The following is a 58,567-nucleotide window of genomic DNA, read 5'->3' as shown; positions in this document are numbered from 1 at the left end:
TCTTCTTTTGCCCCAAAATTGGGGGAGGGGGTGCCTATGGCCCCAAAATTGAGGTTTCAAGAAGTTTGTTGGTTTTATATTGTTTTTAGAGGTCCGAATGCAAAATTTCAGAATTATATCACTTGCATTATCGCTTTTTTTGGTGGTTCCGTGACACAAAAAACGCATTTTTGAGTGTTTTTTGAGTTTTTGAAGATGACCCACCTAAAGAAAAAATTTGAAAAAAATACCAATTTTAGTACTCATGCAGATATATTTTTGAAAGAAAAAAAATTTTGGGCTCCAGAATTAGGTTCGGAGATACGGCGGTTTCAAATTTTCTTTTGTCAATATCTCCCCACCGAAAAATTTTGAAAAAATTCACGTTGATAGACTCATGTTTCCTCCATATATTTTGGGTGAATTCAAAATTTTTCATTCAAAACTCGTTGAAGTACGATTTTTTTTTCGAAAAAAACGTTTTTTGGCCAAAGGGGGCAAGGCGAGTGGGGTCGGGGAATTTTTTTCAGCTCCAACATTTTTTTCACAGACACCCAACAATGTTTCATCAAAATTTCAAAAATCCGAGGACAGGGGCATTTCACCTATCTTACCCGGGAATACCCTTTCTTTTATCAATTTTACTGTTTTTGTCAATTGTTTGCTAAAAGCAAGATTTGTTGACAATTACTGGCAAGAAAATGATACTTTTTTGAAATTTTTGACAAAGAAGGGAGACTTTTGGATAACTTTGAGAAAAACGTGGTACTTTTTAGTAATGTACTTATAAAAATCGAGAGCTTTGTCAATTTTTTGCAAAAAGTAAGACTTTTTTTCTGACAAAACTCAATACCTAATGTTACGTATCAAATTGTAATGTATGAGTTTAATCATACATATCATCTCTTCAAAATTCTTCATTATTAATTTTTCGTTGGTTATTCTTTTGCTATTGTGAAAACGATGCTTCAGATCTTTGATATCAAATTACTAATGAAATAGAACTAATCGTGCTGAACCTACAAAGAACTCATGTCAATTTTTAATAAATCCAGCTTCGAGTGAAGGTTACTTCGAAATGCATGGGGATTTTCAATGGACGATTTTTACTTGAAAATCAATATTTTTCCACCGAAGTAATACATCTACATAAATTTGCATCATAATTCATAAATTATAAGTAGGTACCTACACAAAAATTATATCGATTTTCACTTTCTTAATGACAATTTTATTCGTTCATCACCAAAGAACATATAAAAAATAGATATTAGGTAGGATTATTTTAATCAAATCAAACACAAATATGTACAAGTGTCTACAATTGGAAAAAAAGAACATAACGATAGTAAAAAATGATTGATTTGAAAAATTGAAAAAGAAAAAGAAACAAAACTTCATCCATTTCTATACCTACTACGGATTACGAATTTATCCACTTCAATGCATATTAATTGTTTTTATACACATAATATGATGTTCATCAGACAGACCAATAGACAATCACATCAAAATAAAATATGTAAACTACAAAATAATCATATAGCATGCGAGTCTAGCGAACAGCTTTTTTCTTTGAAGAAAGGTAATCAAAATTTTCTTTAGGAATCTGCCCTTCGCAATACAATTTATAATCTTTGACAGCTCGTTCAACTCTTTCCGACATTTCTTTTATTTTATTGAGAATATATGGCATTTCGCGAGCGTCCTTTTCCTCATATTTTCGATGTCTAAGGAACCTTTGGTACACGTCGTCGACTATAGGACGTAAATTATCGCTCCCCGCAGCTTTCGGGGAATAAACGATGTTCGCTAGAATCTCCTCATAGACTTCATTTTCTAATGAGACGAGAAAATCCAATTTCTTATTCACATAACTCCGTGAACCTAATGATTCGAGTGCAGCTTCAACATCATCAGACGAAACACCCTCGGGTACCGACGAAACCGTTTCTGATGATTTGGTCTGAGCTCCAACAGCACCAGACGAAACACCCTCAGGTACTGACGACTTAAACGGAGCTAAAATTCTTTTCAGCTTGATTTGAGGAGTGCTCGCTTTTTGAGCAATCGTCGCGGACGGCTGTACGGTTTTAATCGGCGAGATAATTTCTTCCAACTTGGCTTGAATTTGACGAACTTTTTGCTCAACTTTTTGCGAAATTTCAACTTGATGGTCGAACGAAGCTTTTTCCACTAAGGTGGCGATTTCACTCTGGTTAGAAATGAATTCTTCGTAAAACTGCTCTAAATGCTTCAACTGTACTTTTGCTTCGTTTGGGTTGAGATCGCCTGACGGTTCCAATGAATCGATCATATTCATGAAAAACTTTTGTTTACAAAGTAGCGAGGATAAATTGTGAGTGGTAGCGAGTTGATCATTTACTTTCACATTGTCGAATTCCTTTGGAGATGACATGTTACTCATTGAGCCTGTAGCTGCTTTCTTTTCGTGTAGTACTCCGACTCCGAGTAAAGAGCAAAACATCACGGACGAGTGAAACGGAATCTTCTTATTTACTGTAGAAGCGTGAGTTCGATAAAAACGCTGGCAAACGGGTGGAATCAGATTTTTCATGGTAACAGTTGAGGCGAGATACGGATTGTTTTTTAAAAGTCGAATAAAAAATTTATAATGCATTCTGATTTTTGGTAGGTAGTTAGAAATAGAAAATAATAACTTGCCAGCTCAAGAAACGCCGTTAAAATATACCGAAGTTGGAACGAATAGGTACAAAATCAAAAAATTACACGTACATACAAAACAACCACGAAAATGAGAATAAAAACGACGGTTTAGATGTTGTACTGAAACTTGATAGGAATAATCAGTATCACCGAACAGAAAATTATAAGCATTCACAAGGTAATCAAACCAAAACACGCAGCCGTGGACCACAGTGAGAACTATACGCGAATATAGAGAAAAATACACAAATAATGCACTCGACTGAAATCACTACAGCAAGAACTAATAGAACGAGCTCAAACGAAGGAGACTTGCTACACTGTGTTTTGTATTTCATAATCCTGTTTCATTAGCATATTTGCAAGGTGGATGTGGAGTGTGATAGAAAAGGTACAAACTACAAAGGTAAACTCTGTATTTCGAAGCTTATACCTTCCCCTCTGCCAGCCGAAGGCTTCGTCAAATGGAACAATAAACAATAAACTCAAACTAATGTGACCTGACTAGTACCTAGGTATTGAGTTCGCATTTCACTATCGTGTTTCAGTGTAGTGATGAAATACGAACAGCCTAGATGATGAAATAGTTGAGAGAAATTGGCATGTACATACGTATAGGTATAATTATACCAAATGTAGAAACAGAATTGAAAATTATATATTTTTTCAGCTGTTTTTTTCAATTTCAGACCATGGCATGTTCATTTCAGTGTGTTACTCATTTTAAATAATCTTGAGATTGTAATATTAAATCAGTCAGGGAAAAAAAATGTTAGGAGTAGGTAGTTTTTCTCGTTTTCGTTTCAAACTTCAACGTTTTCACATTGAAAAATTGACTTCTCATTTGAACCCTTTCATAGAAAACACAGAAAATATAGCTTTTTTACTCCTCGAAATAGGAATTTTCTGAACATTTGCACTTGCTTCTCTCAGGCCTGTTTGCTATTCTATCTCATAATATTGCAATTTTCTAAACAAAAACAAATCAAATTCTAAAATTTTGAAGCTAAAAAAATATAGACCAAACTTCCCACAGTATAAGAAATAGGCCTATCTTTTTTTTTACTTCCCAGAGTACGAATTTTGAAAATCTTCTGTCAAACAAATTGAAATTTTTGAGAAAAAAACATGGGAATTCAAATTCATAAACTTCTGAAGCTAAAAAAATATAGTTTATCTCCTCACATAAAAAGTACAGTTTTTTAACTTTTTGAAATTGGAATTTTCAAGTTTGTGCCCTCGCTTAGCTTGAACCAACTATGTAGTTCATCTTTTCCAAAACTAAAAATATTTTACCTAGCGTATTTAAGCTCATGAATCATAAAAAAAACACCTGTAAAATTTTAAAGCGTGAAGATGGAAATTCTGGTAACAAAGAATAGGTAGGTAATACTTTTAGCTATGTTGCCTTCCCTTCAAATAGGCGCTATCTGACGATATAATATCACTCACTAGACCTCTGCGAGAAAATTTCAATAACTAATTGGGGAAAAAATTGAAAAATTAAACTCCACAGTTCAAACTAAGATCAAAATCTAAATACAAATAACAAATTTCAACAGTAAATTTTCAAAAATGCTCAAAACGCTGAAAAAAAATTTCAATTTTTTTTCCTGCATGGCACATTTTTAAAAAACCCTGAAAATTTTCTCCCAAGTTCAGGTTCAAAATTCTTCAAAAAACCCTCAAAAAAAATGTTGACAGAAATTTCGGCTTTTCTGTCGAAATTTCACACCATTTCGATGAGTAACTACATTCTTCAGAAATCCTAAAAATCATCACATTTATAAGCTCAAAGAACCCACTTCGATAAATCACACGGGTATTTTTATAAATTTCCGAGAATCGTGGCTCAATTTTGGGGCTCCGAATTCTTCAAAAATGCTTCAAAAACATTTTCGCCGAAATATGTAGGTACCTATTTGAATTTCTCGTAAAATTTTAACCCATTTTGACAAGTCGCAAGATCACTTTTGAGCACCAACTTCAATGATGGTTCATTTTAATTCAAAATCGAAGGGAGCACTACTTGAAATTCGACTTCACTTAATTGAACCAGTTGTTTTTTACAAACTTTGATTTATTGGGTGAAGAATCTAAGAACCACGAGGCAAAAACAAGATTTTTGAGCAATTTCAAGACTTAGGTAACAGAATTCTTTGAAATTTTTTATTTAAAAAAAAAGAAAATTTTCAGATCTTTTGCTAAACTAAAAGGAAACTTTTAGGAGAAAGCGGAATTTCTCTGAATAAGCGAAATTTTCAGCAATTTTAAGTACAGTTTCTATAAATTTTTTGCAAAAAGCAAGATGTTTACTCAAGTATTTCAGCAAAAAGCATAATTTTTTGGCATTTAGTGGCAAAAAAATGATACTTTTTTGAAACTTTTGCCAAAACAGCGAGACTTTGACAGAGGGCAGATTGGCCCCACTGCCAAAGGTAGTGCTTATATTATGAACCCCGTATATATTGAAAATATTGGTAATGTCTGAAATACTTTAGAAATAGGCTAAGTACATATTCAGTTGCGATGTACTCGCGCATATAGGGCTGCACACCCTTCTATTAAAGGGTTCGCGGCGCCTTTGACATTTATAGCCCAAGATAGGGATTTTGGGCATAAATAAGGAAAGTCACATAAATTCTACAATTTATGTGTAAGTAAATGTACTTAGCAAGTGCGTGATTGGTCCACCACATTTGGGGGTGGGAGATTGACCATTTTATGCATCGACCTTTTATTCCCTATCTGGACAGCGATTCCAATCGGAATTCAAGCAAATCTCTGATGCAAACCTCCCAAATTGAGTTTGTAAAGAATGCCTCTGCGCATTGCGCGAACTCGTCTCTTACCTTACCCCACTTACCAAGCGTACGATCATAATCGCGTGTGGAAGGTGGTTATCTCCTTCCACACACGATTATGATCGTATGCCGGTACGCGGTGGTACGCTTGGTAAGTGGGGTAAGGTAAAAGACGAGTTCGCGCAATGCGCAGAGGCATTCTTTACAAACTCGATTTGAGAGGTTTGCATCAAAATGAACCCTTGGAATCGCGGTCCAGATTGCTTTTATAATACTGATCTTCGCATCCAAGAATTACTCTTTTTTCGGATATTCGCGATAGTCAGTTCACGAGTCAGTGTTAACAAAATAATACCATGGACGCGATCCCTTATGGGATAAGCCATGGTATGGCTTTTTTACATTTAACGCCATCTCGCGCATGGTTAATACTACTGAATAATTTTAGATTAATCGATCTTCCATCGATTAATAACAAGTGTACCTGTTTGGTGATTGAGGAATGCACCCTGGCATATCCTCATTACGCAAAGTGCTACAAGTGCCTCTTTTAGTTAAGTTCCATCGACGCCCTTAAGTATTAGGTGGGCTTTAGAAGAGATGGAAAACGTGTACAGTTCAAGTAAGTGGTGCTAGCACCTACTTCGTTTATTATTAAGCCTTTTTTCCCATAGAAGTGTAGACCATGGTGTCAAACTCTATGGTGACCAAAATCATGTGCTTTTCGCGTAAACATTTTATTTATGTGATTATTCTCGTGTATATCGTCGTCCTAGTTGTAAAAGCTTGTATCTCCAACTGTGAGATCACACCTTGTGAAAACCGTTCTTTTTGCACTGTAGCGCTCCCTATTGGACTTAAACGCTCAACTAAAAGATGGGTAACAGAGGGGGACCACCCTCTCTTAACTACCTCTTAGTTGAGCGTTCAAGTCCAATAGGGAGCGCTACAGTGCAAGAAGAACGGTTTACACAAGGTGTGATCTCACAGTTGGGAGATACAAGCTTTTACAACTAGGACAACGATATATTACTATGTGTGTATTTTCACCTATCCTATCTGTTGTGTCTCATAGGGTAAAATCTTATTATTAGGATTATCGTCTCATTTATAATGACCCACATCTCGTAAATATGTGAAGGTCATTCTTATGTTTAAATTCATCTGGTTGCTTACTTTATGTCAAAATTATTAATATATGGAGTATTCGATGAATTTATGTACAAAATTGTAAATACATGTCGTAAGTAAATCAGATTCGCATTTATTACATGTGTTTCTTTAAATGATGTATAGGGCAGATTAGACAAACTACCGCCCGTCTGAGCTATCTAGGTATTGGCAAATATTCCCCGCCTAAGGAATATTTCTAAATTTAACCCCCAATGGTATTCATTCCAACTATGTCATTATTAGGTAGTAATGCTTGTCCGCCCCATATCAACTTTTGGATAATTTTGGGGAAAACGTGGTACTTTTTGATATAGAAACAACGAGAGCTTTTATCAATTTTTTGCAAAAAGCAAGGTTTGTTTTCATACTTTACTCAATGTACATGTAGGTAATGTGTACCTGACCTACCTATCTCAACTTGAAATTTTTCATTTTCAATATTTTGTTGGTTATTTTTTTTCCATTGTAGGAACGATGCTTTAGATCTTCGATATGAAATTAAAATTGAACTAGGTAGGTACCTACTACCTAGTCGTGCTGAACCTATCAAGAAATCATTTCAATTTGGAATAAAGCTGGCATCATGTGAAGGTTTTACTTCGAAATGAACGGGAGTTGTCAATGGATGATTTTTACTTGAAAATCGATATTTTTCCAATAAAGCAATGTATCTAAATTGGCGTCATAAATTACCAACACAAAAATTGTATAGATTTTCACTCTCTTATTGACAATTTTATTCATTCATCAAATACACAAAGAATATAAAAAAGATATTACGATTATCTACTGTACTTTACATCTTATTTAATCGAACATAAATTATGTACAAGTGCCTACAATTGTGGAAAAGAGAATACATATAACGATGACAAAAAATGATTGATTTGAAAAATTATTTTAAAAACAAAAAAAATTTCATCCTTCTCTACTCCAAGTACGGATTACAAATCAAAATCAAACGTTTCTTTTTTCTTTGAAGGAATGTAACTCAAATTTTCTTTAGGAATCCGTCCTTCGCAATACAATCTGTAATCTTCGACAGCTCGTTTAACTCTATCTGAAACTTCTTTCACTTTTTTGACACTGAGAAGACATGGAAATTCGCGAACGTACTCTGCCACGTTATACAGAACTGTATTGAACCATTTGTACTCGTCGTCGACCCAAGGACGTAAATGAATGCTTCCCGCAACTTTCGGAGGATACTCGATGTTCTGTAGAATCTGCTCATAGATATTATCTTCAATACGGGAGAGACTTTTCAATTTCCCATTCAAATAACTCCGTTCCCCTAATGATTCGAGTTGAGCTTCAATATCATCAGACAAAACACCCTTATGTACATCTGTAACCGATTCTGATGATTCGGCCTGAGCGTTAACATCACCACACGAAACACACTCCGGTATCGACGAAACCAGTAAAGAGTAAAAGATCACGGTGTAAAACAGAACAGCTTTATTTCCTCCTAAAGTGTGTAATTGAAAAGAACGCTTGCAAGCAGATGGAACAAGATTTCTGATAGTAACAGATGAGGAGAGATTAGCACTGTTTTTCGAAATTCGAGTTGAAAATTTATAATGCATAGTGTTGACTTTTTTCTGATTTTTGTGAGTTAAAAATAGAAAATATGATCTTGTCAGCTCAAGAAACTTCGTTAAAATACACCGAAGTTGGAACGAATAGCTACAAAATCCAAAAATTACACGAAATGCACCATTTAATAGCACAACACTGCACCACTTTGTAGTTTGCTACGTACACAACAACCACGAAAATGAGAATAAAAACGACACGACAGTTACTTCGATTTCGTAGTTGCACAAAAATTTGATAGAAATAAAATCAGTGACACCGAACAGAAATAATACCTAAGCAGTGATAGGAAATCTAACCAAAACACACAGCTGTGAAAGTGTGAACCACAATGCGAATAACGAATAAACTGAGAACTGAGAAAGAAATAAAATCAACTGAAATCACCACGTGATGGGAACTTCAGGAACATGAAATGAATTAATGTTGTTTACTGTTTTTTATTTTTACCACACTTCAGCTCAAAATTTCCCACTTTTTTCATTTCAAAACTGAAAACTCTTTCCCCCTTTTTTCCAAATTCAAAGATGCTTGTGTTTTCAATAAAAACAACTAAATAATTTCAATTGCATACGCTGCACAGATACATATATTACGTAGGTACCTAGTTACCTACCTATTAATTACATATTTTTCAATTTTCAGTATAAAATAAAAGTGAACCAATATTCATTAGCACTAACATCTGATAAAAACATAATTTTGTGAAGAAAATTAAAAAAACTAGAAGGAACAAAAAAAAACATCAACATTTATCACTCACCACTGGTGAAAAAAAAATGAAAAAACAAAAAATAAGAAAGTATCACCAAGAGTTGGTAAAAACTTTGCGAGAAAAAATAAAAAAGTAGGTATCGATAACACCCAAAATATCCCACAGTATCCCCATTTTAAAGGCGATTTCTTTAAAATTCCTACTTTTGCCTTTTTTCCCCACGCACAGAACTTGTTTTGAAAGCTTCCGCAATAGTCTGACTTTTGCTCTTTTCAGAGCATTTGAATTAGTACTCGTACGCGCATCATTATGCCTGTACAATATGTATTGTTACTGCAACTGCAGGTACAAACGTTGACAGAACTATTATCATTCTGCATTCTTCCGTCTGCTTCTGTCTGCCATCCTATTATGAGATTATGACCTGACCGACGCGACTCGTCCCTTGAGTAAATATATAGGTATAGGTACCTACATTTTTTTTTTTAAACATTTCGATAGGTACTTGCAAACAATCCAGTTTCAACTTCTCTTTTCAATGAAGAGACTTTGTTAAAAAAAACAACAACAACAATAACAAAAACAACAGTAGGTAACCTTAGTCTTGCTCTAGAAATCGAATGTAGCTGGCTTTTTTGCTGCCTAAAAATTATGATCGCTTTTTCTGTAGTTTTGGGGCTAAAACGTCAGAGAAGAGGGGTTTTGGTTTTTTTCAGTCGCACCATGGGGTAAGTATAAGTATAAAGCCTAAAAACACCCAAAATGGCTCGGAACTAAAAATTTTTTACAGATTAGTACTGGGCATCAGTAGGCAAATAGGCATTCTCCTTACTCCGAGTAAATGACGTTTAGAAATTCAGCAATAAGTAGGTTATCATTATTTATTTTAATGAAAGATTCCTCGATGATTTTTGAGGTGTGATAAGTGATCATGTACAATTCTAGAATTATTTCGAAGTCAATGGGCTAAACTCCTCACATAAAAATTTTTACTTTTTGAAGTAGAAATTTTCAAGTTTTTGCCCTCCTCTAGCTTGAGTCAATTTGTTTATTTTTTCCAAAGTTAAAAACTAATAAAAACTAAAAATATTTTACCCGATCTTTAAGATAGCTAGCTCATGAAGCAAAAAAAAAACACCTGCAAAATTTTAGCGGGTGAAGTTGGAAATTTTGGAATCAAAAGTTAGCATTTTTAGCTATTTTGCCCCCTCCCATCTGAGAATCAATTTCGGTTCGTCCCTCTCCCTTCCTACATATTATTTAATTAAACATAATATGTGTCAAAGTGCGTACACAATTAGAAAAAAGATAATAATGTGTAAGTTACTTTGCTTTGAGCCCTCCTTCTAAGTGCTATAGAAAAGTTATGTAGACTATAATTCTACGAGTAGCTACCAAAAGCTTGGAAATTTTCAAAGAATAATCTGTTGTAGAAAATCAATGTTTCTTCACAAAAGCATTTGGCGACATATAAAATAGGTGCACATAAATTATTGTGATTTTTACTCCTTTATCGACAATTTTTATTCATTCAGCATACAACACAGAATCACAGATACTTACATGATATCAATATTTTTAATTAATCTAATGATATAAACGCAAATAGGCCTATATACATTTTAAAACAATACAATAAGAATAACAGTAATTGTTAGGGAGGAAAATATGAAAAAAAAAAAACGAAAATTATTCGTCGAAAAAAACAGGTCACAAATTTATCTTATTCGATCTCGAGCTTTACAGATACCTAGACCTACGTATTATGTAACTATACCTACATCAGAGAGAATGATTACCAATACAATCAACTTATACCGAACACGTCTTAAAATACAGTATTAAGTACGAATAATCAAAGAAGAAATGTAATCCAAATTACGTCTAGGAATTTTTCCGTCGCAATACAATCTATAATCTTTAACAGCTCGTTCAACTTTTTCCGAAATTTCTTTTACTTTTCTGAGAAGATATGGAAATTCGCGAAAGTCCTGTTCTTTATACTTCCGGCTTGAAAGGAATCTTTCGTAGTCCTCTTCGACCCAAGGACGTAAATGAATGCTTCCCGCAACATTCGGAGGATGGTCGATGTTTTGTAGAATCTTCTTACAGACCTTATTTCCTATATAAATGAAAGTTCCCAATTGGTCATTTAAATGACTCTGTGGTCCTAATAATTCGCCTTGAGCTTCAACATCATCAGACGATACACCCTCTGGTACTGATGTAGCCGATTTTGATGACTCTTCCTGGGCTTTAACATCACCTGACGAAATATCCTGAGGTATTGACGAAACCGATTCTGATGATTCGGCCTGATCTTCAACGACACAAGATGAAATATCCTCAGGTATCAACGAAACCGATTCCGATGATTTGATCCGAGCTTTGATATCACCAGATAAAACACCCTTCGGTAGCGATGAGGTTAACGGAGCTCCCCACATATCAGCCTTATTGTGGTACGTTGAGGTGGTGGGAGTGCGCGAAGGTGTTTGTACTCCACATATTAAAACTAAATAAAACAATAAAAACATTGCAAAAAAAAAGTTACCGGAGCTAAAAATTCTTTTCAGCTTGGTTTGAAGAGTAATCACTTTTTGAAGAATTCCGCCGGAGATTTGTAATTGTTCATCGAGGGCAGGACCGTTGATATAGGCTTCTATCTTCGATTGATTTTTAACGAACGCATCGTGAAGTTGCGAAAGATGACTATGCAATATTTCAGCTTCAGCTACATCGACATTGTTTCTCGACTCAATAAATTCGATCTGCTTTATCAAAGATTTCTGCTTTTTAAACTGAGAGTCTAGGAATTCTGAGATAACTTGAGGACGTTCGGTTTGATCAAAATGCTCATTTATTACAGAGCTCGCGGATGTCTGTACAGCTTTAATCGCTGAGACGATTTCTTCCAACTTTGTTTGAATTTTACGGACTTTTTGCTCAACTTTTTGCGAAATTTCAACTTGATCGTCGAACAAAGCATCTTCAACTAAGGTGGTGATTTCGCTCTGGTTAGAAATGAATTTTTTGTAAAACTGGTTTAAATGCACTGACTGTACTTTTGCTTCTTTTGGGTTGAGATCGCCTGCCGGTTCCAGTGAATCGATCATATGCATGTAAAACTTTTGTTTCCGAAGGAACGCCGATAAATTACAGGTGGTAGCGAGTTGATCATTTACTTTGACACTGTCGGATTCCGTTGGTGATAATATGTAACTCATTGTGCCTATGATAATTCGAATGCGATCGGAACTTGTCAGCTCAAGAAACTCCGTTAAAATATATCGAAACTAGAAAGAATTGATACAAAATCCAAAATTTACACTAAATGCACCATTTACCACAAAACAGTAGCACTTTGTTACATACAAAAAAACTACGAAAATGAGAATTAAAACGAGAATTCAGTAGTTGTACTAAAACTTGATAGAAATAATCGGTAAAACTATAAACATCAAATCAAAACACACAGCTGCATGGACCACAGCGAGAAACACGCAAATTGTGAATATACACAGAGAGAAATATAAACTCAACTGTATCACCGCAGCAAATACTAAAAGGAGCTCAAACGTAGGAGACCTGACTACACAGCGTTTCCTACTTATTCATAATCCTGTTTCTATAGAAAGGTGGAATGTGAGAAAAGGTACAAAGGTATACTCCGTGTATTTAGAAGCTCACACCGTTCTCCTCTACCATTCGAAGGCTTCATGCTGGGATACGCTACTGCTATTCTGCTATTCTTTTCAACGGAACGTCCCATCTTTCCGACCCACAAGCCTACAAATATAGATCCTCAGTTAACTGAGCACAACCCAGAAGAAAGAACTAAGAAGCGAAAGAACATAATGAAGTAAAAACTAAGGAGTAAGGACGATTGGTAGAATTTTACATACAACAGATAAAACCAATTTTCCAAAGAGTTGGGAGAATCTTGAAATAATTTAGAATTTAATAATAAGATCAATTAATGATGCGTTTAAACTGAGGTACCTATCTAAATTTCAAAATCATGTTTCCCAATTTTATGGTTAATCCATTCGGTAGGGTACTAGCTCTCTTCGACATTCGATGTTTATTTCATTTATAGAGTCTATGATTCAAATGAGTGGAGAAAGTTTTCATTTTCACTGTTAAATAGGTATGTAGGTACTAGTTTTAAATGAATTGAATCGTAAATTAAAAAAATTATTACCTGAACAGGTCTTCGGCATCATATGAGCTACCACGAATGGATCATTAGTAAGATGAAAGTGCAGCTCCAGTCATTGGGAAATTATTGAAATGACTTGAGGTTGGTAACTGCTGATCTGCAACATAAAGTACATTTCAAAAGAATTAGGCGAAAGTGCTTGAATGAAATTAAAGCAGGACACGAAAATTCACTTGAAACATTTGAAAAAATATACTTAAAATTATCTATAAAATATCCCTAAAACAAATTCTTTCAAGAATCATGAATTTGCTGAAAAACAAAAAATTATCTCAATACCAAGTAGTAATATCCATGTGAGATCAGAAACTTGAAAATAGTCAGACTCAAGTGAAGGTTTCAGAGTGTATAAGCATTAGCGCAGACCCTCGTAATTTTTTTTTTTTTTTTTTTTTTTAAATTTGATAAGGCTTAGCAAAAAAGTATGTGGCAAAATTATTTTATCAAGACGTAGGAAAATTTTGCCACTTTGTACTTTTCAAGTCAATACCTTGCCCCCCCCCACCTCCAATACTTCCGCAAAAATCTACGTTTTTGAAACATTTTTGTCAATTTTTGATTTGTTTCGAAAAATTTTTTATTTCAATTTTTTCTTTGGTTCAGGTGATGATCTTTTGATGTTCATTATCACTTAAAGACATCAAAATACCATTTTAAACCAAAAATTTTTCAAAAAATTTGCAATATTTGAAATTCATTAGGTAGAAGTATGTGCGGTCTAAAAAAATACTCGATGAGATGTCCGCCTGGAAATTGGTCCAAATGTGAACAAACCCGTAAAACAGACTAAGAATGAGCCACAAAGTCAATGATAAGATGCCTAAATTAATTTTCAAGTCATTTGGAGAAATTATAAAATCCTGAAGAAATCGTGAATCTCGCTGAAAGCTCCATACAGCATGGCCCAAAACGATGCATTTTCGTTCGAGGAGTTGATATCAGTTTCCGGACTGATTTCATCATTTTCACTGAACTAAATACATTTTTTTTATAAAGTAGCATGAATCGCCAGAAATGATCAATTTTGAATTTTCAAAAATTCACCAGAAACCGAAAAATCATTTGGTGAAATGAAAATTTTGGATATGAGATTTTTAGACCATGCTCTTTCCAAAAATCGCATCTCGTTCCAATCGAAGACGCACGTCTCGATAGATTCCCTTTTAAAGAAAACCAGTCTAGAAAGACTGCAGTTATAGTTGCAAAGTAGGTAGTTAGGTACGCTTTTTCTCAATCATGGGGTGTTCAAAACGCGTTAGTAAGTACCCAATTGAAATTCGATCTAGATGAAAAATTCTCAGAATTACAGTTAGTTGCTCAATCGAGCGCACATTTCGAGATTTCGAGACACTTTTTTGAAAACCTGCGGACTTGAGGGACGCTAACACATTACGTCGTCGAAGAGAGCCGAAAACCTATCAAAGTTGAAGCTTTCGAATGGCACCATACTGTATTCCAAAATAATATTCTACCTACCTATTTGTTTCAAAAATGATATTTTAGCTTGAGCCAATTTGTTTATTTTTTCCAAAATTGAAAACCAAAAATTAAAAATATTTTACCCAGTCTTTAATCTTTATGCTAGCTCATGAAGCAAAAAAACGCCTTCAAAATTTTAGCGGATGAAATTGGAAATTTTGACAACAAGAGTTGACATAGTATAGATGGCCCGCATCGTTATAAGCGGTTCTTCTGTTAAGGACCACTTAAGGGCCGATTCCGCATACACGATTGCATACCCGATCCGCCTGATTTTCGAGTGTTGAGATCTCGAGATCTATCCGACGAAAATCGATGAAATTTGAAATATAGATACTATGAAGCAATTAGAAAAAAATGTCGGATGGGATTTTTAATTACTTGAATAGTTTTGGAATTATCAATGATTGGAAAATGTTCAAATTCCGTTCATTTTCAATTTCAAATTCTGCGAAAAATACTCAATCAAATGAAAATCGCTTCCGACATTTTCTTTTAATTGTTTCAAAGTATATATATTTCAAATTTCATCTAATTCTGTTCAGTAGATCTCCAGATCTGAAGATGCATGCTGATAAGCAAGGTTTACACGCTGCTAGTTTATTCAATTCAAACTACCGCAAGTAACTTGATTTTTAAATTAATTGACAGATTATCCATTCTATTTCACGATGAAAAATAATAAATACTAGTAAATTTATTTGATCAGAGATGATCAAGTACTTAAAAGTGAATGTACTTGAATTAAGTAAACTTGCAACGTGTGAATCTTAGTCAAGGATTCTGCCTGCTGCTTATGCAATAAAGTATGCGGAATCGGCCCTTAAAGGGATGCTTATTTTAGCTACCCCTTATACCGATAGGTAATGGAAACGTGTAGGTACCTTTTAAATATAAAGAAATGTACAAATACATCGAGTATTTGTACATTTGACGTCACTGGCGGCTGAACCCCCTTTATGAAATAGATATTATATTAATTATAAGGTTGACAGCCACAGTGACATTTACACCCCGAGATAGGAAAACAAGGAGATTAATTAGATAAATTTATTAGTAAGAATGCTCGCCTAGTGACAGGTAGCGGCATTTCTTTGATAATTAGCGCCTTAAGCCTTTTACACACCCATTTTTGACCACACTACCTCGGGGGAGGGACCAAAATCACCCTATTTTCTATAAATACTGGAATTTTGACGCAAACGGTCTGATTTGGCTTCGTCGTGAAAATACGTACAGTCGCGATTAATCCTTTTATCATAGAATTTCTTACCTTAAGTGGAGAATTTGCAATCTATGATAATGAGTGCACGGTCTACACCCTTCAATTTACGTTACCTTTGTGTGATTAATGCTAATGTAAATTCAGTGATCATGGATCCAATGATCAATAATTCGTACCTTTTTGGTGGTTCGATATGGTGCCGGTCATATTCGAATCATGCAAAGTGTTAAATGTGCCTAGTTTAGTTAAGTGTCATCATGCCTATAGTATTGGACAGGCCCAGGGAAGCGATGACAAAAGTGTACAGTTTGGTGAGTAAGTTTGAATTAACTTACTGTCAAAACCCCTAATTTCGGACAGGGTACGTAATTTCGGACACTCAGTGTTTTTGCTCTTTTATTGATAAGAACCAAGGGTATAAGTAAAAGTGAACACTTCTTCTATTAGTTTAGATCACGGACAATCTCCTTGATGTAAGAATTTTCATTTTACACTATTTATTTAGCCATTAAAATGGACTTTACAAAGTGCTTCATGTAAAGTGTGGGGAAAAAGTTATTCACAGAGTCTATCCAAATGCTTTCATAACCACGAAAATCGCTCTAAAATATCAAGAAGTCACTGGTAATTAAAAATAAAATTCATTTATCAAATTTCACGTTTTGTTTCTATTATTTAAATCCTAAAAACTGAAAAAGTTGCGAAACGGATCATTATTTCGGACACTTTGGTTAACGCTTTACCGAGTTTGGAAAGGTAACACTGATGCACTTGCAAATGTGTATTTTTCGAGTTCGACGGTATTTTTTCAAGTGTTTTCAGTTTTGATGAAGATATTGTACTATTATTTCACTCATTTTCCTAAAAACCATACTGAAAAGTAAAAGTCGGAGTCGTAAAATCATCAACAAGGAGTTTGATAAGAAATTGTTCAATGTTACCAACTTATTTTTCTAATGAGAAAGTGGATAATGAGAGTGCTGAACATTTCCTTGAAAAATCGTTTTTCTCTACATTTCACATCATGATTCGAGCTGTTTTTGATTGGAGTTGTTTTTCAGAGGTAAATAATTTCTTTTTCAACTAAAATTTTCGAGTTCCCACGTTAAAGAAAAAGTGTCCGAAATTAGGGTACCTTGGACCTAATTTCGGACACTTTTCGGATTCAAATTAAATAAACAAAATCACGTAAAATTTATAAATTGATGCTCAAAAACGATTCACACGATGACATTCTATGAGAATGTGAAGATAAACACCAAGTTGAATCGCTCGTTTTAAAGCCTTTTTCAAAAAACGTGAAAAAGTGTCCGAAATTAGGGGTTTTGACAGTACTTCAGCTAGCTACTTTAACCATACCAACTAGCTAGTGGCGATAGAATAATTTATAATCTTGAGGGATGTGGGTTATTCTAACTATTTATTTAATTACTTGGATTTAATGGAGTTAAACAAAATTACATCTTGTTTCTTTTTATAAACGTAAATATACCATCGTAGCTATATTTTGATATTTGTAGATACGATGTAAACAAGTGCTTTGTTACTGTAAATATGACGTAAAAATGTTTATACTCTGCCTTGAAAGGGCTCTTAGGGAACCATTGATGTTTGTAAAAAGGATCATATGTTTTTCTATGTAAATTACCTTTCAATAAAATGATTATAATTTGTCTTGATGTCTGAATAAGTTCTTTCGTCATTACATAACATTGTATATACTCAAACAGCATAACTTATAAAGCCTCTTCATCTGAGCTATCTTGGCAAAAACTACATTTATTCCTCCCTTAGGGAATAAATGGGAAAAATCTAAATAGGTAGGTAGGGAGTGTTATCTTTATCATCCTATCACAATTATGCTAGTCTGAACTATATCAGAGTTGGCATTTTTGGCTTTTTATTTTGCCTCCCACCCCTCTGAGAAACCACTTCGGTTCATTCAATTGAAAAATGATATAAAATAAAATAAAAACATCTATTTCTATACTACGGATCAAAAATCTTGTAATACATTCATGTTCATCAGACAGGCCAGGAGATAATCGCCACATCAAGCGAAGAACGAAGTAAGGTAGGTAGTAGGTAACTACTAACTAGGTAGGTACCAAACATTCAGTGTCGGTGACTTTAATTTTTAGTACGTACGGCTCGTTTCGAGCGAACGTTATTAACTCCACTTATTACTTTGCTTTGAGTTTTCTTTCTTTACCAAAAGCTTGGAAAATATCAATGGATAGTCTGTAATCGATCGAAAATCAATGTTTCTCCACAAAAGCATAACCTTACTGGTGTCATGCAGAATGTGGGTACAAAAAAATTATTGATTTTTACTCTTTTATCGACAATTTTTATTCATTCAGCAAGCTTATAACACAGGTACCTACATGATGACAATATTTTTAATAAATCCAATAATATAAAGTATAAACACAAATACCTAAATTTGAAAACAATACTTACAATAAAACAGTAACCAATATTCTTAGGCGGAAAAAATTTGAGAAAAAAGAAAGAAAGAAACTTATTCATCGGAAAAAATAGATTACGAATTTGCATTTTTCGATCTCAACCTTTACGGATACACGTACGTATTATGTACCTAGAGGCTAGACCATTGATTTTAGCGTCAATGTCAATGGGCTGGAGGCTGGACCTATCTACATCAGAGACAGACTACCAATACAAGCACCGAACACAGGGAACACTTAAAAAAGGGTTTCAGGCGAGTTAACAATAGAAGAAATGTAATCCAAATTACGTCTAGGAATTTTTCCGTCGCAATACAGTCCATAATCTTCAACAGCTCGTTCAACTCTTTTCGAAAGTTCGGTTACTTTTCTGAGAAAATACGGAAATTCGCAAAAGTCTTCTTCAGCAGCCTTCCGAAGTTTGAGGAACTGCCGGTAGACGTTGTCGACCAAAGGATGTAAACGAATTCTTCCCGCAACATTCGGAGGATGATCGATGTTATGTAAAATCTTCTGATAGATACAAATTTCCCCATAAAAGAGCATGCCAAATTTCCCACTTAAAAACGCGTAACTCGGTACATCATCAGCCAAAACACCCTCAGGTAACAACCAAACCGTTACCGATGATTTGACCTGAGCTTCAACACAGGATACCGGAGCTACAATTTTTTTCTGCTGGATTTGAAGAGCGATCACTTCTCGAAGAATTCCGCCGGAGATTTGTAATTGTTCATCGAGAGCAAGACTGTTGATGTACGCTTTTATATCCGATTGATTTTTAACGAACGCATCGTGCAATTCGAATTTTCTTTCAGCCTCAGCTGCATCGACATCTTTTCTCGATTTTGACTCAATACATTCGATCTGCTCTAACAAAGATTTCCGCGTTTTCAACTGAGAGTCGAGTAATTCCGTGATAACGCGAGGACGTTCGGTTTGATTGAAATGCTCATTTATTACAGAACTCGCTGACGACTGTACGGTTATAATCGGAGAGATGATTTCTTCCAACTTTGTTTGAATTTTACGGACTTTTTGCTCAACTTTTTGCGAAATTTCAACTTGATCGCCGAACGAAGCATCTTCAACTAAGGTGGTGATTTCGCTCTGGTTAGAAATGAATTTTTCGTAAAACTGGTTTAAATGCTCTGACTGTACTTTGGCTTCTTTTGGGTTGAGATCGCTTGCCGGTTCCAGTGAATCGATCATATTCATGTAAAACTTTTGTTTCCGAAGTAACGCCGATAAATTACTGCTGGTGGTAGCGAGTTGATCATTTACTTCGACACTGTCGGATTCCATTGGCGATGATACGTTACTCATTGTGCCAATGATAATTTAATCAGAACTTGTCAGCTCAAGAAACTCGGTTAAAATAGTATACCAAAACTGGAATGAATAAGTAAAAAAAATCCAAAAATTACACACTAAATGCACCATATACCACAACTCCGCAACACTTCACGAAAACCACGAAAACGAGAATAAAAACGAGTTGTACTAAAATAGTAAAACTTGATAGAAATAACCATGTAACATCGAACAGAACTTATAATCATTGATAAGAAATCAAACCAAAACACACAGCTACAGCAACACCGTTGGCTACAGACCACATCGAGAATCACGTGAATCATGAACAGAGAGAAAAAAACTAAACTCTACTGAAATCAGCAAATCACCGCAGAAAGAAATAAAAGAAACCCGAAAGAAAGGAGAAGGAGCTCACTCAAACGAAAGAGCCCTGACTACACAGTACAGTCTGTTTTCTGAGAAATACTAGCAAAAGCAAGTGGAATGTGATACATAGTGTGACCTACACCGTTCCCCTCTCAATCTGAAGGCTCCATGCTGGGATACCTATACTGCTTTCTTTCAACGTTCCATCTTTACATAATATGAAAATGAGGTATTTAAATTTCAAAATTTTGCTTCCCAATTCCACAGACAATTCATTTGGTAAGTACTATAGTTTCCATTCACATTCGATGTTAATTTCACAAAGAGTCTATGACTCAAGACTCAACTGTGAGGGGAAAAATTTCACTTTCACTGCAGAGTAAATGAATTGATTGAATCGTAAATTTAAAAAATATTACCTGAACAGGTCTTCCACCACGTCGGATCAGCAACCACGAATAGATCATTGGAGAGATGAAAGCGTAACTCCAGTACTTGGGAAATTATTGAAATTGCTCGACATTAATACCTGCAACATAATGTTACAAGAAAATTAGGCAAAGATGCTTGAATAAAATAAACAATGAACATTTGAAAAAATACGTCTTAAAATTGTCTATGAAATGTTTTAAAAACAATTCTTTCAATTCAAGATCATGAATTCTCTGAAAAAACAAGAAATCTGGAAGGCTCAAGTGAATAAGGTTACAGAGTACAGAAGATATAGCTCGTGCGTAGGAAAAATTTTCTAGTTTCCAAGTCAATATCTTACCTTGCCCCTCCACCATCCAATACTTCCACAAAAACTTGTTAAAGACTATTTGGCGAAGATTTTTGCAACCCTCCACATTCAATTTCAAACAAAAAATCAAATTGGTAGGTGGTCAATTTCTGTTGATGAAATTAATACTTAAATTCCCTAATTTAATCATTTCATTAGCTTTTATTGCGCAAAAAATCAGTGTAGACCGTTTATAACTAAAACACCATCAAACATGTAAAACGCTGTTCTAAACATTTTTTTTAAATTCAATTTTCGCCACAAATAACGATGAAATTTAGTTTCAAGTGGTTGGTTTTAGACAAGATACCCATCGCCATCTGCAAAATTTTCAAAAATTTCCCTACGAACAGTCGAACACTTTGTTTTTATTTTTTGAATCGTTTCCTTAACTTACTCATATAAAGTTATAATAAGCTATCCAAAAATAATCGATGAGATGCCCACCTGAAACTGAAACTTGGTACAAATGTGAGAAAACTCCTAAAACAGACCGAGAATGAGCCACAAGTCAAGGATGAGGTGCCCAAATGAATTTCCGCAGCATCTGGAGAAATTCTAAAATTCTGAAGAAATCGTGAATCTCGCTGGAAGCTCCATGCAGAATGGCCCAAAACGATGAGATCCAATTCGAGAAGTTGATATCAGTTTCCAGACTGATTTTCATCATTTTCTTCGAATTAAATAACTTTTTTTTTCCAAGAAGCATAAATCACCAAAAATAATGAATTTTAGATTTTCAAAAATTCCCCAGAAACCGCGAAAAACAATTTGGTAAATTGATAATTTTGGATACGAGAGTTTTATTTATACCATGCTTTTTCCCAAAATCGCGTCTCGTTCAAATCGAAGATGCACACCTTGAGATGTTCCCTTGAAAAGAAAACCAGTCTAAAAAGAAAGTTGACGACTGCAAAATACACCTATTTTCAATCACGTGATCTTTAAAATGCATTAGAACATGATTGAAATTCGAAAGGTACCCTAGAGATCAACAAAAATACAGAACATCCGCTGGTACACTAACAAAAACAGAAAACACGCCAGCAGAACTTGAAAAATACGAAAAAATAACATTTTTCATCTCGATCAATCATGTTACCAAATAGGAAATGGTGAGATGGACGCCTAGAAATTCAATCTATTTTGCACCTAAAACCCAATGAGACATCGACGTCAACTTTCACTTTTCATCGTGAAATTCACAATAAAATAGGTACCAAACGCTTGGAAATTTTCAATGGATAGATAGGTAATTTACCTATTTTAAAAATTAATATTTCTTCATCAATAGAAATAGGTAGTTTAACGAAAAATACGGTGATTTTCACTCTATTAACGATAATTTTATTCATTGGCCAATAACATAAAGGAATATTAAACGACATAAATATTACGACAGGTATAAGTATACAAATTCGCACAAATAAAAATAATAGGTACAAAAAGACCGATAATAAAAGGTACATAATATTGATTTTAAAAATTTAGAAGAATAAAAAAAATTCATTCATCTTTATAACCCCGATAAGAAAGTTTTTTTTCCTAATTTCAAGTTTTAATACACGTAAGTATAGGTACATCGAACAGACCACCAAATCAAAATAAAACTAAAAACATACATGATGCGAGTATAATGGTACAGCACTGTAACAGGTTGGCTAATGATTTCTTTGCACGAGTTATAACCTTATAAATCATTACGCAATGAAGAAATGTAATTCATATTTTCTTTAGGAATCCGCCCTTCGCAATACAATTTATAATCTCTAACAACTCGTTCAACTTTTTCATAAGTTTCTTTCACTTTTCTAAGAAGATACGGATATTCGCAAACGGAGTCTTCATAACTCTTTCGATGTTTAAGGAGCCAATCGTGTTGCTCATCGACCCAAGGACGTAAATGAATACTTCCCGCAAGTTCCGGAGGATGGTCTAAATTTTGAAGAATTTTTCGATAGAGAGCATTTTCCATAACGTTGAGACCATCCAATTTCGCATTTAAATAACATTGTGATCCTAATAATTCACACTGAGCTTCCACATCAACAAACGAAACAATGTTAGGTACTGACGTAACCGATTCTGATGGTTTCACTTGAGATTTAACTTCACCAGACGAAACACTTATAGGTACTGTCGTAACCGATTCTACGAATGATAATTTGGGTTGAGCTTCCACATCAAGAGACGAAAGAGCTTCAGGTACTGACGAAACCGATTCCAATGATTTGACTTGAGTATCAACTTCACCAGACGAAACAGCCTGTGATACCGACGACGTAACTGGAACTGAAGTTAAAATTCTTTTCAGCTTGATTTGAAGAGTGATCACTTTTTGAAGAATTCCGCCGGAGATTTGTAATTGTTCATCGAGGGCTGGTCCGCTGATATAAGCTTCTATCCTCGATTGATTTTTTACGAACGCATCGTGAAGTTGCGAAAGATGAATATGCAATATTTCAGCCTCAGCTACATCGACATCGTTTTTCGACTCAATAAATTCGATCTGCTCTATCAAAGATTTCTGCTTTTTCAACTGAGAGTCGAGGAATTCCGAGATAACGCGAGGACGTTCGGTTTGATTGAAATGCTCATTTATTACAGAACTCGCCAACGTCGGTGGTATGGTTTTAATCGGTGAGACAGTTTCCTCCAACTTGGTTTGAATTTGACGGACTTTTCGTTGAACTGTCTGCGAAATTTCAACCTGATCGCCAAATGGAGCGCCTTTGACTAGAGTAGCGATTTCACTCTGGTTGGAAATAAATTTTTCGTAAAACTTATCCAAATGATTTGACTGAACTTTCGCTTCTTGAAGGTTGAGATCGCCTGTCGGTTCCAGTGATTCGATCATTTCAATGAAAAATGTCTGTTTTTGGAGCAACGGTGATAAATCAGCGGTGGTATCAAGTTGATCATTTACCTTTGAATCGGATACTATCGGCGATAATGTGTACACTGGCGAGAAAAACTGAAGTAATTTTTTTTCTAATCGGAATACCTGCTTTATTACGAAATTCGAGTGAATACACCATTTATCGAAATCAAAGCTGCCCCAATTCTTGAGATCAAAACTAACGAAGCCCTTGTAATAGGACATGAGAGTATTGTGAAGTGAGCGAGCCTCCTCTGTACGCATTTCACTTCCATGTTCCAATATCTTTGCTTCCAATTCGGCGAGTTGTATTACCAACGTAATGGCTGGCGATGGGGAATAGTGAAGGGACATCGTATCACATTCAATCACAACTTGTTGAAATAAATCGAAACTCCGAAGTCCAAACACTACGCGAAATGTAGGTATCGATTTTGTTTTCGTCACAAAACAATCGCAAAAAAACGAGAACACGAATTCACAATATTTATGAATAAATTTTACACCGAATTATGAATTTTAAGCAGACTATAAAGAGAAATAAACTCAACTGAAATTACCACGGCAAGATACAAAAGAACAAGCTCAAACAAAGAAGACAAATACACAGAGCTTCGCATTAATTTACAATCGTGTTTCGCTAAAATCACAAGAAATCGTCCTGAAGGCTGTAATGCATAAATACTTTATCTACTCAGCCACTACACTTTTCATGTTTCAACGATCTGCGCTTTCGACAGAACATGAACGCACAAGCCTGAAGAATTCAAAACCACAAAAACGTGAAAAGTTATCCAATCGATGAAACCAATTTTACAAAGAGAGAGAGAGAGAGAATCGTGAAATAATTTGTATAAAATTAGGTACGTATCCAAATTACAGAATCGTGTTTCCCAATTCCATGGTCAATACGGTGTTTTTTTAAATCAGTACCTACTTAGCTTTTTCATTATCTATTCGTATTTACCTATCACCGTTAACATTTGTCAAAGAAACACACTCGATGTTTGTGTCCCCTTGAAAATCGGGTCAATGGGTAAAATCGTAAAATAAGTCAAGAAGCTGGGCAAATAATTTTAATACACATTCAGGAGAAATCGAAAATCACACTGGATGTGTGTTTTTTATGGTGAAATATTTATTTATTTAAAATATTAATATGTACTTAGTTGATTTTTATTAAAATTAAATTTAAAATAATGAAATAAAATTTAAATTAAAAAAATAAAAACAAGTATTTTTATAATTTTTTCAAAATTAAATATAAAAATGATATCTTACTTAGCTTGGGCCAATTTGTTTATTGTTTCCAGAATTGAATACTAAAAATTGAAAATATTTTACTCAGTCTTTAAGCTACATAGCACATGAAGCAAAAAAAAACTGTAAAAATAATTTTAGCAGATGCAGGGAAGTTGGAAATTTTGATAACAATAGTTGTCATTTTTAGAAATTTTTGCACCCCCTCCCCCTCTCTGAGAAACCACTTCGGTTCGTCTATGCCTACATCTTAATATTTTATCAAACATGTGTAAAAGTACCTAAAATTAAAATCAGAAAAAAAAGAAGATAATAACGATATTGATTTAAAAAATCGAAAAATAAAATAAAGTACTTAATCCATTTCTATAGACCAGGAAATACCTAATCACCACATCAAACGAAGAGCTTTTCTTCCATTGTGAGAAGCTTCATCCATAATAAAATTTAATGAAGAGGAACAGTGTTGAAGTTACGATCGACTTTAATTTTTAGTATGGCTCGTTTCAAGTGAACGTTATCAACTTAGTTATCACTTTGCTTTGAGCTCTCCTATTTTATACCAAAAGCTTGGAAATTTTCAATGGATAATCTGTAATCGAAAGTCAATGTTTCTCCAGAAAAGCATACTATACTGGTGTCAGAAAATAGAAACACAAAAATTATTGATTTTTACTATTCTATCGACAATTTTTATTCATTCAGCTGATTCAGCATAATTATAAGCAGAGGTACATGATATCAATATTTTTAATAAATCCAATAATATAAATACAATAACTACCTACCTACGTTTGAAAACAATACAATAAAAACAGTAATATTGTTAAGCGGAAAAAATATGAAAAAAAAGAAAGAAACTTATTCATCGGGAAAAATTATCACAAATTTATATTTTTCGATCTCAAGTTTTACAGGTATACGTATCATGTACCAAGACCTACCTACTTCAAACAGACTACCAATACAAGTACCGAACACTTAAAAAAGGATTTCACGAGTAACCAAAGAAGAAATGTAATCCAAATTATGTCTAGGAATTTTTTCGTCGCAATATAATCCATAGTCTACGAACACTCGTTCAACTCTATCCGAAATTTCTTTTACTTTTCTGAGGAGATATGGAAATTCGCGAACGTCCTTTTCAACATATTTCCGTCTTGTAAGGAACTCTGTGTAGGACTCGTCGACCCAAGGACGTAAATGAATGCTTCCCGCAACTTTCGGAGGATGATCGATGTTTTGTAGAATCTTCTTATAGACATGATTTTCCCTGTAAATGAGTCCCTCCAATTTCTCATTTAAATGACTCTGTGATCCTAATGATTCGCCTTGAGCTTCAACATCATCAGGCCAAACACTTTCAGGTACTGAGACTGACGAAACCGATTTCGATGATTTGGCCTGAGCTTTAACATTGGGTAACGGAGGTAAAATTCTTTTCAGCTTGATTTGAAGGGTGATCACTTTTTGAAGAATTCCGCCGGAGATCTCTAATTGTTCATCGAGGGCAGGAGGGCAGGACCATTGATATAGGCTTCTATCTTCGATTGATTTTTAACAAACGCATCGTGTAGTTGCGAAAGATGGCTATACAATATTTCAGCCTCAGCTACGTCGATATCGGTTTTCGACTCGATAAATTTGATCTGCTCTATCAAAGATTTCTGCTTTTTAAACTGAGAGTCGAGGAATTCCGTGATGACGTGGGGACGTTCGGTTTGATTAAAATGCTCATTTATTATTACAGAACTCGCGGACGTCTGTACGGTTTTAATCGATGAGGTGATTTCTTCCAACTTGGTTAGAATTTGACGTACTTTTTGTTCAACTTTTCGCGAAATTTCTACTTGATCGTCGAACGAAGCATCTTCAACCAAGGTGGTGATTTCGCTCTGGTTGGAAATGAATTTTTCGTAAAACTGGTTCAAATGCTCTGACTGTATTTTTGCTTCTTTTAGGTTAAGATCGCCCGTCGATTCCAGTGAATCGATCATATTCATGTAAAACTTTTGTTTCCGAAGTAACGCCGATAAATTACAGGTGGCGGTGGCGAGTTGAACATCTACTTTGACACTGTCGGATTCCGTTGGCGATGATATGTTACTCATTGTGCCTATGATAATTCGATCAAATCTTATGAGCTCAATAAACTCGGTTAAAATAAAATAGTACAAAATCCAAAAATTACACTAGGTAAATTCACCATTTATCACAACACCGCAGCACTTCGTTACATACAAAAAAAAAAAAAAAAAAAACAACGAAAACTAGAATAAAACCGACAGTTATTTCCTAGTTGTACTAAAACTTGATATGGTAGGACGTGAATCGCGAATATAGAGAGAAATAAATCTCGACTAAACTCACCACGAATACGAAAAGAAAATAATAATACTCTTAGATGAAGGATCTCAAAGGAAACGAAGGAGCCAGCTGACTAGTGACTACGCACACATATAAACAATGTTTCGTATTCCATAATCCTGTTTTCATTGAAACAAGCAAGGTGGAATGTGATAGAAATGGTACATATAGGTAAACTCCTCACTTCGAAGCTTACACCGTTCCCCTCTACAGCAGAAGGCTTCAAGCTGTGATACTTAGACCTACTGCTTTATCCATCTGTTGTACAGCTTCCCAATCCCACGGACAATTCATTCGGTACCTATGTACTATACCATCCCTTCACATTATTTAATGTTTATCATCACTTAAAGACGTCAAAAGACCACTTTAAACCAAAAATGTTTCAAAAAATTTGCAATACGTATTTGAAATTTTTCTGACTAAAAATTGATTTAAACTTTGAGCTTTGACTGAGTGCGAGTTTTCGTTAAGAAAGTCCAAACTGACGTGGAAACTTGACATTTTCCCAGTTTCCCTACATTTTGTTCATGCTATTTGGCCATGATTTTCTGTAACCCTCCATATCAACTTTCAAAAAAAAAATCAAATTGTTCGTTAATTTCTGTTAATAAAATTGATACTTGAATCCCTTAATTTGATTAACTTATTCGGAAAAAATCAGCTACAAACGTTTAAAACACCACCATAGACAATATGAAAAATAATGTTTAAACGTCGAGAATAAAAAACAGACGCTCGCTGTTTGAAATGAAAATATTTAGGTATAAAACGTTCTTTGTTTTTTTGTTTCCAAATTCAAACGTGTTTTTTTCACCTTCGATTTTCCCAAAAAAAAAGACTTTATTTCAACAGCCTTTTTTTGAAGAAGAAAAAAAAATGAATCAAAATTCATTTCTTCTTGGATAAATTAAACATATGTAGTTTAGGTACCGACAAAAAAATGTAATGAAACTTATATTCAAATTTTTGATTAAAATCTTTAGAGCTTCTAAATCAAAATTTCAAATTTTTAAAATCTTCCTATTTCATTTTTAATGTTTAAAACGATTTTCAGTGAGTGAACAAACCGTTTTTAATGAGTTTAAAATTCGTTAACGCTTGGAATTTTCAATCGATACCTACCTACCAACCTAGATATAATTTCACTTGAAAATCATATTTCTCAGCAAATAGAAATACGTCGATTTTCACTCTATTAACGACTATTTTATTCATTTGCCAACAACATAAAATATTACAATTATCTACCGACAAGACAGCTTTTAATCTAATGTCATAAATAAGAGTACACAAATGCGCACTAATAAAAATAATAGGTAAGTACAAAAAAAACCGATAGTAAAAAGTACATAATTGATTTTAAAAATTTTAAAGAATAAAAAAACTCATTCATCTGTATAAACCCGGATCAGAAATTTTTTTCCCAATTTCATGTTTCAATACACGCGTACTTACTGACATTAAACTGACACCGAAATCAAAATGAACTAAATCATACAGGATTCGAGCATAATGAATCGTTATCGTAATAATCATTTCTTTGCACAAGCTTCAATCATTGAAGATATGTAAATCAAATTTTCTTTAGGAATTCGTCCTTCGCAATACAATCCATAATCTTCAATAGCTCGTTCAACTCTTTCCGAACTTTTTCTCACTTTTTTGAGAAGATATGGAAATTCGCGAAAGTCCCGTTCTTTATACTTTCGGCATGAAAGGAAACGTTGATAGGAGTCGTCGACCCAAGGCCGCAAATGAATGCTTCCCGCGACTTCCGGAGGATAATCGATGTTTTGTAAAATCTTCTTATAGACATGATTTTCATTGCAAATGAGAGTATCCAATTTATCATTTAAATAACTCAGTAATCCTAATAATTCGCCTTGAGCTTCAACATCAGACGAAATATCCTTAGGTACTGATGTAACCGACTTTGATGATTCAGTCTGAGCTTCATCATCGCTAAATGAAAAACTTTTAGGCACTGTCGTAACCGATCCTACGAGTGATAATTTGGCTTGAGCTTCCTCATCAACAGACGAAAGAGCTTCAGGTACCGATGAAACCGATTCCAATGATTTGACTTGAGTATCAAGTTCACCAGACGAAACAGCCGCTGGTAGTATGGATGTAACTGCAACTTGAACCGGAGCGAAAATTCTTTTGAGCTTGATTTGAACGGCGATCACTTTTTGAAGAATATCGTCTGCGATCTGTAATTGTTCATCGAGGGCAAGACCACTGATATACGGTTCTATCTTCGATTGATTTTTAACGAACCTATCATGAAGTTGCGAAAGATGACTATGTAATGTTTCAGCTTCGACCGCAATGAGATCGTTTTTCGATTCAATTAATTCGATCTGCTTGATCAAAGATTTCTGCTTTTTTATTTGAGAGTCGAGAAAATCGACGATAACGTGAGGACGTTCGATTTGATCGAAATGCTCATTTATTACAGACCTCGTCAACGTCTGTGGTATGGTTTTAATTGGTGAGATAATTTCCTCCAACTTGGTTTGAATTTGGAGTACTTTTTGTTGGACCGTCTGCGAAATTTCAACTTGATCGCCGAATGGAGCTTCTTTAACTAGGGTAGCGATTTCACTCTGGTTGGAAATGAATTTTTCGTATAACTTATCCAAATACTTTGACTGAACTTTCGCTTCTTGAAGGTTGAGATCGCCTGTCGGTTCCAGCGATTCGATCATTTCAATGAAAAATAGCTGTTTTTGGAGCAACGGTGATAAATCAGCGGTGGTATCGAGTTGATCATTCACCTTCGAATCGGATACTATCGGCGATAATGTGTACACTGGCGAGAAAAACTGAAGTAATTTTTTTTCCAATCGGAATACCTGCTTTATCACGAAATTCGAGTGAATACACCATTTGTCGAAATCAAAACAGCCCCAATTCTTGAGATCGAAATTAACGAAGTCCTCGTAATAGGAAACGAGGGTATTGTGAAGTGAGCGAGCATCCTCTGTACGCATATCATTTCCATGTTCCAATATCTTTGCTTCCAATTCGGTGAGTTCTATTGCTAACGTAATGGCTGGCGATGGGGAACAGTGAAGTGACATCGTATCACATCAAAATTAAATCACAACTGGTTTTAGCTTAGGGATTCACTGTCGAAAATTAGCTGAATTAGGTAAATCGAAACTCCGAAGTCCAAACACAAATGTAGGTATCGATTTCGTATTCGTCACGAAACAATCGCGAAAAAACAAGGACACGAATTCACAATATAGGTATACGAGTAAATTTTAAACCGAAATATGAATTATAAGCAGACGATAAAGAGAAATAAACTCAACTGAAATTACCACAGCAATATACAAAAGAACAAGCTCAAACAAAGAGGACAAACTACACAGAGCTTCGCATTAATTTACAATCGTGTTTCGCTAAAATCACAAGAAATCGTCCTGAAGACTGTAATACATAAATACTTTATCTACTCAGCCACTACACTTTTCAAGTTTCAACAATCTGCATTTTCGACAGAACATGAACGCACAAAGCGTGAAGAATTCAAAACCAACAAAAACGTAAAAATTATCCAACCGACGAAACAAATTTTTCAAAGAGGAGAGAGAATCGTGAAATAATTTGTTTAAAATCAGATAGGTAGGTATCCAATTTTCAGAACCGTGTATCTCAATTCCATGGTCAATACATTCGGTACTAGCTCCCCTCAACATTTGATGTTGATTTTACAACGAGTGTATGATTCAAATGACTAGTTTTAAATGAACTGAATCGTAAATTTAAAAAATTAGTACCTGAACAGGTCTTCAGCGTCGGATCAGCTACGACGAATGGATCATTGGAAAGATGAAAGCGCAACTCCAGTACTTGGGAAATTATTGAAATGACTTGAGGTTGATACAATCTGTAACATTACGTTCCAAAAAAATTAGGTAGGCAAAGATGCTTGAATGAAATTAAAGCAGCACAAAAATTCACTTGGAATATTGAAAAAATACTTAAAATTGTCTATAAAATATTCCTAAAACAATTCTTTCAAGATCATGAATTTGCTCAAAATGCAAAATCACCTCAATGCCAAGAACTCAAGAAGCAATATCCATGCGATATCAGAAACTTGAAAATACTCGCAGGCTCTAGTGTAGGTTACAGTAGAAAAGCATTAGCAAAGGTAGGTAATTTTCAATTTTTTTTTTTTTTTGGAATTTGATAAAGTTAAGCGAAAGAATATGGCCGAATGATTTCATCAAGGTGTAAAATTTTTTTTCCAATTTTCAAGTCACTTATCTCTTCTCCTTACTTCCGCAAAAACTTATTGTTTGAAACATTTGTCAATTTTCTATTTGTTTCGATAACTTTTTTCTTTCAATTTTTTTTTTGGTTGATGTTCATTATTACTTAATGACATCAGAAGACCATTTTAAACCACAAACGTGTTGAAAATTTGAAATCTTTTGACTAAATAATTTGAACTTTGACAGAGCTTTTGTTTAGAAAGTCCAGACTGACTTGGAAACTTGGCATTCCCCTGAATTCTGTTGCGGCTATTTGGCCAAGATTTTCTGCAACCTTCATTCATACCAAGTTTTTAAAAAAAATCAAATTGTTAGTCAATTTCTGTTGATAAAAATCGGTGTTGACCATTCAAAACTTCACCCAACATGTAAAACACCATTTTAAACGTCAAGAAAAAAAGAGACGCTTCCCTGTTTGAAATAAAAATATGTAGGAATGAAACGTTTTTAAAAACTTCACATATTTCAAAAAGACCTTCAACTGAATAATCGCACATATGCCTAAAGGGACATCAAAGTCAACTTTCACTCAGCATCGTAAAATTCACAAAATAGTAACCTAACACTTGGAAATTTCCAATAGACAGATAATTTTACTTGAAAATCAATGTTTTTCAACAAAATAGAAATACACTAAAAATAGTCGATTTTTACATTTTACTCCATTAATGACAATTTTATTCATTCACCAAACAACATAAAAGGATATTACGATTATCTACCGTTATACAATTCAAATAGGTATATACATATAAATATGCACCTACAAACGCGCAAAAATGAGAATAATAGGTACGAAAAGATCGAGATTATGAAAGGTAGGTACATTATTGATTTAATAAAAAAAACTCATCCATCTGTACAAGTATAACCCGAATCCGAAATCACTTCTTCCTAATTCTAAGTTTTAATACACGTATCAAAGACAGACCACAAAATCAAAATTAACTAAAACATACAGAATGCGAGTATTAGGCGTAAATTAATGAATCGTCATCGTAATAATCATTTTTTTTTTGCATGAGCTTTAATCATTGTAATACATATGAAGAAATGTACTTCAAATTTTCTTTAGGAATCTGTCCTTCGCAATACAATATATAATCTTGGACAGCTCGTTTAACTCTTTCCGAAATTTCTTCTACTTTTCTGACAAGGTATGGAAATTTGCGAAGGTCGTATTCGAAATATTGCAGGTTTGAAACGAACCATTTGTAGGAGTCGGCGACCCAAAGACGTAAATGAATGCTCCTGGCAACTTCCGGAGGTTGATCGATGTTTTGTAGAATCTTCTTATAGATCTCATTTCCCAAAAAACTGTGTGCTTCCACCATGTTATTAAGATAACTCTGTGATCCTAATGATTTGCCTTGAGCTTCAACTTCAAAAGACGAAACATTGAGAGCTGACGTAACCGATTCTAATGATTCGATTTGAGCACTAATTTCACTATACGGACGACCATTAGGTACTCCAAAAAACTTTCCTACTTTTAATAATTTGACTTGAGCTTCCACATCAACAGACGAAACACTATTAGGTAATTCTGATGGTTTGACCTGAGCTTCAACATCAGCAGACAAATCAGCTTTAGGTACCGACGAAACCGATTCTAATGATTTGACGTGAGCATTAACTTCAGCAGACGAAACAGCCTGTGATACCGACGACGTAACTACAACCGGAGCTAAAATTCCTTTCAGCTTGATCTGAACAGCGATCACTTTTTGGAGAATTCCTTCAGTGATTTGTAACTGCTCATCGAGGGCTGGACCGTTGATATAGGCTTCTATCTTCGATTGATTTTTAACGAACGCATCGTGAAGTTGCGAAAGATGACCAAGTAATATTTCCGCTTCAACAGCACTGAGATCGTTTTTCGAATCAATTAATTCGATCTGCTTGATCACAGATTTCTGCTTTTTTATTTGAGAGTCGAGAAAGTCAACGATAACGCGAGGACGTTCAGTTTGATCGAAATGCTCATTTATTACAGACCTCGTCAACGTCTGCGGTATGGTTTTAATCGATGAGATAATTTCTTCCAATTTTGTCTGAATTTGGCGGACTGTTTGTTGAACTTTTTGCGAAATTTCAACTTGGTCGGCGAACGAAGCATCTTCAACTAAGGCGGTGATTTCGCTCTGGTTAGAAATGAATTTTTCGTAAAACTGGTTCAAATGCTCTAACTGCTGTTTCGCATCCACTGAATTAAGACCGTTGGTCGATGCTAGCGAATCGATCATATTCGTGTAAAACTGCTGTTTCCGAAGTAACGCCGATAAATTAGAGGTGGTGGTAGCGAGTTGATCATTTACTTTGAAATTATTGTCGGATCCGGTTAGAGATGATACGCCTATCTCCAACTTCGTTTGAATTTGACGGACTTTATGCTGAACTGTCTGCGAAATTTCAAGCTGATCGCTAAACGAAGCGTCTTTAACTAGGGTAGCGATTTCACTCTGGTTGGAAATGAATTTCTCGTAAAACTTATCCAAATGCTTTGATTGAACTTTCACTTCTTGTAGGTTAAGATCGCCTGTCGGTTCCAATGAATCGATCATTCCGATGAAAAATTTCTGTTTTTGGAGTAACGGCGATAAAATATCAGCGGTGGTATCGAGTTGATCATTTACCTTCGAATCGGATACCATCGGCGATAATGTGTACACTGGCGAGAAAAACTGAAGTAATTTTTTTTCCAATCGGAATAACTGCTTTATTACGAAATCCGAGTGAATACACCATTTGTCGAAATCAAAGCCGCCCCAATTCCTGAGATCAAAATTAACGAAGCCCTTGTAGTAGGAAATGAGAGTATTGTGAAGTGAGCGAGCATCCTCTGTACGCATTTCATTTCCATATTCCAATATCTTTGCCTCCAATTCGGCGAGTTCTATTACTAACGTAAAGGCAGGCGTTGGGGAATAGTGCCATGACATCGTATCACATTAAAATTAAATCACAACTGGTTTTAGCTTACGAAAATCGAAACACCCAAAATCCAAGCACTACGCGAAATGAACGAATAGTTTCGTTTTCGTCACAACAATCGCGAAAAAACGAGAACTCAAATTATTCACAATACACGATTTATAAACTTAATTACTTAGTTACACCGAAACACGAATTAGGATAAACAGACAAGCAGAGCAGACGGTAAGAAATAAACTCGACTAAACTGAACTAGATAACTACCACAACAAGAAACCATGAATCAAAAGAACAATCCACAATCGTGTTTCGATGTAATCGTACTTCTAAGAAACTTATCTCTAGTATCTATGTACATCTGTACGGTGTACTCACTACTCAGCACTTACAACAATTATTTGCGTTTACGACAGAACGTGAACGCGCAAGCCTGAAGAATTTATTAAAAGCCAAGAAACACACGTGAAAAATAAAAGACATCAAAAGATCACTTGAATCAAAAAAATATTAGCTGGTGTCTAAAATGACTAATGAGGAAAAAAATTGATCATCGTAAATGTCTCCTATGTTTGTTGCGTCATTTTTACATTGAAAAAATTTCGATACTCTTTTCAAAAGTTGCGATCTTGTTCCGTTCCGATCCTCCAATAGAAGACGATAAACGAAAAAAGACAAAAAAAAAAAAAAACAATGAATACAATGAACAAATGCCAAATGCATTCCACACACACACGAGTGAAAAAAAGGATCATCTTCAGAAAAACAGAAATTTTTTTCTTCAAAACGAATCTGATTATGAAATTTTTCGTTGTTAACCATTCGGCTGGGCCTTTATAAAACCAGAGTGTGAAAAATATTTTAAAACGACACTTTTCATCTCATAAATCACCAAATAAGCGATGAGAGGGACCTAAAACAGCCACCAATCATATTTTTATATTAAAGTTTACGAAAAGCATAAGAATAGTCACATATCGGAGAAAATTAGAAGGGTACATCTAAGTATTACAATTTCAACCAGAAGCAAATTATTTCATCCGCCGAAAATATTTCAAAAATTTAACCCAATCAGTAAATCTTCGCCAGAAGTTAAGTAATAGACTAATGGAGATCTACGAATATACATAGGTAATAAACGAAGAGCGATGTCACCAAACCATCATAAGTATACTTGTACTGGTGGTAAAGTACTCGTACTTTACTATCTTACTTAATTTTAATAAGAACAATACTTCATTTTCGAAAATTTTTCGCTTTCAATAAGTAGGTATTCCGTTGAATGGCGATAATTGTTCATTCACTGTCAAAACGCTGCTTCAGAAATTCGACGTAAAATTAAAATAGGAATTACGAGTATGTTCTTGAACTTTGTAAATAGATTATTTTCATTTTCAGTATGGCTCTTTTCATGTAAACCAACGTTTCCAACAATGGGTTGGATATGGGCTAAAGCGAAAAAAAACATGATTTTTTTGAAGTTTCATATCACATCTTCCTTCCAAATGTTCTGGGTGACTATCAACTCAAAATTTAGGTCTCCACTGAATTCGGTAAACATTTTTCGAACTTTTTCCCGTAACTACAAAAGAAATAAAAAATACTGAAATACCCACTAGTAAAAGAAAACGCTTGCTAAATAATATTTCGCAAGTAAAACTTGACAACTGAATATCTACCAACACCCGAGAGTTTTAAAATCTCGACTTTACGAGTATTTTCAATTTTTATGCACCATTCGAAAAAAAAAAAACCATAAAACCTCAGCATAACACTAACGAAAAAAGCTTTCTTAAAAACAAATCTATTTTACAAACTGTCCGTTGTTAACCATACTGATCTTTGGACTCCGATAAGACCAGAGGGTAAAAAATTTATGTAAAACTAAAATAGGAGTAAGGGTATTGAACCTACCAACAAATTATTTCAAGTTTTACTATGGCTTGTTTCATGTTAACCTTACATTAGTTTGAGCTTTTCTTCTTTGTGCTAAAGATCAGATACGTAAATAGTACCTCGTCTGCCTACCCACCAAACCAAAAAAAAATAAATTGAAGTCAACTTTCACTCCTGAAGTTTATGAAATAGCTACCAAAAGCTGGAAAACTTTCAATGGATAATCTTCACTTGAAAATCAATACTTATTCCTCCACAAAAACAAGTTCTACCGAAAGTTGTTTCGATTTTCACTGTTTCACGACAACTTTAGTAAGGTATATAATCTATATTCACTATACAACGCAAGTGCATGATATCAACACATCTTTACTCCAATAAATACAAGTACACTCATATCAAAAAGAAATAATAAGATCAATAACTGGGAATTAATAAAAAATTTTTTTAAAAAAATCGTCTCATTTGAAAAAGAAACAATAAAACCAATAACTGGAAATTGATAAAAATAAATTTAAAAAAAAATCATCTCATTTGAAACAGAAACAATAAAACTAATAACTGGAAATTGATAAAAATAAATTTAAAAAAATCATCTCATTTGAAAAAGAAACAATAAAACCAATAACTGGAAATTGATAAAAATAAATTTAAAAAAAAATCATCTCATTTGAAACAGAAACAATAAAACTAATAACTGGGAATTGATAAAAATAAATTTAAAAAAAATCGTCTATCTGTAACACACGGATTAAAAACTTATCGTTTCTACTTTCAAGTTACTAAATCAAAATGAACTGGAACACACACGATGCGAATTTAATCAGTAATATCAATCGTCACCGTAGCCTTCCAGCTTGTTTTGAACGGCAATGGATCTTTCCTGAAAGCTGTCAAGCATTCGCGACTGCTCGTCGGCGGCTAAACCACTCACATACCTTGATATCATGCCATCATTTCTTAAGAACTGATCGTAAAGATCCGAAAAACGATGGCGCAATATTTCAGCTTCAGCCTCACTGGGATTCTTTTCCGATTCAATTGATTCGAGCTCTTTGATCATAAATTTCTGCTTTTTAATTAGAGTGTCGAGATCGTCCTTAGGATTGAAATGCCAATTTACTACAGAACCAGCCGATGTCGATGGCATGGTTTCGTTCGATGATATAATTTCTTTAAACTTGGTTTCAATTTGACGAACGTTCTTCTCAACTTTCCGTGACATTTCAACCAGAGCGTCTTTCGAAGCGTCTCCAATTAAGACGGCGATGTTACGCTGGATACGAATAAATTCATCGTAAAACTTCTCCAAATGCTTCAACTGAACTTTCGCTTCATCTGCGTTAAGATTATCCGTGAGTTCCAGCGAATCGATCATTCGAATAAAATTTTTTTGTTTGCGTAATAAGACGGGTAAATATTTTGAGGCTTCTTCTTGACTCGGTTTTCGGGACGGTGTAGGAGGTTGTTGTGGTTTTGGTTTCTGGAATACTTTGGTCATCTCTTGTTCGAACTTATCCTTCTCGGATTTAATTTGATTCGCGGTAATGTGTAGACATTGATGGCGTGAAGCGACGTTCAATACGTTACATAAATATTCGACCCATCGCAAAGCTGAATTTGTCGACTCATGAATCCTTCGGACATCGTTTTTATCCAGATGAGAATAGGTCTCTACGCCAGCGTTATATTGATCGACTGCTCTTTGTGCCAATTGTAAAGTTGAGCTAAATTCTTTCAGCAACTGTGGTTGTTCTTCGAATTCGAATTTACGTTTCTTAATCGGTTCGCCGTAATCTTGTAAACTTTTAAGCTTATCGGAATACACCTGACGGTTGCAATCGTCGCCTCCTTCGTAGATCCACTTCTCAATCTCATCGAACAGTTGGCATAGTTTCTTGCGTTCTTCGTCCGGTACAAACGTAGCGAGCTCGTCGGGTGATGATAATTTACCTCGGAGTTCGTAAACGTATTCTTCGAGAGCGTTACGGGCGTCGATTCTGTCTCGCTCTTGACGATCCGTAGATACCATTTTACATTCTTGTTTTGTCAGGGCATTCAATTCGTTCGAAGAGTAAGCTCCAACTAATTTGATTTTGACCGGCAAATCGGCGGTTTTTACAGCTCGTTTTATACGATGATCCTTCTCGACTGATTTGGAACTCGAATGCGGTTGACTTATTTCCATCGGTTCGCCGTGATCGTCAATTTCTTGCTTTTCAGCCAAAATCGCTTTGGATACGGTGAATATACCATTAATAGTGATACAAACTCTCACTTCAACCGTCTGGTATTGACCTTTAGCGTCGGGCTTGACGTCGTTAACGATGAATTTACCGATCAACTTGTTATTGTGAGCGTAAACCGCTTGCAATTCAAAAGGTTCGCGAGTATCGAAAGTCAACATCTTAGATAACGGTATCGGGTGATTTTTACGGTATACCTTCCAAGCTTTATTAGATGGTGAATCGTAGTACAAGTACACATTAATCGGGTAATTTTGAATATCGGTGATACTAAAATCTCGAACAAAGATAGCCGGGCAAAGCATCGCGCACTGAAGAGCGCAACCACGAGCTACAGCTTCATCTTGATTCAGTGTTGTACTAGGTACTTTACCGAATACCTTCTCGATGAGCGATTTAATCGCTGGCACGCGACTCGAACCGCCTACGATCTCGATGGAATGTATTTCTTCTTTCTTCAACTTGGATTCTCGTAAACACTTCAGCATGGTCCGTTCAACACGTTCGAATAATTCGGCGCAAAGCTCCTCCATATCGGTACGTTTCAGATCACCATGTACGTCTATATCGTTGATGAAACATTCGATATTCAAAGGTATTTTCGTAGAATTAGCGGACATTTGTTTTTTTAGTTTTTCTACTTCGCCGAGTAAACGTAACATGGCTCGATGATTTTTCGTCGGCTCGATATTATACTTGGATTTGAACTGTTCGCTGAAATACTCGGCGAGAATGATATCAATATCGCGTCCTCCTAGTTGAGGATCTGCTGCCGAAGATAACATCTTCAATTCACCCAGATTGAAAGCGCAAGCGGATACTTGTAACGATGAGTGTCCACAATCGACGAATATGACATTACGAGGCGGCTCTTCAGGAGTTGGAAGGTCTTGTTTATAGATACCGTAAGATAACGCTGTAGCCGCAGTCTCGTTGAATATACGTAGTACATTTAAACCAGCTATGGTAGCTGCGTCTAGTAACGCAAGACGTTGGGCGTTATCGAAAAACGAAGGGACAGATATCACACATTGATTTACTTCGCATTTCATTGCCACTTCGGCGGACTCTTTCAGCTTGGTAAAAAACATAGCGGTTATTTGTTGAATGGAGAATGCATATTCTTCGTCCAAGTAACGAACTTTGACACCGATCGTACCATCTTTACAACGAATGATAGGGTATGGTGCGTAACGTAACTCGTGTTGAACAGTCGGGTCATCGAAATTCTTACCTAACAACCTTTTGAACCCGAAGATGGTGTTTTTAAGATTGGTTATTAACTGATTCTTGGCCGCCACACCGAGGATTCTGTTTCGATTACTGAATGCCACACATGATGGAGTAGCCCGTAGACTGAAGTCGTTACTGATGGTTTCTATTCCTCCGTCTCGAGGTACGGCTATGTACGACGATTCGTTACCGAAATCAATACCGATTACAAACATCGAAGGCGAAGCCATTTTTCAACACTAACCGATGACTATCTTGACGAATGAAATGCACGAATTAATTGTTTAGTTAGGTAATTAACGCGTTCTTCATCAACGAACAAGGAAAAATTCGCAAAAAATACCGTTTGCAGAATAACTTTACTGGAAAGACGAAAAATGAGATGATGTTGATTTTTCATCTGCTAATTGCTATCAAATTGCTGATAACCGAAATAAACGGTATTGATTGGTCGAAGTATTTTATTCTCGTCTGTGATTGGCTAAAATTGTAACCTCGCTACTACCGCCATGATATTTGGTAATTACGAGATTTTACGTTGTTTGGTACATTTTGGATATTTTATATTGGAATCTGATTTAGAGCTAGACTAGATTTTTGAAGTCGCGACTTCAAAATTCGAGACGTTTGAATTTTTTCATTTGTTTTTTTAAATTCAGCGATGTTTACCATCATTGGTTTAATCCTGAAATTGAAATTTCTCCTACCTACGTTTGTTGCGCCATTTCAACACTTGAAAAAATTTCAATCATGAATTCACTAAAAAAGCAGGAAATCATCTCAATACCAAGAAGAAAATGAAATCATGTGAGACAAGAACTTGCAAATAGTAAAAGTTCTCCGTTCTAGTGCAGCGAGCCTTAAAATGGATTGGATCCTCTTTCTTTTTTTCAATTTTTGGTTTGTTTTGAAATTTTATGAACTTGGCAAAAAAATTATGACCGAAAAATTTTAAGAAAACGTACTCGTAGGAAGAATTTCAAGCCAATGCATAACCCTTCCGCGAAAGCTCAAGGTTTGAAAAAGTTTAAAATGTTTCAATTCTTTATTGGCTTTGAAACATTTTTCTCTAAATTATTTTTCTGTTCAGGCGATCTCTTGATGTTCACTATTAGTCTTAGAGGACTCCTGAACTTGACAAAAATTAAAGTTGATCTTTCCTAATGTTTTTTTACACATCAAGTACATAGGTATATAATATTATGATATAAGTCACTAGATCAGATACTTATCTATTAAAATCAAAAAAAATAAATAAATAAATAAAATTTGAGCACTGTCAAATTTTTTAAACCTTGAATTTACGTCGAGAAAGTGAAGATTGCCTTGAAAATTTGATATTTTTCCCTAGTTACGTTGAGGTCATTTGATTTGATCACAATTATTTGTTTGGCTCTAACAAATTTTTAGTTAATAAGAGTTCAAAATTCGAGACGTTTGAAATTTTTTCATTTGTTTTTTGGATTCAGGTGATCTTTTGATGTTCACTATCACCAAGAGACTATACTTGAATCAAAAAAATATAAGCTATTCAAAGTTCAAACACTAAAAAATTCAACTTTTCAAAATTTTCAAACTTTAAACTCTCGTAGGGAAAGTTAATTATTCATCTAAAAATGGAGCTTTACGAATAAGTACGATAATTTCAATACCACCTAATAAGAAAAATACCTCACTTTCGAAATTTTTCGCTCAGCCTCAATGTCAAAACACTGCTGCAGATCTTCGACGTAAAATTAAAATAGAAAGATAATTTTTAGTAGATATGGTCTCGTTTCATGTACTTGGTTTGAGCTCGCTTTTTTTCTCATAACGATGTGATCAGTAGGTACACACAAGTATTGTACCTTGTACCTGTACCCAAGCTCCAAGCTCAAAGAGACATACCTAGTCTACTTTCACTCCGTACCTTACAATTAATGAAATATATAGATATCTACTTTTGTAACGTTATGGCACCATTTAGTTGAACGTCGTTGTGGCACCAGGTAGCAAGTGAAGAAAACTTAGTCATTTACGCGAGCATTTTTCTGGCAACGGTTTATTCATTAATGAAAACCAACTGGTGCCTCTATATGATATGAGTATAGAGTGATGATTAAGGGTATAAGCAACAGTGCCATCTAATCGAAACATTTTACAACGAATTTTTACAAAAGAATACATCGAAAACCTATGAGACCTGAACATGGTGCCACAACGTCTGTTGACTATATAATTTTACCAGTATATTAAAAGGGACTTTTAAATGTCGTTGTGGCACCATTACAAAAATTTGCCTAACGACCCCTGGCAGTGCCCTGATGACATTCCACACGATTTTAAATAAAATACGTTGTGGCACCATTTGGTGGTGCCACAACGTAAATTTTGGTGCCTGAACGTGTGTAAAGTATATAAAATGGTGCCACAAGTACATCAATTATGAGTAAGTATATTCAAATAGATACCAAACACTAGGAAATTTTCAATGTGTAATCTTTACTCTCAAGAATCAATATTATTTGTTTAACAATTAACATAATACACAGGTTCATCTACAGCGTTGTGTTCGATGGCTTTCAGCTTGTCTTCAACCGCGATGAATCGTTGGTGAAAGCTGTCAAAGATTCGAGACTGCTCATCGAGGGCTGAACCACTCACATGGGTTTCTATCATGTAATGATTTTCCACGAACCGATCGTAAAGATCCGGAAGATGAAAGCGCGTTATTTGAGCTTCAACCAGACAGAGATTCTTTTCCGACACAGTTGATTCGAGCTCCTCGATCATGGATTTCTGCCATTTAATTAGAGTATCGAGGTTGGGCGAGGTAACGTGAGGATGTCGAGAACCAGCCGATGTCGATGATATAATTTCTTCCAACTTGGTTTCAATTTGACGAACTTCTCGCAGAACTTTCAATGAAATTTCAATCTGAGCGTCAATCGAATCTTCTCCATCTAAGGCGGCGATACTACTCTGGATGCGAATAAATTCATCAAATAACTTCTCCAAATGCTTCGACTCGACTTTCGCTTCTTCTGCGTTAAGACGGTCTGCGTGTTTCCGCGAATCGATCATTTGAATGAAATATCTTTGTTTGCGTAGTAACTATAGTAAGGAGGTTAAATTGGTGGTGGTAGCGAGTTCATCTACTCGGGAAGACATGCTTAATAGATCAGTAAACTCCGTTGAAATATCTGAAATAGGACTGGAATACATCGAAAATCCAAAAAGTATACGAAATACACCATTTACCGTAACATCGAAAACGAATTTATATAAGCTCACGATGGTAATCAAAGCAAAACACGAAGCAGTGATAAGGGTTTATAATTATAGTGACCCAAGTACATTATAGGTACTATTTAGAATTACGCGAATATAGAGAGAAATAAACTCAAATTCGTTCAACTAAAATCACTGGTGAACTAAGTCAAATAACACCATTACACCAAGTACAGTAGGTACCACAAAGAAAGAATTAGGTACCTATCATATGATTTGAACAAAGTATGAACAAAGTAAGAACTGAGCGATGATAACGGAAAACAAACATATGGCTCGGATCAAGGTCAACGGTTGGCTTGGCTCATTCCTCAGTCGGAGTCGGAGCCAATTTTTGTGACGTAACGCGTAACGTCAAAAAAGTACAAGTCCCAAAAAATTGATCACCATTTCCATTTCGGATAAATTGAGAATTTTACCAAAAAAAAAAAATTGTGAACAGAAACAAAATTGTAAAGCTTTTCTGTTTGTTTTTAAAATATTTCAAGCAGAAGTTGAGAAATTCTGGAAACCGCGAAATACTTACTCGACTTTTTTTTTAATTTTAAATTTCAAATTACAAAAACTCGATTTTAGAGAAAAACGAAGGAATTTACGAAAAAAATGATGAGAAACCAAAAGAAACACGCCCGAATTGATTTCAAAAATTTATCAAATGTCAAAAATGCATTTCAGCCTCTGAAATTTCAAAGCCTCGAGGGCTTTTATTTAATAAAATTTTCGCAAGGCTTTCTGATTTAGCTTTATCTAGGTCAAAAATTAGAGTTTTTAAACTATGTTGTTATGAATTTTGATCCAGCATAGTTTATTTGAAACCAAGATGAGGTGTTGGTTCAAGTGGTTCTCTTTCAAATGGGCCTAGGTAAGTAGGTATGTATTTTGTAAGAAAAAAGTACACTGTTTTGGATTAATTTATAACGATAGAGCAGCTTGGTAACGGGTAACAACTCAAAAGACCGTTTGTACCAACGAGTTAGCTGGTGAGGGTCCTGCCTTTGGTGTTTTTTATTGGTTTGTTTGTTTTTAGAATTTGAATTCCCATTCTTCCTCTATGAGAACTTGAATATTCTGAAGTAAATTCAAAGGTCGTTTTTGAGGCAAAAAAAAAGAAAGAAAAATTCGGGGTCATGGTTCCACTTTCAGTACCCGTACCTTCATACCGAATCGGTTGGTTGAAAACAGCAAGGAAAAACGTAAACCTTCTTTAAGAAATACACTCCTCTGACTCCTCCCCTTCAATCATATGAGTACCTACACTGTTGAATATATACTTTCTAGTTTTAAATGAATTGAATCGTAAATTTAGTACCTGAACAGGTCTTCGGCGTCGGATCAGCTACCTCGAATGGATAATTGGAAAAATAAAGGCACAATTCCAGTCACTGGGAAATTATTGAAATGACTTGAGGTTGATTTCCTGCAACATTACAAAATTTCAGAAAAATTAGGCAAAGATGCTTAAATGAAATTAAAGCAGCACAAAAATTCATTTGGAACATTGGAAAAAAATACTTAAAATTGCCTAAAAAATGTTTCTATACCTAACAATTTTATCAAGATCATGAATTCGGCAAAAAAAGAAAAATCATTGAAAGCTTGAAATTTCTCCTTCGTTGGGTGCGTCATTTTTACATTGGAAAAACTTCATGCTGTAAAAGGAGTTTTTCATTTGAATTTCAGAACTTTCAATGAATACTTTTAAATGGATTTCTTTGAATAACTAAGTCTAAAATCGTCAAAATAATCAATTCAGGATTTTTAAAATCCGCAAAAAATCGAAAAATAAACTTGGGCAGCTGAGATTTCAAACATGGGAATTTCAGATCAAGCATACTTTTTTCAGAAGTCACGATCTCGTTCCGTTCCAATCGGAGACAATAGAACGAAATGAAGCTTGAAAATTGGATGTATGTAGTATTGTACATGTACAAACACTTATTGAAATGAATTTTTAGGTCTCGAACTATACCACACGCGAGTAATTTCATGCAATATTGAAAAAAATATATATCTCAATGCGCACTTTCTCAGAAAAACAGAACATTTTTTCCTCAAAACGAATCTAATTGTGAAATTTCCCGTTGTTGGCCATTAGGCTAGACCATCAAATCAGTGTTGAAAATATTTTAAAACGACATTTTTCATCTCACCAGTCGCCGAATAAGAAGCGCCGAGAGGAGCACCTAAAACAGCCACCAGCGATATTTTCATAGGTACATATTGAAGTTTACGAAAAGTATTCGGAGCAAAACATCCACCGAAAATATTTCAAAAATTTAACCTAATCAGTAAATCATTGCCAGAAGTAAGTAATAGAGATCTATACGAATATAATGAACGAAGAGCGATGTCACCAAACAATCATACATTCACTCTTGAAGTTTATGAAATATGTAGCTACCAAAAGCTGGAAAATTTTCAATAGATAATCTCTACTTGAAAATCAATACTTTTTCACAAAAGCAAGTTCTACCGAAAGTTGTTTCGAGGTATTCATTCACCATAGAACACAATATCATGATATAATATTTTATTTAATCCAATAATACATATAATACCAACATTTTAAAATGAAACAATAAAACCAATAAAAACTGGGAATTGATAAAAATAAAATTTTTAAAAAAAGTCATAAGTTGTCAAGGATTCGCGACTGCTCGAAGAAGGCTGAACCACTCACACAGCTTGTTATCATGCAATGATTTTTCAAGAACTGATCAACAAGTGAGATTATGGCGCAATAATTCAGCTTCAACCTCACTCGGATTCATTGTCGATTCAATTGACTCGAGCACCTTGATCATAGATTTCTGCTTTTTAATTGAAGTGTCGAGATCGTCTGCTTTTCGATGAACTTTCAGCGAAGTGTCTCCAAACAAAGCTGCAATACCATATTACTCGTAAAACTTTTCCTAATGCTTCGACTGAACTTTCGCTTCTTTTGCGTCAAGATTATCCGTGAGTTCCAGTGAATCGATCATTCGAATTAAATATTTTTGTTTGCGTAATGAGGCGGTTAAATGAGTGATGGTAGATTCGGAAGCGCATTTTGGGACTTCTTCTTGGCTCGGTTCTCGGGGTGGTGTAGGAGGTTGTTGTGGTTTTGGTTTCTGGAATACTTTGATTACCTCTTGTTCGAACTTTTTCTTCTCGGATTTAATTTGATCCGCGGTGAAGTGTAGATTTTGATGGCGCGAAGCGACGTTCAATTTGTTACGTATATCCTCGATCCATCGCAAAGCTGAATTTGTCGACTCTTGAACCCTTTGGACTTCGTTTTTCTCCAGATGAGAATAGCTCTTTATGCCGGCGTTATATTGATCGACTGCTTTTTGTGTCAATTGTAAAATTGAGCTGAATTCTTCCAGCAACTGTGGTTGTACTCCGAACTCGAATTTGCGCTTTTTAATCGGTTCGTCGTAATCTTGTAAACTTTTGAGCTTATCGGAATACACCTGACGTTTGCAATCGTCGCCTTCTTCGTGGATCCAGTTCTCAATCTCGTCCAACTGTTGGCATAGTTTCTTCCGTTCTTTGTCCGGTACAAACGTAGCGAGCTCGTCGGATGATGATAATTGACCTCGGAGCTCGTAAACGTATTCTTCGAGAGCGTTACGGGCGTCGATTCTGTCTCGCTCTTGACGATCCGTAGATATTTGGGGGGGTGCAGGAGGTGATTGCGGTTTTGGTTTCTGGAATACTTTGGTTACCTCTTGTTCGAATTTATTCTTTTCGGTTTTAATTTGATCCGCGGTGATGTGTAGATTTTGATGGCGTGAAGCGACGTTCAATTTGTTACGTATATCTTCGATCCATCGCAAAGCTGAATTTGTCGACTCTTGAACCCTTTGGACTTCGTTTTTCTCCAGATGAGAATAGCTCTTTATGCCGGCGTTATATTGATCGACTGCTTTTTGTGTCAATTGTAAAGTTGAGCAAAATTCTTCCAGCAACTGTGGTTGTACTTCGAACTCGAATTCACGCTTTTTAATCGGTTCGACGTAATCTTGTAAACTTTTGAGCTTATCGGAATACACCTGACGTTTGCAATCGTCCCCTTCTTCATATACCCAGGTCTCAATTTCGTCCAACTGTTCGCATAGTTTTTTCCGTTCTTTGTCCGGTACAAACGTACCGAGCTCGTCGGATGATGATAATTGACCTCGGAGCTCGTAAACGTATTCTACGAGAGCGTTACGGGCGTCGATTCTGTCTCGCTCTTGACGATCCGTAGATATCATTTTACATTCTTGTTCTTTCAGGTCATTCAATTCGTTCGAAGAGTAAGCTCCGAATAGTTCGACTTCGACCGGAAAATCGGTGGTTTTTACAGTCCGTTTTTTACAATTTTCCTTCTCGACTGATTTGGAACCCGGAAGCGGTTGACTTACATCCATCGGTTCGCCGTGATCGTTGATTTCTTGTTTTTCAGTCAGAGTCGCGTTGGGTACGGTGAATATACCATTGATAGAGATACGGACATTGACTTTAATGATCTGGTTTTGACCTTCGACGTCGGGCTTGACGTCGTTAACGAAGAATTTACCGATCAACTTGTTATTATGACCGTAAACAGCTTTCAATTCAAAAGGTTCGCGTTTGCAGAAAGTAAGATTCTTACAGAACGGTATCGGGTGATTCTTAGGGAATACTTCCAAATCTTCGTTAGTTTTTGAATCATAAATCACTCTAATCAGGTAGTTTTGAATATCGGTGATACTAAAATCACGAACTGAGGTAGTCGGGCAAAGCATAGCGCACTGAAGAGCGCAACCACGAGCTACAGCTTCATCTTGATTCAGTGTTGTACTAGGTAGTTTACCGAATACCTTCTCGATGAGCGATTTAATCGCTGGCACGCGACTCGAACCGCCAACGATCTCGATGGAATGTATTTCTTCTTTCTTCAACTTGGATTCTTGTAAGCATTTCAGCATAGTCTGTTCAACACGTTCGAATAATCCGGCGCAAAGCTCCTCCATATCGGCACGTTTCAGATCACCATGTAAGTCTATATCGTTCATGAAACATTTGATATTCAAAGGTATTTTCGTAGAATTAGCGGACATTTGTTCTTTTAGTTTTTCTACTTCGCCGAGTAAACGTAACATGGCTCGATGATTTTTCGTCGGTTCGATATAATACTTGGATTTGAACTGTTCGCAGAAACTCTTGGCGAGAATGATATCAATATCGCGTCCTCCTAGTTGTGAATCAGCGGTCGAAGCTAACATCTTCAATTTACCTCGAGTGAAAGCGCAAGCGGATACTTGTAACGATGAGTGTCCGAAATCGACGAATATGACATTACGAGGCGGCTCTTCGGGGGTTGGAAGGTCTTGTCTATAGATACCGTAAGTTAACGCCGTAGCCGCAGTTTCGTTGAATATACGTAAAACTTTTAAACCAGCGATGGTAGCTGCGTCTAGTAACGCAAGACGTTCGGCGTTATCGAAAAACGAAGGGACTGATATCACACATTGATTGACTTCGCATTTCAATGCCGCTTCAGCGGTTTTTTTCAGCTCGGTAAAAAACATAGCAGTTATTTGCTGAATGGAGAATACATATTCTTCGTCCAAGTAACAAACTTTGACACCGATGGTACCATTTTTACAACGAATGGTTGTGTATGGTGCGTAACGTAAATCGTGTTGAATAGCCGGGTCATCGAAATTCTTACCCAACAACCTCTTGAACCCGAAGATGGTGTTTTTAAGATTGGGTATTAGCTGATTTTTGGCCGCCACTCCGAGAATTCTGTTTCGATCACTGAATGCCACATATGAGGGAGTACTAGTAGCCCGTACACTGAAGGTGTTACTGAAACTGATGATTTCTATACCTCCGGCTCGAGGAACTGCTATATACGACGATTCGTTACCGAAATCAATACCGATTACAAACATTGAAGCCATTTTCAACACTAACCGGTAACCGATGACTATCTTGGCGAATGAAATACACGAATAATTGTTCAGGTAATTAACGCGTTTTTCACTAATGAACGAGAAAAAATTCGCAGCAAATACCGTTCGCAAAATTACTTCACTCGAAAAATTAGATCAAGTTAATTTAGAGTGCTAAGTAGAAAGAAAGAAGTATGATATTGTAATAACAAAAAAACGACTCGAATACGTTTCGGCAATTGTTTTATTAATTCGACTGTACAATTATCATGGCTAGCTCATATAAATATTAGGTGGTATATTTAAACTACGTGCATATCTTATTATCTTATTTTTATTTAACCTCACGTAGTCACGTATCCCTCTACATATTCCCTGTACTTTTTTAGGCTGTGTCCTCACAGCATTATGTATACTTAACCTATCTATTTTAGTAATTTTATATACATTCTTATAAATTATTGTGGGTTTCAATTGCAGTATCTAATTTTATTCGCGTATTTTTAATGTACATAACATATTTAAATCCTATGATTGTAGTAGCTAGTAGACCCAAGGTTAAGAGGATGTTCCATATAAGTAATATAATTACTAGAAAATCCCCTTTTCCCCGGTATTCTTCGATTTTTACATCCCCTAGCCTTCTCTCGATCTCTTTGTTAAATTTAATGGGCACACTCTCGTTCCACTTTTTATCTAGTATGTCATTCATTTTCGCAAATTCTATTCTCCCTTCAATAGCCACACTCGCTCCCTCTAATTTTGTCCATTGCACTGGCACTACCATCTTCTCTTCTTCCAATACCTCTTTGTTGCATGGTATCTCTTCACTTATGATCGTCCTTTCTCTCCCTTCAAGTTGTTCTCTCACCTGGTATCCGCACGGAACTTTCAATCGTAAACTGCCTTCATTCGTTCCAATAATAGTCTTATGATTTCTCGTACTCGGATTATATAACTTGATCTCCCCCTTATAGTTTGATAACACATATTCACTTGGTCCTATCTTTGCAACGACTGTCTCTTCCTTCTCAACACATTCAAACTCGCATACTTTGTTCAGTTTTCCTTTCTCAACTTTTTTAAACATGGCTTTGACACACTCCTCATTCCCACTTGTAATTTCGTATCTATTCATGTAGCAGTAGTCGTTGTTTTCACAGTTATCTTTTCGAACTTTTGTTACTTCGTTTTCATTTACCTCATGAGCTATTAAAAATTCGTCTACATTCACCTTACACACTTTATTTTCATACGTAAAAGGAATAGTTTTGAAATTATATAGGTTCCAAATTTGGTTATTATTTTTAATTGGGATTTTTATTTGGATAGCTAGGTGGTTTTCAGAGAATTGACATTGTGCTATAGGTAATGAATAATATTCGAGTATATTATGTGTTTCTATTGCAGTTATTTTATTTAGTTTGTTCAACTCTTCGTTTAATTTGATCAAATCTTTTTTTAAAGTTTTTCTATTGATAATTTCAGGAGGAATTAGGTTCTTTTTGCAGTGATTTACTGTTTCTTTGAAAAAATTAATGCTAAACTGATTTTCCATCATATTGTATAGAGACCCTAAAATGCTTATTAAATCGATTATTTCCCTATCAGTCTTGTCTTTTTCTTTCACCATAACATTTTTCAATAATTCCATAACTTCACCTGACTGTTTTGTCCTTTGCTCAGTGGTCATCATAAACTGGTTTATCTGGGTTGTTACATTGAATAGAGCTGCATGTTCTTCTATGACTTGGCTTTTGAGACGATAAAATCCTTTTGTTAAAGTTTTTTCGTTGTGGTATATGGGTTTCGTCTGCTTTTCAGTAATTATATTGCAGCACCACGCCAGCGCATCTCCTAAGAACTGTACCCCTCGCTTCCTCCGCTCATGCTGGTGTCCACTCTCGTGTCGAAATTGCTGACTGGCTAATTCAGTGTTCAAGTAGTGGTCCATTTCTTTGATAATTTCATCGTTTTTCTTCATTATTTCACACATTCCTAGGTCTGTTTCATTGCCTGTGAGATCCTCACATGTTCTTTTTTCAATATGTTTGCACTGTTACTTTTCTAGGAATTGGGTAGTCTATCTCATAGAGTATCGGAATTGATGATTCATACAGGACAGCATTTTCGAGTTTCTTGAATACTAATCCACTATGTATCTCCGTAGTGATTGCTTGGACTGCTTGTAGGATCCCAGCACACAAAATAATTTTCCCGAACATTATTTTTTTACGTTTTTCTTCGTTTGACAATTAATTTCACGACTTTATAACGATTAAATGTTCACAATTTGACTACTATATGAGTTGCTACTCACAGCACTTTGTCACTTTTCGTTTGTCAAATAATTATCACGAATTTATGGCGATTAAAATCATAAATTTATGACGATTAAATTTTCACAATTGATTACTTTTCGAGTTGCTAATCGTAGCTCTCTATCACCATTAATGGTTTATGTATTCGTTTTCCATAGATATTGTAGTACATATTTTCCTACTCTCAGTTTTTGTTATTGTTTTGATTTACGTGTCTTTTTCATAGCCATACACATTTCTACCTTCAATTTGTTTACTTTGCTATATTGTTTTGTATTTCGATCATGTACCTTTCCTATCTAATTCTCAGCTAAGGTGCGGCCGTCACCCATGGCATTGAACTTACCTATTCTAGTTGAACTGAAATTCTTCAATTCTCAATCTCGGATTTTTACCTCTCCTGTCTATTTGACCTGACTGTCTTTATCTTGACCTAAACTCCTTCATCCTCCTAATGTGTATGATCTCTTCTTTTTCTCCCCCTCTATGAGGAATTTTCACCACATAATTTACGTCACTGAGTTTTCGAATGACTTCATACGGACCTGTGTACTTTGGACTGAATTTTTTCTTGTCCCTAAATGGATTTTCAATCAATACTTTATCTCCTTTTTCAAATTCTACGAATTTATGCTTTCTATCGTAATACATTTTATTCTTTTCTTGACTTTCGTAGATTAATTTAGGTATTTCGTTCCTAATTTTTTGTAATTTTTCAATTTCCTTCATTCTTCTGTTTTCTCTTTGAATATTGTTGATTTTCAGACCATTTTTTAATGGGGTGTTGGGTTCTTGCCCAAACATCACATAATATGGACTAAGTCCATTTAGTTGACTCATAGGCGTTGTATTATACGAATAAGTTACGTATGGTACGTATCTAGCCCAATTATTTTGGTCATCGTTTACGTAGTGGCCAAGTGCTCTACATAGCGTGCCATTGAAACGTTCAACTGACCCTTGTGATTGTGGGCTATATGCTGTGCTGTGCACAAGTTCTATTCCCAACTTTTCGCATACTTCGCTTAAGTCCTTGTTTTTGAAATGTGTTCCCCGGTCTGTTGAAATTTTCTCAGGTAAACCGTATCTTGTGACAATTTCCATCAAAAATGTGATGACATTTTCAGCAGTTGCCCTTGGCACTGGTTTCGCTATTCCAAATTTTGTGCATACGTCTGTACCTACCAAAATATACTCCCTACCTTCACTTTTTGTAACTGGGCCTATAAAGTCAATCATCAAATGTCCCATCACTCTGCATTTTTCAATCTTCACATGTTGCATCAATCCGTTTTTCTTTTTCTCCTCTTTTCTCATCTGACATGATACACACGTTTTTATGTATTTTTCTAGGTTTGTATACATGTTCTTCCAGTAATACAGATTCTTGATTCGCCCATACGCTTTTTGTATTCCCTGGTGTATACCTCCTAATAGGCTGTCGTGTGCCTCTTGCATAACCTTTTCTTTCACATTCTCTGGAATTACAATCAGTTTTTTCTTTTCTTGTCGGTTAAAAATTTGGTACTTTAGACACCCATCCTCTATTTCATACCTTCGACTCCACCTATCGAACTTTTTTATTTCTTCTTTTGAGTATTCATTTTTATCTGGCTTCTTTTCTAGAGCATTTTTGATTCCTACACAAAATCTGTCATTTTTTTGCTCTTCGATAATATTTTTTACATCTGGGTTTTTCAATACATTCTTTGCTACACTCACACTGTTTACATGTTCTTCAATTTCTACTCTCGATAGGCTGTCTGGTACACTATTTTTTACACCACTAATGTGTTTGATTTCATAGTCATACTCTGATAGTTTGAGAATCATCCTTGCAAGTCTTTTTGATGGTTCTTGTATTTTTGACGTATGTGTTAGGGCATCATGATCCGTTAGTACCGTAAATTTCTTCCCATACAGATACTCTCGAAAGTGCGTAACTGACTCCGTTAACGCTGTTAATTCCAGGTCGTACGCACAATCCACTCTCTTCTTTTCAGGCATCTTTTTACTAAAATAGGCTATCGGTTTTTTCTGACCACTTTCATTCACCTGACATAACACTGCTCCAATAGCTACTTTTGAAGCATCTATCTCCAAGATAGTTTCTCTGTCCTCATGGTAAATTTCCAACACTGGTTTTGATGTGATAGCCTTTTTTAATGCTTGAAATGCCTCTTCCTGATCAGGCCCCCATTCGACTTTTTCATTCCCTTTTGGATCACCTCTCGTCAAATTTGTCAATGGTAAGGCTATTTTTGAAAAGTTCTTTACAAATTTTCGATAATATGAGCACAATTGGTTGAATCCTCTTACTTGTCTTACTGTTTTTGGCTTTGGGTAGTTTAATACCGCCTCCACATTCTTTTTTAATGGCTCAATCCCTTTACGAGAAATTTTATGACCTAGCATTTCTACTTCTTCCATAAAAAATCGACATTTTGTAGTTTTAAGTTTCATGTTCATTTTCTCTAGTCTTTGTAAAGTTTTTTCAAGGTTCGCATAAGCAGTTTCAAAATCTATACCATAACTACATATATCATCCATGTAAATGATTGTTCCTTCGTATAAAATATCAGCCATTTTGCTGTTCATTTCTTTGCAAAATGCCGCAGGAGAGTTAGCTAGTCCCTGTGGCAAACAAGTGAACTCATATAATTGGTTCTCCACTATGATAGCAGTTATGTGCCAGCTTTCAGGGTCCAATGGTATTTGAAAAAAGCCCTGAAAGCAATCCATGATGTTGAAATATTGGCATCCTCCCAGACACATGAATAAATCATCAGTCCTAGGTACAGAGTTATGATCTTTTATCAATTTTTTGTTCACTTTTTTGTAGTTGCAAATCAGTCTATATTCTCCATTACTTTTCCTTTTCACAAATGCAGGAGTTGCATAATTTGACGTACTTCGTCTCAATACACCTGCTTCTATATATTCGTTGATAATTTTCTTAATCGCCTTTCTTTCTACTGGTGCTAATCTATAGCTTTTTAACACGACTGGTTCGTCATCTTTCAACTTCAATTTGTATGGATCAGCCTTTGCTTTCCTCAACTTGAGAGGATTTGTCGTGAATATATGTTTGTAACGTTTAATTAGCTCTTCAGCTCGTTGTCTTTGTTGTGGTGTTAATTTGTCAGAAATACATATCTCATTTCCCTCATTATCATACACACTCTTGTATACACTAGGTTTCACTTTCTTATTGCTTGTTTCGCTGACTGTTGCTATTTTTTGGTTTTTTCGGATTTTCTTTGCAACGTTTGTATAATTTTTCAAGCAAATTACGTGTGTCTGGTCATTCATTTTATGCGAACTTGAAACCTTGATTCCCGAATTATTTACAAAGTACTGGTGTGGTGTTATTTTCCCTATCTGTTCATCAGTTGTATTTACTAATAGTGCAATTTTTTCATTAGGCGGAATGGTCACGTCATCCTTGCAAACTATGTGCTGATTTTTCACAATACATACATGTTCGTGATTTATTTGATTTAACCATTTCTCGTCAATATTAAATATTAATTCTCCGTTTATTGAAATGGTACGAGTTTTAAAATCAATACATGTCCCATATTTTTCCATAAAGTCCACTCCTAAGATGAGATCAGCACATAAATTGGAGATGACTTGAGCGTTGACCTCGAACTCTTTCCCTTCTATTTTAATCTGCATTTTAGTTACTCCCTCTACCTCTAACGTTTCTTCTCCTGCTCCTACTAACCCCAAATTTGATTCTTGTAGACCTGCATTTTTATTTACCAGAGATGATTTGATCAAAGTGTGATTACTCCCAGTATCAAGAATTCCTTCGATAGCTTTATTGTTTATTTTTATACGTACTGGTAGTTTTAAATTTGCAATTTTCACGAGAAAGATTTGCTCTGGTTTTTCTACACTTTTGGGGTCGGGGAGCCGAGACTCCCCCTCACCTAGTTTTTTGGTTTATACCAACACTTGTCAGTTTCATGCCCTGGTTTTTTACAATTATCACAATACCTATTATCATTTCTTTTTTCGTTAATAGGGGTTTTATTTTTGTCATTATACCAACAGTCGTTGGTGTGGTGACCATTTCTTCTACAGATCTTGCAATATTTATTATTCCTTTGGTAATTACGGTTATCTTGTCTTCCACCTGAGTAATTTCCTTTATCATTCTTATTACACCTACATTCACACACTTTCTTTTCATGAACAGCCAATCCTAGCTCTTTGATTAGTTCTTCGTCTTCCTTTGCTGCTTTCATTTTCTTAATTTCAGCCTCAAGGAGCTTCACTTTTTCTGACAAATCATCCTTTTTCTTGCTAATTATTTTACTCTCATATTCGTATCGTCGTATGTTCTCTTCCAATTTCTCTATTGACGTATTATCAAACATACCTATCTTCTCAATTATTTCTTTCTTCAGTCCTCTCAATACGATTCTACAGATTGCACTGTCCTCCATTTTCAACTCTTTACCTTCACTTGCTATCTCCGTTAAGAATTTCATGGCTTCTTCATTCTCTCCTTGTTCTCTCGAAAATAACTGGTCTTCCCTGATTAATTTTGATACTTTAAATCTGTTCTCCATTTTCGTCTTGATAGCCTCAAATTCTGTTTCTTTTTCACACTCTGTAATATAGTACTGAAAGGCATATCCTTCTAGGTATAACGGAAATCTCAATACCATTTCTGCATCTAACCATTTTCTTACTTTGCTCACAATTTCAAATTTTTTCATAAACCCATCAAATTCTCCACTTTTTCCTGAGAACTTAGCAATCTCAATTTTCGTTTCACCCATTTCGTCGTCACTTTCTTCACTTTCTTGATTTTCTCTTTTCAGTTTTTCCTCCTCTTCTTTTCGTTTCTTTTCAGCTTCTTGTTCAATTTTTTTCTGCTCTGCTATTCTTTTCTGTTCTTCAATTATTTTTCTCTCTTCCCCTTCTTTTTTTTTCTTTTCCTCTTCACTCTTTTTAAACTCCTCTTTACCTCTTTCTAACCTCCTCAATTTTATCTCGTCAAGCCCTTCCAATGCTAGTGGCTTATGTTCTACACTATACTTATTTTGTAGTTTTAGTGCTAATTCTAAATTTACTTCTAACCGCACTAACGATACCAATTTCTTCCTGAGGGTTTCTAATAAATCATCATCGGATACTTCTTCTTCTGGGAAATTTTGGTTGATTAACTGCGAGATAGTTTCTTTTGGTAGGTCGTAAATCCAGGACACTCTGACGAATTTGGTTTGAATTTCATCCATTAATCTTCGGAGAATTTTTCTGGCTTTTTATTGGTTTGGCTTTTCATTGGATAGGTTTTCTTTGGACACTCTGACGGATTTGGTTTGAATTTCACCCATTAATCTTCGGAAAATTTTTCTGGCTTCTTTTTCGGTTTCGCTTTTCATTGGATAGGTTGTCTTTGGTCAATTGCTGTTTAAATTCTCGACATGTTGCTTTGGTTTTGAACTCGTTACTGGCTGTCGCGAATGCAGGTCACAATTATACACTTTCGATTTCGTACAGTTATTATTATTTTTTTTTTTTCGCTTAATCGCGCATTTTTAACATGTTTAGGTACTATGCCAACGATAATTACGTGTAACTTTTTCTTTACTACGCGAAATTTAAACGTACATATCTACAAACGCGAATACTTGATTTTCTTTCAAGCCCGTAGCTAGGCGCCACATATGTAATAACAAAAAAACGACTCGAATACGTTTCGGCAATTGTTTTATTAATTCGACTGTACAATTATCATGGCTAGCTCATATAAATATTAGGTGGTATATTTAAACTACGTGCATATCTTATTATCTTATTTTTATTTAACCTCACGTAGTCACGTATCCCTCTACAATATGATGAACTATTATGATTTATGAACAAAGAGAACAAACTAACAAAGCAAGAAGTCAGAAGAACTGCGACAGTTGATAAGGGAAAAACAAGGGTGGAAGGTTCGGATCAAGGTTATAAAATTATCACAGGTTGCCTCCCCGGGCGGAGGGCGGAGCCAACTTTTGTGACGTGACATCACTGACGTAACAAAAAGTGCTAATTATTAATGAGAAATTTCAAATTTTTCAAACAAATTGAGAATTTTACCAAAAAAAACGGGTGAACATCTGAACAGGAACAAAATTGTAAAGCTTTTCAATAGCGAAAGTACTCAGTTACTCCGTTACTCAACTTTTTTTAAATTTTCAATATTTATTTTTTTCAAATTACAAAAAATTGATTTTAAAGAAAAACGAAGGAATCTACGAAAGAAATATAAATAATGAGAAACAAAACGAAACACGGTCGAAGTTTTCATTTCAAAAAATTACCAAACGTCAAAAAATGCACTCCAGCTTCTGAATTTCAGAGTCTGAAATTTCAAATTTGTCTTTTAATTTTTCGCACGTTTTTCATGATTTAGCTTAATATTCTAGGTCAACACTTAGAGGTTTTAAGCAATGTTTTGAATTTCGATCCGGCTTAGTTCATTTGAAATCAAGATGTGTTAGTCCAAGTGGTTCTCTTCACATAGGGCTAGGTATGTATGTATTTTGAAAGAAGAAAGTATATTGTGATGAATAATTGGATTAAAATCAAAATTGATGATTCTGATTCTTGATTCGATCCAGTACCCAACTTTCTCAAGTTGTCATAAGTTTCCAAATAAATTTATCATCTCCAGTGATTTGTAAAATTGATTTGTGAATATAATCACAAACTTTTTTTTATTGGTGATTCGAATCTCAGATTTTCACTGGTTCGTGATTTTAAAAACATCCTTATTCGACCCAACCTTGGCTTATTTATATTTTCTGACAATGCATTACTCACCAGGTCCACGACACAGCTCAACATTGCTTATCAGCACCTGATCTGGCTAATCTCATATTTTCGCTATTTCGCTGACAGCAGTTTTAAACGTCTATACATTGTGGATATCTATCTCAAAATCTACATATATTGTCTGCGAACCTACAACAGTGATAAAATACGTATTTATCAAATAATCGTACCTACTTCTACTACATATTGCTTCATTTCATAATTACTGATTCGAAAAATACTCCGCCTAATTTTGCAAATCTTCGTTTTCAATATTTCTTTTTGATTACATAGGTATTTTTCTTTCATCTAGGTTGGAA

At 35.1% G+C, this 58,567-nt stretch overlaps 3 protein-coding genes across 3 annotated transcripts; all 3 read right to left on the bottom strand.

Moving 5' to 3' along the window:
- Positions 1-36,779: 36,779 nt before the first annotated feature.
- LOC135831845 (heat shock 70 kDa protein 4-like) lies at positions 36,780-40,335 on the bottom strand. Its single transcript, XM_065344658.1, has one exon. It carries the CDS (start codon positions 40,153-40,155, stop codon positions 37,279-37,281), a length of 2,877 nt encoding a protein of 958 aa, XP_065200730.1. The 5' UTR covers positions 40,156-40,335; the 3' UTR covers positions 36,780-37,278.
- Positions 40,336-45,710: 5,375 nt separating this feature from the next.
- Positions 45,711-49,299, bottom strand: LOC135831821 (heat shock 70 kDa protein 4-like). Its single transcript, XM_065344619.1, has one exon. The coding sequence runs from the start codon at positions 49,111-49,113 to the stop codon at positions 46,108-46,110; it is 3,006 nt and encodes a 1,001-aa protein (XP_065200691.1). The 5' UTR covers positions 49,114-49,299; the 3' UTR covers positions 45,711-46,107.
- A 31-nt stretch (positions 49,300-49,330) lies between these two features.
- On the bottom strand, positions 49,331-57,296 carry LOC135831840 (trichohyalin-like). Its single transcript, XM_065344645.1, has one exon. The coding sequence runs from the start codon at positions 56,678-56,680 to the stop codon at positions 55,364-55,366; it is 1,317 nt and encodes a 438-aa protein (XP_065200717.1). The 5' UTR covers positions 56,681-57,296; the 3' UTR covers positions 49,331-55,363.
- Between the last annotated feature and the right edge of the window lie 1,271 nt (positions 57,297-58,567).

Source organism: Planococcus citri, chromosome 1 (assembly GCF_950023065.1).
Source record: "Planococcus citri chromosome 1, ihPlaCitr1.1, whole genome shotgun sequence".
NCBI classification, from domain to species: domain Eukaryota; kingdom Metazoa; phylum Arthropoda; class Insecta; order Hemiptera; family Pseudococcidae; genus Planococcus; species Planococcus citri.
The sequence above is the reverse complement of the archived record's forward strand: the minus strand, read 5'-3'. Positions and strand labels throughout refer to the sequence as shown.

Bases quoted from the DNA above. Each gene is read 5' to 3' on its own strand.
- LOC135831821 (XM_065344619.1), bottom strand. From the start codon at position 49,113: ATGGCTTCAATGTTTGTAATCGGTATTGATTTCGGTAACGAATCGTCG.
- LOC135831840 (XM_065344645.1), bottom strand. From the start codon at position 56,680: ATGGATGAAATTCAAACCAAATTCGTCAGAGTGTCCTGGATTTACGAC.
- LOC135831845 (XM_065344658.1), bottom strand. From the start codon at position 40,155: ATGGCTTCGCCTTCGATGTTTGTAATCGGTATTGATTTCGGTAACGAA.